This window comes from Eleutherodactylus coqui, chromosome 5 (genome assembly GCF_035609145.1).
Source record: "Eleutherodactylus coqui strain aEleCoq1 chromosome 5, aEleCoq1.hap1, whole genome shotgun sequence".
NCBI classification, from domain to species: domain Eukaryota; kingdom Metazoa; phylum Chordata; class Amphibia; order Anura; family Eleutherodactylidae; genus Eleutherodactylus; species Eleutherodactylus coqui.
The window spans coordinates 3,269,380-3,341,468 of NC_089841.1; the positions used below are offsets into that span (position 1 = coordinate 3,269,380).

General features: G+C 47.3%; 1 protein-coding gene across 2 annotated transcripts; it reads right to left on the reverse strand.

The window, feature by feature from the left end:
* Window positions 1–20,060: 20,060 nt before the first annotated feature.
* On the reverse strand, window positions 20,061–52,865 carry LOC136627263 (sphingomyelin phosphodiesterase 5-like). Of its 2 annotated transcripts, none has more exons than XM_066602215.1 (8): window positions 52,808–52,865; window positions 30,942–31,920; window positions 28,321–28,396; window positions 26,534–26,674; window positions 23,238–23,327; window positions 21,337–21,400; window positions 21,127–21,265; window positions 20,061–20,618 (listed from the first exon to the last, which is right to left on the reverse strand). In XM_066602215.1, the coding sequence occupies exons 2-8, from the start codon at window positions 31,887–31,889 to the stop codon at window positions 20,514–20,516; spliced, it is 1,563 nt and encodes a 520-aa protein (XP_066458312.1). In that variant the 5' UTR covers window positions 31,890–31,920; window positions 52,808–52,865; the 3' UTR covers window positions 20,061–20,513. The 2 variants fall into 2 exon arrangements, with proteins under 2 accessions (XP_066458312.1, XP_066458314.1); XM_066602217.1 differs by lacking the exon at window positions 20,061–20,618 and adding an exon at window positions 27,151–27,212 and having other exon boundaries at window positions 21,128–21,265.
* Between the last annotated feature and the right edge of the window lie 19,224 nt (window positions 52,866–72,089).

The window sequence follows — 72,089 nt, forward strand, 5'->3', positions numbered from 1 at the left end:
CCAGATCTCCAGATAAACAGTAAATGATAGCAACACAAAAGTCTCTGTTCAGGTTTAACCCTCCTCAGTCCGGAGGTGACGCAGGTAAATCCTCAGCTGAGGAAACCATACAAGTCTTTAGAGGTGCACAGACCTGTGGATGTCCAAAGCGCCACTGGTCCTTATGCCTTCTCTCTCTCAGGCTCTAGTCCAAGGGCAGGCGTATCCCCAGGGGTCCTGCTGGAAGCTTTGCAGCGCCTCGTCCACAGCGCCTCTTTGCTCTTACTGCAAGTCACAGAGTAACTCCAGCCTGTATCTCCCAGGCACACACACCTCCCTCTACCTTCCACCTGTCTCCTTAAATGGCATGCTGGACAGGTGGTAAGATCTGGCCTGGAGTGAAAGAGGACCGGACTACCTCACAGAGGCCAATAACCTCTGTGACACATACCTTCCACTCCAGACCATTCCTCTCACCCTGTTACATACCTCCCCCCTCTGCCCCAAGCCGTCCGGCTGGGCACCAACTGCAACTGCACAGTAAATCCTAGACAGGGCATCTGCATTGTCATGTAATTTTCCTGGCCTATGTTCCACCTCAAAGTCAAATTCTTGTAACATTAAGAACCACCTTGTCACCCTGGCATTATTCCCTTTATTTCTATACATCCACTTCAAGGGAGCATGGTCGGAGATCAGTTTAAACTTCTTTCCCAGGAGGTAGTACCTTAGGGAGTCTAATGCCCATTTTACCGCTAACCCTTCCTTCTCAACTATGGCGTAATTTTTTTCATGAGGGGACATCTTTCTGCTTAAGAACAGCACGGGATGCTCTCCTCCGTTAATCTCTTGGGACGATACAGCTCCTAGCCCTACTTCCGACGCGTCCGTCTGGACTATGAACTCTTTTGAAAAGTCTGCAGCTATCAATATGGGCTGTCGACACAACACACGTTTTAGCTATTCAAACGCATGTTCCGCTTCTGGTGTCCACTGCACCATTACCGACCTGTTCCCCTTGGTAAGCTGTGTCAGTGGGGCTGCAATCGTGGCAAAATTTGGGACGAAGCATCGGTAATAGCCCACTATACCTAAAAACGCCCCCACCTGTTTTTCTGGTTAGGGGTCGTGGCCAGTCCTGAATGGCTTCCACTTTATTAATACGGGGTTTAATTAGCCCCCTATCCACTATGTAGCCAAGGTATTTGACCTCTTCCATTCCCACTGCACATTTTTTTGGATTTATCGTGAACCCCACCCTCCTGAGGGAGTCTAATATTGCCTGAACCTTGCTGAGGTGGCTTTCCCAGTCCCGGCAAAATATTATGATGTCGTCTAAATACGCTGCTGCGTACTTCTTATGGGGAGCTAGGATTTTGTCCATCACCCTCTGGAATGTTGCGGGGGCTCCTTTTAGTCCAAAAGGCATGGTCACATACTGAAAACACCCTTCTGGGGTAAAAAAAAGCCATCTTTTCTTTTGCGTCGGCCGACAGGGGAATCTGCCAGTACCCTTTTGTGAGGTCTAGTATAGTCATATACCGGGCTGAGCCGAGTCTGCCAATCAGCTCGTCAACCCGGGGCATTGGGTACGCATCAGATTCGGAAACTTCATTAAGCTTCTGGTAATCATTGCAAAAGCGCCATTCCCCTGACGGATGGGGCTTGACCATCCACTTGTGGATTCCTGAATGACCCCTAGTTCAAGCATCCTTTTTACCTCCTGGGACACTACTTCCCTGCGGGCTTCAGGGATTCTATAGGGTTTTATATTGACCCTTACGTTACGGTCTGTCCGGATCTCATGTTCCAGGACCCTAGCGCGACCAGGTCGGTCGGTAAACAGATCCCTATTCCTCTGCAAAAATTCTTTGCTTTCTTGTCTCTGGGATTTCGACAGGGTTTCTGCTATAATCACGGCCTGGATATTACCCTCCAGCTCTGTGACCAAGCAGGGAGAACCCAGTGAAGCCCGCTCCTTCCAGGGTTTTAACAGATTTACATGGTAAATTTGGATGGGCTTTCTCCTACCTGGTTGGAGGACTTTATAATTGACCGTCCCTACTTTTTCCACCACCTCATATGGTCCCTGCCACTTGGCAAGAAACTTACTTTCTACGGTGGGGACTAGCACCAGCACCCGATCCCCTGGGTTAAACTGTCTGACTCTGGCTGACCGATTATAGACATAAGCCTGCCTTTCCTGCACTTGGAGGAGCTGTTCTTTTACTAATGGCATTATCTTGGCAAGTCTCTCCTGCATTTGGGCCACATGTTATGTGGGGTGGCTTCGCTCTCCCATATGTCTCTTTTGCTATGTCCAGTAATCCACGGGGTTGTCGTGCGTACAATAGCTCAAAAGGAGAGAACCCCGTGGAGGTCTGTGGTACCTCTCGGATGGAAAATAATAAAGTACGGAAGCAAACAGTCCCAATCCCGGCTATCCTTTTCTACCACCTTCTTTAGCATATTTTTTAACATTTTATTGAACCTTTTCACGAACCCATCTGTCTGGGGGTGCTAGACGGAGGTGCGCAATTGCTTAATCCGCAGCAACTTGCACAGTTCCCTCACCACCTTCAACATGAATGGGGTCCCCTGGTCTGTTAGGATCTCCTTGGGAAGCCCCACCCGAGTGAACATCTGGAACAATTCTTTACCGATACATTTAGAGGAAGTGTTCCTCAGAGGTATTGCATCTGGATACCTGGTGGCGTAGTCCACGATTACAAGGATATACTGGTGACCTCTGGCTCACTTCACCAGGGGTCCCACCAAATCCATAGCGATTCGCTCAAATGGTATTTCTATTATTGGTAATGGTACCAACGGGCTTCTAAAGTACGAGATAGGAGCAGATATCTGGCACTGAGGGCAGGATCTACAGAAATCCTCTATTTCTTTATGGCACCCCGGCCAGAAAAACCTCTTTAGAATGCGTTCCTGTGTTTTTTCTGTCCCTAAATGACCGCCCAGTATGTGAGTATGGGCTAGGTCAAGGACCGTACGCCTATATCCACCAGGTATCAGAAGTTGTTTTATCACTTCATTATTTACTTTCGTTACCCGATATAACAATTCATTAATCAATTCAAAATAAGGAAATCGCACCTCACCCCCTGCCTCTTGGGGTATACCATTAATCACAGAGATATGTTCTCGTGCATTCCTTAAAGTCAGATCATTAGGCTGTGCAGTCCCAAAATTATCCCTGTTCACCTCAAGGTCAGGTACCTGGGGTTCCGGAGTGGGTTCATCAGAATCAGTCAGTCCTGCAAAGGGAAATTCGTTATGCTGATGCTAAACCTCCCGTGGTGCTCGACGCGCCGGCTCCGCAAGGCCGCGGCACCTCCGCCCACAGTTCCCAAAACAACGGGAAGTCCCTCCCAATTATCAGTGGGTAGAGTAATTTGTTAACCACCCCCACCTGGTGTACATATGTTCCGCACACTGTGCCTATGGTCACCTGGGCAGCCCAGGTATTCTTTAGTGTCCCCGTGTATACAGACCACCCCCAATCTGCCCCGGGGGTCCAATCCCGTGGCGATGGCTGAGTCCAGCAATGAAATCATGCTCCCTGAGTCCAGCAAGGCCGACACTTCCCCACCATTCACTGTCACTTGACACATCTGTGGCTGGGTGTCTCTGCCCACCCCTGTAGCGCAGGTAGAATGTGCCAAAGAACAGTCCCGGCTATAGGAGCATTCCATGGGTTCAACCCGAGCTGGACAATGAGCAGCGATATGCCCTAGACGTTGGCACTCCCAGCATGTAACGGGGTTGACCGGGTTTCTTTGTACGGGCTCCAAACCCCTCTGGTTCCTTTGCTTCCTTTCTGAAATGGATTTGGCGCTTTCTCTCCGAGTGTCTGCAGGATGACCAGGAGGCCTCACAGCCGCCGCTGTCTCTTCCACTGCAACATACCGTTCGACCAAGCCCACCAGGTTGTCGATACTCTGGGGATTTCCCTGGGCCACCCATCGTTGGATAGGCATGGGCAGAGTCTGTATAAACCGGTCCATCACAACCTTCTCTACTATTTGTGTAGGCGAGGAGGTTTCCGGCTGTAGCCATTTTTGGGCTAGGTGCAAGAGATCAAACATTTGTGACCTGGAAGGTTTGTCTTGGCTATACTTCCAGTGATGGACTCACTGTGCCCGGACTGCCATGCTCACTCCCAGGCGGGCCAAAATCTCAGTTTTTAGCTTATTATATTCCCCGGCATCCTGTTGGGGCAAGTCATAATATGCCTTTTGCGGCTCCCCAGTGAGATATGGGGCTATAACTTCCGCCCATTGTTCTGGTGGCAGTTTTTCCCTCACTGCCACCCTTTCAAAGATGGCCAGGTAAGCTTCCACATCATCCTTCGGGGTCATTTTTTGTAACACCCCCTTACAGTTTTTAATATGTCCATGCTAGTGGGTGACTTCTCCTCTTTTCTTTTAGTCTCCATTAGCATCGCCATCTGACAAATCAGCAATTGATTTGTTTCTTGCTGCTGTGTGCTAGTTACTACTAGCTGTTTGATTAACTCCTCCATGGCTATGGCAACAGTTTGTTTTTTTCTCGGGGAGTCTACTACTGTCAGTGCCTTGAGCTGTTTTATTAACTCCTCCAGAGCTATGGAAACAGTTCGTTTTTTCCCTCGGGGAGTCTCCTAATGCCAGCGCATCCTCCACCACTTGTAGCGCAGCGGGGGTTAAAGAGCACTCCAAACCGCCACTTTTCGTTTCTTTTGGTTTATTTACACAGTCATTAACAGAAACATAAATAACTGGGTCTCCAGATAAATGGTAAATGATAGCAACACAAAAGTCTCTGTTCAGGTTTAACCCTCCTCAGTCCGGAGGTGACGCAGGTAAATCCTCAGCTGAGGAAACCATACAAGTCCTTAGAGGTGCACAGACCTGTGGATGTCCAGAGCGCCGCTGGTCCTTATGCCTTCACTCTCTCAGGCTCTAGTCCAAGGGCAGGCGTATCCCCAGGGGTCCTGCTGGAAGCTTTGCAGCGCCTCGTCCACAGCGCCTCTTTGCTCTTACTGCAAGTCACAGAGTAACTCCAGCCTGTATCTCCCAGGCACACACACCTCCCTCTACCTTCCACCTGTCTCTTTAAATGGCATGCTGGACAGGTGGTAAGATCTGGCCTGGAGTGAAAGAGGACCGGACTACCTCACAGAGGCTAATAACCTCTGTGACATACCTTCCACTCCAGACCATTCCTCTTACCCTGTTACACTATGTTTAGGATTTATGGTAAAATCAGATGTAGTTTTAGGTCAAATATGACCGGGAATAGGGAAAGCGCTGAAGGGTTCACAAACATTCAAGCACCATTGTATGCTGTATTCTGAAATCAACAGCGTTTCACAAAAAACACACTTAGAAGTTGGATTCAGCTCAGATGTTGGAGCTCTCAAGTCAAAGGGGTGGGGTGTGCCGGATCTCCCCGCCCAAATCATCAATACTGACAGCCCTCCCCCTCAATACTGACAGCCCTCCCTGTATATCTAAGCAGGGAGAGAAGTTGTCACTCTTGATGTTGGCCCGGCCAACTCCTTTTACTCAAGAGATCCAAGATGGGTGCAGAGTAGAGATGAGCGAACGTACTCGTTACGAGTACTTACGCACCCGAGTACCGCCATTTTCGAGTACTTCAGTACTCGCGCGCAAAGATTCGGGGGGGGGGCGGGGAGAGGCGTGGCGGTGCGGGGGGTAGCAGCGGGGAACAGGGGGGAGCCCTCTCTCTCTCCCTCTCGCCCCCCCCCCCCACTCCCCACTGCTACCCCCCGTGCCGCCACGGCGCCCCCGAATTTTTTCGCCCGAGTACGGAAGTACTCGGAATTCGCGGTATTCGGGCGAAAAAGGGGCGTGGCCGAGCACGTTCGCTCATCTCTAGTGCAGAGTCAAACATCTAAACAGGTTTCTTCTGAACCAAAGCAGCATTTGGAATAAAACCTACATGGGCCGAATGGGCATACCTGTTCCGGGATCATGCCGCCCGCGGTGCGGATACCATAACCTGGTGTCAGGGTCACTTGAAATGAGATTAGCTAGGCAGTAAGAAAAACAGCTTAAAAAAAGAAGACTGGGCCGCCTTCACATTTGTGCTGGAACCTCCGTTCAGAAGTACCATCGCAGATCCAACACAAAGTACCAGACGGCTGAGCAGAAACCAAATGGAGCCCATGATAGTCAACGGGGTTTGTTTGGTTCTGTCGTAAGATGGACCTGTTCGGCCAGTAGATTCCCCTTTCCTGCTTCCTGAATGGAGCAAGAAAATGGAATCCCCGCTGCAGATGAGAAAGCTGTTTTAGTTCTGGTTAGGCGCTATTCTTCATATTTGTGTGATGGGGCAGACCGGGCCGACTGGAAGGATTTTCCTTTTGTAGCGGTTATTTTTTGATGCTCCCGTTAGTTATTGTTTGCTCATGCAGAATTGTGACTGTTTTCTGTTGTGCCTTCATGCTTTTTACAATAAAAATAACTCCCAGATTCAAATATTGACGACGCCTCCTCAGGTCATCACTAACCAATCAGTGGGTGGCTGAATCTCAGGACCCTGCCAATCGGATGTTCGAAGTGACCACCGCCCTCAGCTGAGCGCTGCCACCTCTTCTCAAGCCAGCGTCATCACGTTCTTCTGTCATGTGACCTCAGCAGTCTCATTCAAGCAGATAAAACGCAGCTGCTAAATCAGTTGCTGCCGCATGGCGCTGTGCCTTGTCTGCAGGGTAGAAGCCAGAGTGCTCTCCTCAGCGCTGCAGCCTCTTCCTAGAGCTGGCTGGTAGGAGTCCCGAGCAGCAGACCCCACCGATCTGGTAATTACCAGGCTCGTAAGCCATCAGCATGACAGTCCTGGAAAACCCCCTGTGATATCTACTAAAACAAGCTGGAGTTCAGGAGGTGAGGGCCCCAGGCAGAGTGCGGGGCTGAAAATAAGGAACGCAAATTGGAAAATACATTTATTTTTGTTTTTTCTTTTATGATAAGACATTCTGAGCCAGGAACCAGTTACTGAAGTCGTAAGACTCAAACCATTCATTGCTCTCTGTCTGATGAAGGGGCCTCTGTGTGCCAAAACCTTGCTTTGACTAATAAAAGGGATCAGCTCTGTAATAAAGCCATGACCTCTGCAATACTTGTTTTATACAACTACATGTACAGAAGAATCAGAGTGGAAGCTCCCACGTCCGTTCGATGTGCAATGTTGGATCCTTAACTAGTGATCCTATTGATCACGGTGGGACTTGGCTGGTAATCTAGACTGATCTGGTCTGTTTGGTTTTCGTCCATCCAGCCAATCACCGTTCTATGAGTAAGAGTTGTCCTCGAGGATAAAGACAAGCGTTGCAGCGTGCCGGCCACATCTTGGAATCCATGTTCTGTCCCGGCAGATTCCTTTTTGCTGGCTGTTGGGAATCCCTCAGAAGTCTTGTCGCTGCTGAGGATCCTTGTGTCAGTTGTTAGAAATGCCTCAGAGATACCCTCTTTCTTGCATCATCCGCTGTAGTGCATATTCTGATTGGTTGTAAGAGAGGCTGTTCTCCTGGTCAACCAATCAGTAATCACATGATGCTACATAATCCGGCCCCACCCCACCTGGGGCGCTGGTCATTCAACTAAAGTCTGCTGTGTGCATGCATGCCTTCTTGTTGTGCATTCATGCAGTATAAATGTTGTCTTTCTGCTAGTCCATCGGAATCCCCTCCATCGGCAGGCATGCGGCTGCCTGAATCCTGTGACTGTCTATCTGCTTGGTGTCCTCTTGAACACCCCACCCCTCCCCCCATCCACATCGTTTTCAGACTTCAGGTTTATGTTCTGCTGGTTGCACCCGTCTGTTGGTGGGTGGATGCCCGAGCCTTGCCCCGTTTGTTTCCGTGCCTTCCGTCGGTAGGCGGACATCTGGGTTTTGTGTGTCTCCTGTTGCTCCAGTCCTGTTTATGTTTAGCATCTAGGGTCAGACTAGGTCCTTTATGTTCATGATGGGGGACCGTCTGTCAGAACCAGCGCCCTGCTTTCAGGTAGGTACCCCCCAAACCTTGTTTAGCTCCTGCACATCGGAGAAAAGACTCGTTAGTAGCACAGACACATTGTACCGAGCTGCACGCAATCGCTCATATCATCGTTTTGAGGAGTCCGCAGAGAGAAAACTCTTAGTTTTGTCGAAGTTGTTGATCCTGTTTGGTGTCACTCGTGCAGGACAGCGTGGCTCTACCGGGCACGGACGGGAAGCTACTTTATATACTACTAGCTTACCCGTCGCGCGTTGCTGCGAAGACAGACAGACATACATATATATATATATATATGTTTTTATATATCTAGATAACAACCAATCACAGCGCAGCTTTCATGTTACCTCAGCAGTATAATATGTAACAACCAATCACAGCGCAGCTTTCATGTTACCTCAGCAGTATTATAACAACCAATCACAGCACAGCTTTCATCTTACCTCAGTATAATATATAACAACCAATCACAGCACAGCTTTCATGTTACCTCTGCGGTATTATATATAGCAACCAATCACAGCGCAGCTTTCATGTTACCTCAGTATAATATATAACAACCAATCACAGCACAGCTTTCATGTTACCTCAGTATAATATATAACAACCAATCACAGCACAGCTTTCATGTTACCTCAGTACAATATATAACAACCAATCACAGCGCAGCTTTCATGTTACCTCAGCGGTATAATATATAACAACCAATCACAGCGCAGCTTTCATGTTACCTCAGCGGTATAATATATAACAACCAATCACAGCGCAGCTTTCATGTTACCTCAGTGGTATAATATATAACAACCAATCACAGCGCAGCTTTCATGTTACCTCAGTATAATATATAACAACCAATCACAGCGCAGCTTTCATGTTACCTCAGTGGTATAATATATAACACCCAATCACAGTGCAGCTTTCATGTTACCTCAGCAGTATAATATATAACAACCAATCACAGCGCAGCTTTCATGTTACCTCAGCGGTATAATATATAACAACCAATCACAGCGCAGCTTTCATGTTACCTCAGCAGTATAAAATATAACAACCAATCACAGCGCAGCTTTCATGTTACCTCAACAGTAAGAGAAATAGCAACCAATCACAGCGCAGCTTTCATGTTACCTCAGTATAATATATAACAACCAATCACAGCGCAGCTTTCATGTTACCTCAGTATAATATATAACAACCAATCACAGCGCAGCTTTCATGTTACCTCAGTATTATATATAACAACCAATCACAGCACAGCTTTCATGTTACCTCAGTATTATATATAACAACCAATCACAGCACAGCTTTCATGTTACCTCAGTATTATATATAACAACCAATCACAGCACAGCTTTCATGTTACCTCAGTATAATATATAACAACCAATCACAGCGCAGCTTTCATGTTACCTCAGTATAATATATAACAACCAATCACAGTGCAGCTTTCATGTTACCTCAGTATTATATATAACAACCAATCACACCACAGCTTTCATGTTACCTCAGTATAATATATAACAACCAATCACAGAGCAGCTTTCATGTTACCTCAGTATAATATATAACAACCAATCACAGTGCAGCTTTCATGTTACCTCAGTATAATATATAACAACCAATCACACCACAGCTTTCATGTTACCTCAGTATAATATATAACAACCAATCACACCACAGCTTTCATGTTACCTCTGTATAATATATAACAACCAATCACAGCACAGCTTTCATGTTACCTCAGCATTCTCAATATCCAGCAATTGTCCTGTGATACATTCGGCGGATGCATCATCTTGTAGTTGAACACGCCTCCCGTTGCTCGTAATGCCTTTTGCTTTTGTGCTTGAGATGGAAATGAAACGATCTTTGTCAGGGGGGCATAACTGTCGCAACGCTCGCACGTGCGCCATTTATCGTAGGATAGATGTACTATGCCAGTAATCTTCCCAGGAGTGTACTCAACAACTTCCCAAAGTTTCATGGCGATTGGATGAATGGTGTAGTAGCGCATAAAGGACAGACAGACAGACATTCATTTATATATATAGATGACATCAGGAAGTGAGAGAATTAGATTCCGTACGTAAAATTTGGACGCTAATTCTTTGGCGCTAGAATTGAATAATGGAGTTGGGACCCATTAAATTTTCCTATTTATGACATAATCAATGCCCGTTCCAAATTTCATGCTTCTACAATATCGGGAAGTGAGAGAATTAGTGGCAATGATGGAATCGAACAATCTACGGGGGGGGGGGGGGGGGGGGCGTAACTGACGACGCTCGCAAGCGCCATTTATCGTAGGATAGATGTACTATGCCTATAATCTTCCCAGGAGTGTACTCAACAACTTCCCAAAGTTTCATGGCGATCGCATGAATGGTGTAGTAGCGCATAAAGGACAAACAGACAGACAGACAGACAGACACGCAGACATACATTTAATTTTATATATATATAGACTGGCTTACCCGTCGCGTGTTGCTGCAAAGACAGGCAAGCAGGCAGAGATAGATAGATAGATAAACAACCAATCACAGCACAGCTTTCATGTTACCTCAGCAGTATAATATATAACAACCAATCACAGCGCAGCTTTCATGTTACCTCAGCGGTATAATATATAACAACCAATCACAGCACAGCTTTCATGTTACCTCAGTATAATATATAACAACCAATCACAGCGCAGCTTTCATGTTACCTCAGCGGTATAATATATAACAACCAATCACAGCACAGCTTTCATGTTACCTCAGCGGTATAATATATAACAACCAATCACAGCGCAGCTTTCATGTTACCTCAGCGGTATAATATATAACAACCAATCACAGCGCAGATTACATGTTGCCTCAGCAGTATATTATATAACAACCAATCACAGCACAGCTTTCATGTTACCTTAGCAGTATATTATATAACAACCAATCACAGCGCAGCTTTCATGTTACCTCAGTATAATATATAACAACCAATCACAGCACAGCTTTCATGTTACCTCAGTATAATATATAACAACCAATCACAGCGCAGCTTTCATGTTACCTCAGTATAATATATAACAACCAATCACAGCGCAGCTTTCATGTTACCTCAGTATAATATATAACAACCAATCACAGCGCAGCTTTCATGTTACCTCAGTATAATATATAACAACCAATCACAGCGCAGCTTTCATGTTACCTCAGCAGTATATTATATAACAACCAATCACAGCGCAGCTTTCATGTTACCTCAGTATAATATATAACAACCAATCACAGCGCAGCTTTCATGTTACCTCAGCAGTATATTATATAACAACCAATCACAGCGCAGCTTTCATGTTACCTCTGTATAATATATAACAACCAATCACAGCGCAGCTTTCATGTTACCTCAGTATAATATATAACAACCAATCACAGCGCAGCTTTCATGTTACCTCAGTATAATATATAACAACCAATCACAGCACAGCTTTCATGTTACCTCAGTATAATATATAACAACCAATCACAGCACAGCTTTCATGTTACCTCAGTATAATATATAACAACCAATCACAGCGCAGCTTTCATGTTACCTCAGCAGTATATTATATAACAACCAATCACAGCGCAGCTTTCATGTTACCTCAGTATATTATATAACAACCAATCACAGCACAGCTTTCATGTTACCTCAGTATAATATATAACAACCAATCACAGCGCAGCTTTCATGTTACCTCAGTGGTATAATATATAACAACCAATCACAGCGCAGCTTTCATGTTACCTCAGTGGTATAATATATAACAACCAATCACAGCGCAGCTTTCATGTTACCTCAGTATAATATATAACAACCAATCACAGCACAGCTTTCATTTTACCTCAGTATAATATATAACAACCAATCACAGCACAGCTTTCATGTTACCTCAGTATAATATATAACAACCAATCACAACGCAGCTTTCATGTTACCTCAGCGGTATAATATATAACAACCAATCAAAGCGCAGCTTTCATTTTACCTCAGTGGTATAATATATAACAACCAATCACAGCGCAGCTTTCATGTTACCTCAGCGGTATAATATATAACAACCAATCACAGCGCAGCTTTCATTTTACCTCAGCGGTATAATATATAACAACCAATCACAGCACAGCTTTCATGTTACCTCAGTATAATATATAACAACCAATCACAGCGCAGCTTTCATGTTACCTCAGTATAATATATAACAACCAATCACAGCACAGCTTTCATGTTACCTCAGCAGTATAATATATAACAACCAATCACAGTGCAGCTTTCATGTTACCTCAGTATAATATATAACAACCAATCACAGCACAGCTTTCATATTACCTCAGTATAATATATAACAACCAATCACAGCGCAGCTTTCATGTTACCTCAGTGGTATAATATATAACAACCAATCACAGTGCAGCTTTCATGTTACCTCAGTATAATATCTAACAACCAATCACAGCACAGCTTTCATGTTACCTCAGTATAATATATAACAACCAATCACAGCGCAGCTTTCATGTTACCTCAGTATAATATATAACAACCAATCACAGCGCAGCCTTCATGTTACCTCAGTATAATATATAACAACCAATCACAGCGCAGCTTTCATGTTACCTCAGCAGTATAATATATAACAACCAATCACAGCGCAGCTTTCATGTTACCACAGCAGTATAATATATAACAACCAATCACAGCACAGCTTTCATGTTACCTCAGCAGTATAATATATAACAACCAATCACAGGGCAGCTTTCATGTTACCTCAGTATAATATATAACAACCAATCACAGCGCAGCTTTCATGTTACCTCAGTATAATATATAACAACCAATCACAGCACAGCTTTCATTTTACCTCAGTATAATATATAACAACCAATCACAGCGCAGCTTTCATGTTACCTCAGTATAATATATAACAACCAATCACAGCGCAGCTTTCATGTTACGTCAGCAGTATAATATATAACAACCAATCACAGCACAGCTTTCATGTTACCTCAGTGGTATAATATATAACAACCAATCACAGCGCAGCCTTCATGTTACCTCAGTATAATATATAACAACCAATCACAGCGCAGCTTTCATGTTACCTCAGCAGTATAATATATAACAACCAATCACAGCGCAGCTTTTATTTTACCTCAGAAGTATAATATATAACAACCAATCACAGCGCAGCTTTCATGTTACCTCAGCAGTATAATATATAACAACCAATCACAGCGCAGCTTTCATGTTACCTCAGCAGTATAATATATAACAACCAATCACAGCGCAGCTTTCATGTTACCTCAGCAGTATAATATATAACAACCAATCACAGCGCAGCTTTTATTTTACCTCAGAAGTATAATATATAACAACCAATCACAGCACAGCTTTCATGTTACCTCAGTATAATATATAACAACCAATCACAGCGCAGCTTTCATGTTACCTCAGTATAATATATAACAACCAATCACAGCGCAGCTTTCATGTTACCTCAGTATAATATATAACAACCAATCACAGCACAGCTTTCATGTTACCTCAGTATAATATATAACAACCAATCACAGCGCAGCTTTCATGTTACCTCAGTATAATATATAACAACCAATCACAGCACAGCTTTCATATTACCTCAGTATAATATATAACAACCAATCACAGCGCAGCTTTCATGTTACCTCAGTGGTATAATATATAACAACCAATCACAGCGCAGCTTTCATTTTACCTCAGCGGTATAATATATAACAACCAATCACAGTGCAGCTTTCATGTTACCTCAGTATAATATCTAACAACCAATCACAGCACAGCTTTCATGTTACCTCAGTATAATATATAACAACCAATCACAGCGCAGCTTTCATGTTACCTCAGTATAATATATAACAACCAATCACAGCGCAGCCTTCATGTTACCTCAGTATAATATATAACAACCAATCACAGCGCAGCTTTCATGTTACCTCAGCAGTATAATATATAACAACCAATCACAGCGCAGCTTTCATGTTACCACAGCAGTATAATATATAACAACCAATCACAGCACAGCTTTCATGTTACCTCAGCAGTATAATATATAACAACCAATCACAGGGCAGCTTTCATGTTACCTCAGTATAATATATAACAACCAATCACAGCGCAGCTTTCATGTTACCTCAGTATAATATATAACAACCAATCACAGCACAGCTTTCATTTTACCTCAGTATAATATATAACAACCAATCACAGCGCAGCTTTCATGTTACCTCAGTATAATATATAACAACCAATCACAGCGCAGCTTTCATGTTACGTCAGCAGTATAATATATAACAACCAATCACAGCACAGCTTTCATGTTACCTCAGTGGTATAATATATAACAACCAATCACAGCGCAGCCTTCATGTTACCTCAGTATAATATATAACAACCAATCACAGCGCAGCTTTCATGTTACCTCAGCAGTATAATATATAACAACCAATCACAGCGCAGCTTTTATTTTACCTCAGAAGTATAATATATAACAACCAATCACAGCGCAGCTTTCATGTTACCTCAGCAGTATAATATATAACAACCAATCACAGCGCAGCTTTCATGTTACCTCAGCAGTATAATATATAACAACCAATCACAGCGCAGCTTTCATGTTACCTCAGCAGTATAATATATAACAACCAATCACAGCGCAGCTTTTATTTTACCTCAGAAGTATAATATATAACAACCAATCACAGCACAGCTTTCATGTTACCTCAGTATAATATATAACAACCAATCACAGCGCAGCTTTCATGTTACCTCAGTATAATATATAACAACCAATCACAGCGCAGCTTTCATGTTACCTCAGTATAATATATAACAACCAATCACAGCACAGCTTTCATGTTACCTCAGTATAATATATAACAACCAATCACAGCGCAGCTTTCATGTTACCTCAGTATAATATATAACAACCAAATCACAGCGCAGCTTTCATGTTACCTCAGTATAATATATAACAACCAATCACAGCGCAGCTTTCATGTTACCTCAGTATAATATATAACAACCAATCACAGCGCAGCTTTCATGTTACCTCAGTATAATATATAACAACCAATCACAGCGCAGCTTTCATGTTACCTCAGCATTCTCAATATCCAGCAATTGTCTTGTGATACGTTCGGCGGATGTATCATCTTGTAGTTGAACACGCCTCCCGCTGCTCATAATGCCTTTTGTTTTCGTGCTTGAGATGGAAATCAAACGATCTTTGTCTGGGGGGCATAACTGTCGGCGACGCTCGCACGCGCGGCACATATCGTAGGATAGATGTACTACGCCAGTAATCTGTACTCAACAACTTCCCAAAGTTTCATGGTGATCGGATGAACGGATGAATGGTGTGGTAATGCATAAAGGACAGACGGACGGACAGACATCTTTCTATATATAGATGACAGCGGCCCTTATGGATGATGAGCCATTCCCTGCTCTGAGGAGGAAGCAGCTCATTATCACAGAAGGGAGCGGCTCTGGTTCACACACCGCGCCCAGCTGGCACTGAGCCTGCACTCACTACATACTCCTCAGTAACTGCATAGTAGTGTGCAACGACAATCCAGCACCGATCTCAGAAAACTACCTGCTCAATGCCATAGAGGAGAATGGCACGGGCTCAGCACCCCACGGGAACCGCTTTCCTCCCACGATGCACACTACTGGCCAAAAGTTTTAGAACGTCTCAATCTTTCCAGTTTTTGATATTTAGAGTTTAATGTCTCAAATAGACTTGGAAATGAAGGAAGAGAACAAAAACAATATGAATAAAAATGGAGTAACTCCGTCCCCCCACATTACATCTAGATTTGTGACTCCGCCCAGTTGCCCCTCCAGCTGATAGTACGGCTTTACACCATCGAGGCAATCTTTCTACACCCGCATTCAGATGTTATTCAGAGATTTCCTCCCAGCATTGTTGTAGAAGTTCCCACAAATGTGCTGCACTTCTAGGTTGCTCTGCTTTCACCCTTCTGTCCAGTCCATCCCAAACAAGCTCTATGGGGGTTTACATCTGGAGACTCTGCCGGCCGTTCCATTCTTTGTAGGCTACCGGCTTCTTCTTGTCTTCTGACAGAATCGAGAAGTATGTGTTGGATGATTGCCTTGCTGTAATATGAACCCCTGACCAACTAGGCGCACACCAGAGGGTATTACATGTTCTATATCTGCTGTGGTAGCCCTTTTTGTCCAGTGTACCAGTCAGCTTGTGCAAGTTGCCAACTCTGAATCTAGCAAAAGAGCCCCAAACCATCACACCTCCTCCATGAATGACAGTTGGTGTCTCACACTCGGGAACCTTTCACCTACTCGACAGCGTACAAAATGATGCACCAAAGATGTCACATTCTGATTCCTCAGTCCATAAGACCTTCTTCCACCATTCAGGAGTCCACTGGAGGTGCTGCTCTGCCCAGTCTTTTCCTCTTTTGCAGTCTTGGCTGTGGCTTTCTTACGGATCCTCCACCCGTCAGACCTGCAGATAGAAGTCTTCTCTTCACCGCTAAAATGGGAACTTGTGTATTTTTGGCTGAATTAAGCTGTGCTGGAGGGTTTTGTGCTGTGAGGCGCCGATCACACAAACTGCTGAATCCCAAGCACTTGTCATGTGGTTCTGTAGTGGCCTTTGGTCGGCAGGCCTCTTCCTGTCAGTTTCCTCCAGTTTCTAAGTGCCTTTCGATGGTAGAGGAAGCTGTAGTGATGGCCACCTTGGCTTTCTGGGTAATTTCTCTGTAGGACTGACCGACATGCCTTAAGGCTATAGTTAACTGTCTGTCCTCTTGGGTTAATTGTCCTTTTCTTGCCACCTTGGGGTGTAATACAGTCTATTCCAACATGCATGTGTTGCAGCAGGAAGGGGTTCACATATGTCCCATTCTTCAGGCTTCCCTTGGACCAGACAGACAATGGAGGAATAAAAGTTATGATTGTTTTTAAAGCCGGAAGGAAAAAAAAAAACAAATACGAAAATTCAAGAAATTGCTGATCTTTAACAGGTGGATGGGGACAACCCCTTTAAGACTGAGATGAACGGTGTACCAGGGCATGGGAGGGAGGTCATGAGTGAATGTGCAAGCATGAGCTTAGCCAGATGACCGCGCATGCGGGGGCAGCAGTGGAGAGTCGTGCACGGGCAGCCACACGCCCCACGGCTGCTCCTGCAGTAGATCTTCTGGCGAGGGGCAGTTTGACTTCAAAGACAACATTCTATAGTAAATCTCATGTGAGACCCTTCGAGTCTGAGAGGTCAAGGACTGAATCCACGGAGGAAGGCTATAGAGACTCAGGCCGCAGAGAAGTCACATGGACCGTCCATCCATTTGGAGAAGCTGTAAAGTGAGATGCCAAGCAGTGGGAGGATGGGAGCAGTAGTGAGGATTACAGGGGTATACAGCCATCCTCACAAATACCCCCAAGTAACAGACAGCGCAAGCATTAACATGCAGACGTAGCCACAGAACCTGGTTGTCACTGAGCTCCAATAGGGAGGTTCACACCAGCCGCCCCGCCGAGCCCCTGCAGCTAGGATCATGTTGCTCACAAGTACTTCGGTCACTGCGCAATCACAGGGCTCCACCGGTAACTGTACTTCTCACCAAGAGGAACACAATCAGGTTCACACACAGCAGGAGATGGGAGTCCGGCATCCACTAACATCTATCCACCACTTACTTTAAAGAAATACAGGGCGCTTCGTGGAGCACGAAGAATTGTGTAAAACTGCGTGTGACACGGTCTATCCACAGCCCAAAATCCCAAAAATGGGCCAGTGTGCAAAATGTAAATAAAGGATGTAATGCTGTATAGATCTCATCTCACTGTATTATATCCCCGTAGAACATATCAGGCGGCGCTGCAATAATAACAGGCATGATTCTGTAATGTAAATCACTACATGGGCTCAGAAATACAGAGGAAAAGGGTCCAGGGTGAACCAACCGCCTGCAGTCCAGACCTTCCACCATATACTACATCCATCACAACAGCATGGTTTCACAGGAGAAGAGTCCGGGGGGAGCTGGCCGCCTGCAGTCCGGACCTTCCACCACATACTGCATCCATCACAACAGCATGGCTTCACAGGAGAAGAGTCCGGGGTGAACCGGCCGCCTGCAGTCCAGACCTTCCACCATATACTACATCCATCACAACAGCTTCACAGCAGAGGAGTCCAGGGTGAACCGGCCGCCTGCAGTCCAGACCTTCCACTATATACTACATCCATCACAACAGCATGGTTTCACAGGAGAAGAGTCCGGGGGGAGCTGGCCGCCTGCAGTCCGGACCTTCCACCACATACTGCATCCATCACAACAGCATGGCTTCACAGGAGAAGAGTCCGGGGGGAGCCGGCCGCCTGCAGTCCGGACCTTCCACCATATACTACATCCATCACAACAGCTTCACAGGAGTAGAGTCTAGGGTGAACCGGCCACCTGCAGTCCAGACCTTCCCACATACATCTATCACAACAGCATGGCTTCACAGGAGAAGAGTCCGAGGTGAACCGGTCGCCTGCAGTCCAGACCTTCCCCCATATACTACATCCATCACAACAGCTTCACAGGAGAAGAGTCTAGGGTGAACCGGCCGCCTGCAGTCCAGACCTTCCCACATACATCTATCACAACAGCATGGCTTCACAGGAGAAGAGTCCGAGGTGAACCGGTCGCCTGCAGTCCAGACCTTCCACCATATACTACATCCATCACAACAGCTTCACAGGAGAAGAGTCTAGGGTGAACCGGCCACCTGCAGTCCAGACCTTCCCACATACATCTATCACAACAGCATGGCTTCACAGGAGAAGAGTCCAAGGTGAACCGGTCGCCTGCAGTCCAGACCTTCCCCCATATACTACATCCATCACAACAGCTTCACAGGAGAAGAGTCTAGGGTGAACCGGCCGCCTGCAGTCCAGACCTTCCCACATACATCTATCACAACAGCATGGCTTCACAGGAGAAGAGTCCGAGGTGAACCGGTCGCCTGCAGTCCAGACCTTCCACCATATACTACAGACATCACAACAGCTTCACAGGAGAAGAGTCCAGGGTGAACAGACCGACTGCAGTCCAGACCTTTAGCATAGTATAAACTAAAATTCCGGGAGACGACGACCAGGACTGTGGAGCAACTAGAATCCTCCATCAGACAAGAGTCGAACAATCCTTTCCCAAAACTTCAGTGTTTGGTTTCCTCACAACAACTGCTACACAACGGTAGACGCGGCCCGCCACAACTCTTGTGAGATGCGTTGCTGCCATGAATTTCTAAATGGGTTACACTTTTTGAATGAAATGGATTACTGCCTCCCCCCCCCCCCCCCCCCCCTCTGCTATGTTCTAAGGCAGATACAATACGGCTAGGGGGAGATCTACAGATCATTGCATTCTTGTTTTATTTACATAGCGACTTTTTTGGAATTGGAGTTGCTTTTAAATTCTGTAAAATTTTCTAAAATCAAATCTGGTTAAAACCGTGACAATAAGCGGGTGAGGCGACGAGCGGTGGAGGACCCCTGCGGCCCCCGTTCTCATATCACCCACAGATCTCTTCATGTAACTGAGAATCCAACAAATGTGTTTGAGTAGAGAGGCGACCGGAGCCGCGGGGTGAGCAGGTGCCCAGAGCTGGAGAAACATCGTAAGGGTGTTGGGTCCAGCAGCTCTGGAGTACTTAATGCAGCTCTTCCTGTAGAGTGGAGGTTGTATGCACTTGGGGGCGCTCTAGCTCCACCTCCAGGCTGCAATGTCTTGCTTGCTGCCAGAAATATCTCAGCACGGTATCTGATACACAAGTTGCCAACGCAGGGCTCTGGGGGGTTAAGGCCAAAGTCTGAACGTTCACCTCCAAGAAGTACACTGAAAAAACATCGAAGAATTAGGAGATGTGGGGAATTTAGCCAAAGTAAACCATGAAGGTCCCTACTGACCAACAGCAAGCAGAGATCTTAAAAATTGAGAGGGATTGTGACAAATGGTAGGACGGGTCATTAAACAAAAAACAAGATTTATTTGCCAAAACCAAATCTTCCCTTCAGGACCAGATGGCTTGTGGATCTCATGAACAGAATGCTAGTACAGTGAATACTGACACACAGAGGATAGCATGGATGCTGATTAGATACAGGTGTACAGGAGTTCAGTAACATCGCCCCATCCCTCGTCAGCGTAATGTTGGCTCTAGTTTGGCAGCTAGAAAGGAACTGGAAAGAGCCTAACGGGAGACGCAGCAGGCTGGAGTTGGAGCAGGCGCCTCCAGGGGTCTCCAGTTACTGGCCATGTGGTCCCCATCTCTTTGCTCCTTGATCTGGATGAAGATCGATGCTCCTCGTAACAGATACATTGTTATGGACGACGTCCGAGTTACACGGGTCATGTGACACACGGCGCAGTCACAGACTAGCAGCGAGGTATCCGAGTCCAGAGATCCCCAGCTTGGCCAATCACAGGGCAGTGATCTCCGGGAGCGAGGACGACAGGCGTAGGGACACGGGGATATGATCCGAGAGGCCGGCCAGCCGTGTGATGAACTGGAAGCTGTCAACAACCTGCGAGCAAGAACAGAATCAGAACCACCAGGGGAGGCGGCTTAAAGGGGAACTCCATTTATAGCAGCAGCAGTGGGCGGGACCATGAGAGCTACTGTTTATATTATATGGCGACAGCCATGTAATATCAACAAAACTCAGCCCACTGTCGCCCCGCAGTACTGGTGACTGATGAGGGGGTCCCAGCTTAGCTGAGGTTCTATAGAAGTGGAGAATCCCATGGAGTAGCAGATGCAACCAGCAGGAGTCCTAGGACACGTCTGCGGATAGGAGACACCCCCCGACATACGGTGGTCCTCCCCTACGCCTATGCACAACTGGAAGCAGCTATCCCTAAAGGGAGCGGTCACTGGCTACTGTGTTCTGCATGGAGACTTGGGCGAGTAGTCCTGGTGGGTTTGGGGTCAAGAGCCAATAACTCCACAGACCAGCTGCCCGCTGGGACTACACTGCTGCTCTCCACTGATGGGGTAACTGCAGGATGGGCAGCCGCTGGCCGGATACTCACCACTGGTAGCAGAGTGTCCACCTCCCTGTACAGAATATAATCGATTCGTCGTCCTGTCCAGCGTCCGCCACTCCCGCCGTCATCCTGAGGCAATGGTGAAGCCACGTAGAGCCGGCGCTCACCGTCCGACTGGAGGGTGCTGCAACGAGACAATCAGGAGGTGGGGATGGCGGTAGTGAGGAAGCAACGCTCTCCGGTAGGACCACTCACCTCTTCAGCCTGGATGGAGTGTTCACAGCTTCATGGTACAGCAGCTCTTGTCTGAGGAGGGTCCCTGAGGAGGCAGAACCGTGGTCAGCAGAGGGCACTATGGAAGGAGTCTACAGAAGCAGTGACGTCATGAGTCCAGCTGAGAATTACATCATAAACGTGACTGGCGGCCCTTGAGGGCAGATACCATCGTCCCGGGATAGGAGGTGGGACATTAGGCTCCAGGGACCTCCCCTACCAACTGTGAGGGGCTGTGACTCCCACCGCTGTGCCCCCATACCCCTCAGCAGCACGGGCCCCATCATCTCAGGGCTCCTGAGATGTCAGTAAGCCAAGGCCAAGCTGCTTCATCCCAGGAGCAGCACTAAGTTATAATGAAGGGCTGCAGCGGGCTGAGTGTCTACGGCCTTTACCGGCGTCAGTGCGACCGAGGATTCTCCTGTGGGGGGGAGCAAAACACAGCCCCGATCTAAAAATGGTGTCCGCTGCGTGGACATGAAGGATGTAATGATATGCAGATCTCCTCTTACCGTATGTTCCCTGCAGAACACATCAGGGGGCGGGGCTTGTCCCATTTTATCTAACGGGAACACAAAGGGGGCGGGGCTTGTCCCATTTTATCTAACGGGACCACAAAGGGGGCGGGGCTTGTCCCATCTCATGCCAAAAAGTAAGAATAAGCCCCGCCCCTGATACTTGTCCTCGTTAGATGAGACGGAACACGCCCCGCCCCTCTGATACTTGTCCTCGTTAGAGGAGACGGAACACGCCCCGCCCCTCTGATACTTGTCCTCGTTAGAGGAGACGGAACACGCCCCGCCCCTCTGATACTTGTCCTCGTTAGAGGAGACGGAACACGCCCCGCCCCTCTGATACTTGTCCTCGTTAGAGGAGACGGAACAAGCCCCGCCCCTCTGATACTTGTCCTCGTTAGAGGAGACGGAACAAGCCCCGCCCCTCTGATACTTGTCCTCGTTAGAGGAGACGGAACAAGCCCCGCCCCTCTGATACTTGTCCTCGTTAGAGGAGACGGAACAAGCCCCGCCCCTCTGATACTTGTCCTCGTTAGAGGAGACGGAACAAGCCCCGCCCCTCTGATACTTGTCCTCGTTAGAGGAGACGGAACAAGCCCCGCCCCTCTGATACTTGTCCTCGTTAGAGGAGACGGAACAAGCCCCGCCCCTCTGATACTTGTCCTCGTTAGAGGAGAGGGAACAAGCCCCGCCCCTCTGATACTTGTCCTCGTTAGATGAGACGGAACAAGCCCCGCCCCTCTGATACTTGTCCTCGTTAGATGAGATGGAACAAGCCCCGCCCCTCTGATACTTGTCCTCGTTAGATGAGACGGAACAAGCCCCGCCCCTCTGATACTTGTCCTCGTTAGATGAGACGGAACAAGCCCCGCCCCTCTGATACCTGTCCTCGTTAGATGATGGAGTAGGCCCCACCCCTCTGATACAGGTCCTCAGATGAGATGGAACAAGCCCCGCCCCTCTGATACCTGTCCTCGTTAGATGATGGAGTAGGCCCCACCCCTCTGATACAGGTCCTCAGATGAGATGGAACAAGGCCCGCCCCTCTGATACTTGTCGTCGTTAGAGGAGATCTACATATCGTTACATTCTACATAGTGGACACATTTTTGGGATGGGGGTTGTAGAAGGGTACGGCTCTGTACTAGCGGCCGTAAGCCGAACGTCCTACAAGTATATAGCATAAATATCGGAGCGTCCCCGCTACACAGGAGAACACGCAGCTTTCACAGAGCTCTGATGTAAACCTCCAGTGCCCGTCCCCTCTCCTAGTCTCCCCCGCCGGCTCCTCCTCTCTGCCCTGAGGTGTAGCAGAGGGACACATGGGGGTAATCTATATCAGGGGGCTGAGAGGTGGGGAGTCCTCACCCATGGTTCCGGGGCGGTCTCGTCCGGCGCAGTCTCTGCAGGGGTCTCTATAGATGGAGAACAGCTTGTGCTTCTGCTCCAGGCAGTCGTCTGCAAGAGGGAAGACAAAGCACTGAGACACAAAAACCAAAGGTGTTCAACAAACTCCGAGATACAGGGGGTACGGCGGGCGTGTTGGGCACACGGGTACGGCGTGTTCGTCCTCCTGGATGAGATGGAGATCCGGACTTTGGGCCAATCATTCTGCAGACGTTTTGCCCCCGGGTGATGGCGGCCATACACTGGGCACCGCCGTCCCTGGGCGACGGCCGACGACGGTCAAAAAAAATCTGTAGCCGACTGAGAGAAACCTGTGGCATCTCCGCTAAGTGTGAGCGAACCCCGATTAGTGCAGAAGAGGAGACATATTATCCATGACCGGGCCGCGGAAATCAGGCCGGCCAGGCGAGAAAGTTATCACGCAATTGTGACCGAACGGTGAGCGCCGCAAAAACATCACCCAAAAACAATGGTGGCATGTATGGGGAAGGGGGCGAAGTCAACCTCCAACCAAAAAAGGTCATAAAAAGTTCTCCAACACATTATATGTCCCCCAGAGTACGGCCAATAACTTCTACTACACATTATATGTCCCCCAGAATACAGCCAATAACATCTCCAACACATTATATGTCCCCCAGAGTGCGGCCAGTAACATCTCCAACACATTATATGTCCCCCAGAGTGCGGCCAGTAACATCTACTACACATTATATGTCCCCCAGAGTGCAGCCAATAACATCTCCAACACATTATATGTCTCCCAGAGTGCAGCCAATAACTTCTACTACACATTATATGTCCCCCAGAGTGCGGCCAGTAACATCTCCAACACATTATATGTCCCCCAGAGTGCAGCCAGCAACATCTCCAACACATTATATGTCCCCCAGAGTGCAGCCAGTAACATCTACAACACATTATATGTCCCCCAGAGTACGGAAAATAACTTCTACTACACATTATATGTCCCCCAGAGTGCAGCCAGTAACATTTATAACACATTATATGTCCCCCAGAGTGCAGCCAGTAACATTTATAACACATTATATGTCCTCCAGAGTGCAGCCAGTAACATTTCCAACACATTATATGTCCCCCAGAGTGCAGCCAGTAACATCTCCAACACATTATATGTCCCCCAGAGTGCAGCCAGTAACATCTCCAACACATTATATGTCCCCCAGAGTGCGGCCAGTAACATCTACAACACATTATATGTCCCCCAGAGTGCAGCCAGTAACATCTACAACACATTATATGTCCCCCAGAGTACGGACAATAACTTCTACTACACATTATATGTCCCCCAGAGTGCAGCCAGTAACATTTATAACACATATGTCCCCCAGAGTGCGGCCAGTAACCTCTCCAACACATTATATGTCCTCCAGAGTGCAGCCAGTAACATCTCCAACACTGTGTATGTCCCCCAGAGTGCGGCCAGTAACATCTACAACACATTATATGTCCCCCAGAGTGCAGCCAGTAACATATCCAACACATTATATGTCCCGCAGAGTGTAGCCAGTAATATATACAACACATTATATGTCCCCCAGAGTGCGGCCAGTAACATCTCCAACACATTATATGTCCCCCAGAGTGCGGCCACTAACATCTCCAACACATTATATGTCCCCCAGAGTGCGGCCAGTAACATCTCCAACACATTATATGTCCCCCAGAGTGCAGCCAGTAACATCTCCAACACATTATATGTCCCCCAGAGTGCAGCCAGTAACATCTCCAACACATTATATGTCCCCCAGAGTGCGGCCAGTAACATCAACACATTATATGTCCCCCAGAGTGCGGCCAGTAACATCAACACATTATATGTCCCCCAGAGTGCGGCCAGTAACATCAACACATTATATGTCCCCCAGAGTGCAGCCAGTAACATCTCCAACACATTATATGTCCCCCAGAGTGCAGCCAGTAACATCTCTAACACATTATAATGTCCCCGTGTAGGGCGCACCAGCCGCACATTATAATGTCCCCCATGTAGGACGTAGAATAGTTGTACTATGCCAGGAGTGTACTCAACAACTTCCCAAAGTTTCATGGCGATCGGATGAATGGTGTAGTAATGCATAAAAGGACAGACAGAAAGACATTTTTATATATATAGATGACATCAGGAAGTGAGAGAATTAGATTCCGTACGTAAAATTTGGACGCTAATTCTTTTGCGCTATAATTAATCGAGTTGGGACTTCTTTACTTTTCCTATTTTGGACATAATCTATGCTTGTGCCACATTTCATGTTTCTACGACATCGGGAAGTTGGCGATTTAGTGGCGAGTCGGTCGGTCGCATATTCAGCCTTAATCAGTGTGCTGGTTTTTGACATATATGTTCCTCCATTAAGAGTCCTGTTGAATAAATAAGGAACCTCATACATTCCTGCAGGCGTAAATCCCAACAGATGGCTCACACCCTTCCTGAGGAGCACCGATTCCTGCAGGCGTAAAACCCAACAGATGGCTCACACCCTTCCTGAGGAGCACCGATTCCTGCAGGCGTAAAACCCAACAGATGGCTCACACCCTTCTTGAGGAGCACCAGTTCCTGCAGGTGTAGAGCCCAAGAGATGGCTCACACTCTTCCTGAAGAGCAACAGTTCTTGAAGGTGTAGAGCCCCACAGATGGCTCACACCCTTCCTGAAGAGCACTAGTTCTTGAAAGTGTAGAGCCCCAAAGATGGCTCACACCCTTCCTGAAGAGCACCACAGATGGCTCACACCCTTCCTGAAGAGCAGCAGTTCTTGAAGGTGTAGAGCCCCACAGATGGCTCACACCCTTCCTGAAGAACACCAGTTCTTGAAGGTGTAGAGCCCCACAGATGGCTCACACCCTTCCTGAAGAGCACCAGTTCTTGAAAGTGTAGAGCCCCAAAGATGGCTCACACCCTTCCTGAAGAGCACCAGTTCCTGCAGGTGTAGAGCCCCACAGATGGCTCACACCCTTCCTCAAGAGCACCAGTTCCTGCAGGTGTAGAGCCCCGCAGATGGCTCACACCCTTCCTGAAGAGCACCAGTTCCTGCAGGTGTAGAGCTCAACGGTTGGCTTACACCCTTCCTGAGGAGCACGAGTTTCTGCTGGTCAATAGAAGCTAAAGGTTAGTTGTTGGATTCCTCTTCCTTTAGTACATATTACTTATGACCTGAACTAGATATACAATGATCTAGTACGTGTAGTACAACATTATACACCGTGACATGACGGTCATCTAGAGGACACATCCTACCTGAGGAGCAGTTGTCAAAGTTGAGATCTCCGCAGAGAACATCGAAGGCAACGAGCTCCCCATCTTGAGTGTTCTCAGCCTGGAAGTCAGATATCCACTGGAGGAGGAGAGACATCTGGTCACAGCGTATGGCAGCATCACCTGGACAGACGGGGACAGATGCACCAGGTCAGAGCACGGCCATCACTATGGAGCTACATATATGACTTCCTGTCCTGTCACAGGAGGACAAGGGTCATCTAAAGCAAGGGGTAGCCGTGAACGGTCAGACACAAACTGCAAGCCTCATGCCCCACTCAACCCCATTATGATACCTCCCATGGAGGCCACCAGTCATACCGTAAGCATGGCATTACACTGTATCCATCGCACACCATACCCGACTTCCACCCCTCACATCCATCAACCCCCATATCCAACTGGCAATCCTATCGGCCACACACCATATCTGACCATTATTCCTCATATCAACCATACACAAATCATCGCTTCTCATCCGTAACCCCCATATTATATAACAGCCCTTCCCGTGGATACAGCGAGTCTGTCCTCATGCTGGGATGTAGCGGCAGCTCATTACTTATTCTATAGGACAAAGTTAGTTTTGGTGATATTACCCAGACAGAAAGAAAGATGTGATCACAGGTGGATATCTCATCACAGTGCGCGGGGGCATCACCTAAACACACAGAGATAGAGATACCTGATCACAACAGTCCGTACAGCAGCCGGAGCCGGAGAGGGCCCGGCAAGGGGGACGAGACGACAGCAGCCGGAGAGGGCCCGGCAAGGGGGAGGAGACGACAGCAGCCGGAGAGGGCCCGGCAAGGGGGAGGAGACGACAGCAGCCGGAGAGGGCCCGGCAAGGGGGAGGAGACGACAGCAGCCGGAGAGGGCCCGGCAAGGGGGAGGAGACGACAGCAGCCGGAGAGGGCCCGGCAAGGGGGAGGAGACGACAGCAGCCGGAGAGGGCCCGGCAAGGGGGAGGAGACGACAGCAGCCGGAGAGGGCCCGGCAAGGGGGAGGAGACGACAGCAGCCGGAGAGGGCCCGGCAAGGGGGAGGAGACGACAGCAGCCGGAGAGGGCCCGGCAAGGGGGAGGAGACGACAGCAGCCGGAGAGGGCCCGGCAAGGGGGAGGAGACGACAGCAGCCGGAGAGGGCCCGGCAAGGGGGACGAGACGACAGCAGCCGGACCGATAGAGGATTCAGGCAGGAGGGGGGGGGGGGGAGGGGTGGGGAGGAGGAGACGACAGCAGGCGGAGAGGGCCCGGCAAGGGGGAGGAGACGACAGCAGGCGGAGAGGGCCCGGCAAGGGGGAGGAGACGACAGCAGGCGGAGAGGGCCCGGCAAGGGGGAGGAGACGACAGCAGGCGGAGAGGGCCCGGCAAGGGGGAGGAGACGACAGCAGCCGGAGAGGGCCCGGCAAGGGGGAGGAGACGACAGCAGCCGGAGAGGGCCCGGCAAGGGGGAGGAGACGACAGCAGCCGGACCCGTAGAGGATCCAGCAAGGGGGAGGAGACGACGGCAGCCGGACCACCCGGAGAGGATCCAGGAAGGGGGAGGAGACGACAGCAGCCGGACCACCCGGAGAGGATCCAGGAAGGGGGAGGAGACGACAGCAGCCGGACCACCCGGAGAGGATCCAGGAAGGGGGGGGGGGGGGGCATTAAGAAAGGAGCAAGTATAGCCGAGACCCTACAACATCATCACCCTGCAGATATATAGAACTCCCACATATACATGCTAGCTATGTGTTGCCCCCTGTGGGTGTCTCCCAGTACTTACACTCAGGTGCGTGAAGGTGGGTGCAATTCATAAACCCCACGATGCTTTGCTTCTCTTGTGTGGTTCCCAAATACACCTGCTGGCACAAATCACAGGCTGAGAAAACCAGGGAAGCATGGCATGTGGTGCCACCGCCGCCGCCCTGAGGGAGACCCTGTGTGGGGCGCTACATCCTCTGGTATACAAGTGCCGCCGCCATCCTGGGGGAGACCCTGTGAGGGGCGCTACATCCTCTGGTATACAAGTGCCGCCGCCATCCTAGGGGAGACCGTGTGGGGCGCTACACCCTCCGGTATACAAGTGCCGCCGCCGCCCTGAGGGAGACCCTGTGTGGGGCGCTACATCCTCCGGTATACAAGTGCCGCCGCCCTGAGGGAGACCCTGTGAGGGGCGCTATATCCTCCGGTATACAAGTGCCGCCGCCGCCCTGAGGGAGATCCTGTAAGGGGCGCTACATCCTGCGGTATACAAGTAGTGCCACCGCCGCCCTGAGGGAGACCCTGTGTGGGGCGCTACCTACTCCGGTATACAAGTGCCGCCGCCCTGAGGGAGACCCTGTGAGGGGCGCTACATCCCCCCGTATACAAGTGCCGCCACCGCCCTGAGGGAGACCCTGTGTGGGGCGCTACATCCTCTGGTATACAAGTGCCGCCGCCCTGAGGGAGATCCTGTAAGGGGCGCTACATCCCCCCGTATACAAGTGCCGCCACCGCCCTGAGGGAGACCCTGTGAGGGGCGCTACATCCCCCCGTATACAAGTGCCGCCACCGCCCTGAGGGAGACCCTGTGTGGGGCGCTACATCCTCTGGTATACAAGTGCCGCCGCCCTGAGGGAGACCCTGTAAGGGGCGCTATACATTAAGTGCCGCCACTCACTCCGCTTCCTGACCGCTATCCTGGCACACAAGTTAAGGACGAGCCGAGAATAAAGAAGCAAAGCCAGCTGTGTTTTTGGAAAAGACCATTAACCCGTGAGATACCGGAGGGCGCCTTTACTTACACGCCATCAGTCTGGTAAGCAGCCCGGCCCGCCTGACAATAATATCACTTTTCTGGATTCTTGGTTTTCATCACTTTCTTTATTTGCTAAACAAACGTCGGGGAAAAACCTGTCTGTTACATAAAGAGCCTGCGGGAGCCGCGAGTCCGTGCCAGACCGCCATCACCACAACCGCAGTGTTAAAGAGCCTGCGGGAGCCGAGAGTCCGTGCCAGACCGCCATCACCACAACCGCAGTGTTAAAGAGCCTGCGGGAGCCGCGAGTCCGTGCCAGACCGCCATCACCACAACCGCAGTGTTAAAGAGCCTGCGGGAGCCGCGAGTCCGTGCCAGACCGCCATCACCACAACCGCCGCAGCACTGCTAATCTGCATACATTAAAGAGACCCTCCCATCCTGGATAAACAAAGATGGCGGCTCCTTCTCTGCTGCACGCTGTAGTCTAGGACCCCCGTGCTGCTGACCGACCAATCACAGCAGGCGCAGGGTCTTATATGAATACACGTGCAGCTATCAGCCGCGCCGCCATCTGCGTCTCCCCTTAAAGGAAACCCGAGACCAACAACATTGTGAGGCAGAACTCTTTCCCTCACAGCTGTTGGTATAAGCATGCCCAGCTCGCTGCCCGGTTGTCACCAAACCCGCCCCCCTCGCCACCGCTGATGTCATCAACGCCCTTTGCAAAGTCTGGCGGAAGACTCTGCAGCAGTGTTTGGTTAAAGCATCATCGCCATCAGAGGCGGCGAGAGGGACGGCCGCTGGTGAAACCGGGCAGCTAGCAGCCCACCGCGCCGCCCCAGCAGCCCACCGCGCCGCCCCAGCAGCCCACCGCAGCCCCACTGCGCCGCCCCAGCAGCCCTACCGCAGCCCCACCGCGCCGCCCCAGCAACCCCACCGCGCCGCCCCAGCAGCCCCAGCAACCCCACCGCGCCGCCCCAGCAGCCCTACCGCCCCAGCAGCCCCACCGCGCCGCCCCAGTAGCCCTACCGCCCCAGCAGCCCCACCGCGCCGCCCCAGCAGCCCCACCGCAGCGCCACAGCAGCCCCACCGCGCCGCCCACCGCAGCCCCACCGCGCCGCCCCAGCAGCCCCACCGCGCCGCTCCAGCAGCCCTCCCGCACCGCTCGTTTCACGTACAGCGTGGGACAGCTGCAATTATTCAGCTCCGCTTTTACCAACAGCAGCAGCAGCAGCACAAGAAACGTCCCAATGGCGGCGGCGGCGCTTGTTTACACCAGATACTGGCGAGGGGTTCCCTTTACGTAGCAGGTAACAGCCGGCTAGCACAGTGGAAGGGGGTCCGGAGCGATGTGGATATGCCGCCCCGGTGTCTATGTGGGGAGCCCGCTGAGCCCACCATTCCACACATACCGTACAGCAGCTTCTCGGCACGGCGCCCACTGCCGTATACTTTAGTCCCGCCCACAGGGGGCAGGGCTATCAGACTTAACGATTCTTGCCAAAGCTGGAATTGTGCGGCTTTGAAATGGCAAGTCAATCAAATTAATGTGAAGGTTACCAAAATTGTGTGAAACATGCCAGAAACATGTAACAGGGGGTATACGGCGTGCCATCCGCACACGGCATGTGATATACAGGCAGGCTCCATACTGACCGCTTTACCTTAACGCACAGGAGGCCTTTGGACGCCAGCGCATCCTCGCCGCGGGCATTTGGGTAGATGTAGTACTTGGCGTTGACTAGCGGGTGCCGGCTGGCCAGGAATAAGCCACTGTTGAAGAACTTGAAGCCACAGCCGTGAGGTCCGGAGGGGCCGACGTCATACAAGATATAGGGGAAGGAGGAGCTAAGGCAGCGGCGCAGTTTCCGAGACGCCCGTCCATCGAACACCTCCTGTAGACATAGAAAGTCAGGACTCTGCGGGAAAACCAGAGAAACCTCAAACGGGCCGTCCCGCCCCTGCAGGGGCCCGGTGCAAGGCGCTGTGAGCAGGACATCCTCAGGGCCACAGGCCGAGCCGCCATCCGGGCCGCAGGCCGAGCCGCCATCCGGGCCGCAGGCCGAGCCGCCATCCGGGCCGCAGGCCGAGCCGCCATCCGGGCCGCAGGCAGAGCCGCCATCCGGGCCGCAGGCAGAGCCGTTCTCCGTCCCCCGCTCTGGAGGGTCACATAGCAGCCTGGAGATGGTGGTGGCCCGGCGCTGCGTGTGGCTCAGGTTACTGAAGCGGGCCAAGCCGTCGGGCAGGAAGCAGAGGTTAGCGCTGACGAAGGTGAAGGAGCAGCCACCAGCGACGGTCCTCTCTGGAGCGTCCCGGGGGTCCACAGACCGCTGGTAACTGAATGGGCGGCGGATCTGGTGCAGCGGAGCCCATAGCAGGAGGCCGAAGACACACAGGGGTAGGGAGAGCACAAAGAGAAGCGCGAACAGCAGCGCCCCGAAGACCAGGAGGAGGATCCGCAAGGCAGGGCCCTGGGAGCGCTCAACGCTGGTGGAGACCACGCAGGACAGCAGCCGATCGATGAACCAGTACGATGGAAAGACTAGGACGCAACTCAGGAGGAAGAGATCATCAAGGAGGCGGCAGCTGAAGGGCGACTCGGCGAGAGGCATGGAGGTCTCCGCGCACGGCTCCACTCATAGGCTGAAAGACAAGAAGACAGGGAAACCATCAGCAGGAAGGCAACCGTGTCCCACCACTCATAGGACATGGAGGAGAGTGCAGCACTGCCTGATGAGGTCACATTGATGACATCACATGTCTGCTCACACTAGGAGGGGAGGTGTCCTTACATCACCAGACCACAGGTGACCACTGCAGGGTCACATGACTACTGTTCGTGCCCTGAAGGACTGTGGGCAGAGCGGATGAGATGGGCTTCCACCCGCAGTCCCCTACAGGTCGTGGCTTCAGGACTGCGAGGTGGTTGTGGCCATAAGAGAGGAGGCGACCAGGGAGCGTCCATGTACATCCCATTGTACGTCCCATTGTATGTCTCATCGTATGTCCCATTGTATGTCCCATTGTACGTCCCATTGTACGTCCTCGTTACACCTTAAGAGCGGTGAACATACGTGACACATTGTAGCTGTAGCCCATCAGCGCTCTAATAACCGTCTGACAGTGCGATAAGATGTTATATCATGAGGGACCGTAATCTGATATGAAGAAAGAACTGGATAATGAATCAAGGACTCTCCTGGGGGCGGAGCTAACGCTGGATACAATCGCTGGAATGACTATATGTATCAATATATGAAATAATTATGTACTTAGTCTGAACCCGGACCCCAGGTAATAAAGCTTGGGCCTGAGGATGCCGGGGTCTGTGGTAGAGCTGCCATATATATGTATCAGTTAGTTCTGCTATTAGTAGACTAGGGAGCTATAGCATGCTGCTAGTATAAGGAGTGAAGGGGTTAAACGAAACCATTACTATATACCAGTGAATGGGACGGATAAAGGCCGGCTGCGGACGGCCGGGTCGGATCCCCCTGCGAGAATCCTGAGCCCCTGCCGGGACCCGCCCAGCGCTCACCTCGCCCCTGCCGGGACCCGCCCAGCGCTCACCTCGCCCCTGCCGGGACCCGCCCAGCGCTCACCTCGCCCCTGCCGGGACCCGCCCAGCGCTCACCTCGCCCCTGCCGGGACCCGCCCAGCGCTCACCTCGCCCCTGCCGGGACCCGCCCAGCGCTCACCTCGCCCCTGCCGGGACCCGCCCAGCGCTCACCTCGCCCCTGCCGGGACCCGCCCAGCGCTCACCTCGCCCCTGCCGGGACCAGCCCCTCCCGCGGCTCCAGCACATGCAACTTTGAATACATTAGAAATCACTTGATAGCACAACAAGGCTGGTGTGATTTGTATTTCTCCTGGGCTCAGACTTCTAGACGAGATCTGGGACTGTCTTCTGCTTGATAAACACATAAAGACACCTTACATCTATCCCCCCCGGGTACTCCGACACACATCCCATATATAGCAGTCTATCCCCCCAGTACTCCGGCACACATCCCATATACAGCAGTCTATCCCCCCGGTACTCCGGCACACATCCCATATACAGCAGTCTATCCCCCCGGTACTCCGGCACACACCCCATATATAGCAGTCTATCCCCCCAGTACTCCGGCACACATCCCATATATAGCAGTCTATCCCTCCAGTACTCCGGCACACATCCCATATATAGCAGTCTATCCCTCCAGTACTCCGGCACACATCCCATATATAGCAGTCTATCCCCCCTGTACTCCGGCATACATCCCATATATAGCAGTCTATCCCCCCTGTACTCCGGCACACATCCCATATATAGCAGTCTATCCCCCCCAGTACTCCAGCACACATCCCATATATAGCAGTCTATCCCCCCCCTGCACTCTGACACACATCCCATATATAGCAGTCTATCCCCCCAGTACTCCGGCACACATCCCATATACAGCAGTCTATCCCCCCAGTACTCCGGCACACATCCCATATACAGCAGTCTATCCCCCCGGTACTCCGGCACACACCCCATATATAGCAGTCTATCCCCCCTGTACTCCGGCACATCCCATATATAGCAGTCTATCCCTCCAGTACTCCGGCACACATCCCATATATAGCAGTCTATCCACCCCAGTACTCCAGCACACATCCCATATATAGCAGTCTATCCCTCCGGTACTCCGGCACACATCCCATATATAGCAGTCTATCCCCCCTGTACTCCGGCACACATCCCATATATAGCAGTCTATCCCCCCTGTACTCCGGCACACATCCCATATATAGCAGTCTATCCCCCCCAGTACTCCAGCACACATCCCATATATAGCAGTCTATCCCCCCCCTGCACTCTGACACACATCCCATATATAGCAGTCTATCCCCCCAGTACTCCGGCACACATCCCATATATAGCAGTCTATCCCCCTGATACTCCGGCACACACCCCATATATAGCAGTCTATCCCCCCAGTACTCCGGCACACATCCCATATACAGCAGTCTATCCCCCCAGTACTCCGGCACACATCCCATATACAGCAGTCTATCCCCCCGGTACTCCGGCACACACCCCATATATAGCAGTCTATCCCCCCTGTACTCCGGCACATCCCATATATAGCAGTCTATCCCTCCAGTACTCCGGCACACATCCCATATATAGCAGTCTATCCACCCCAGGACTCCGGCACACATCCCATATATAGCAGTCTATCCACCCCAGTACTCCGGCACACATCCCATATATAGCAGTCTATCCCCCCCAGTACTCCGGCACACATCCCATATATAGCAGTCTATCCCCCCAGTACTCCGGCACACATACCATACGTAGCAGTCTATCCCCCCCGGGTACTCCGGCACACATCCCATATATAGCAGTCTATCCCCCCCAGGTACTCCGGCACACATCCCATATATAGCAGTCTATCCCCCCGGTACTCCGGCACACACCCCATATATAGCAGTCTATCCCCCCTGTACTCCGGCACACATCCCATATATAGCAGTCTATCCACACCCCCCCCCCCCCCGATACTCCAGCACACATCCCATACATAGCAGTCTATCCCCCCAGTACTCCGGCACACATCCCAAATATAGCAGTCTAGCCCCCCGGTACACCGGCACACAACCCATATATAGCAGTCTATCCCCCCGGTACTCCGGCACACACCCCATATATAGCAGTCTATCCCCCCGGTACTCCGGCACACACCCCATATATAGCAGTCTATCCCCCCGGTACTCCGGCACACATCCCACATATAGCAGTCTATCCCCCCCAGTACTCCGGCACACACCCCATATATAGCAGTCTATCCCCCCCGGTACTCCGGCACACATCCCATATATAGCAGCCTATCCCCCCCCCCCCCCGTACTCCGGCACACATCCCATATATAGCAGCCTATCCCCCCCCCCCCCCCCGTACTCCGGCACACATCCCATATATAGCAGCCTATCCCCCCCCCCCCCCCGTACTCCGGCACACATCCCATATATAGCAGTCTATCCCCCCGGTACTCCGGCACACATCCCATATATAGCAGTCTATCCCCCCCCCAGTACTCCGGCACACATCCCATATATAGCAGTCTATCCCCCCCCAGTACTCCGGCACACATCCCATATATAGCAGTCTATCCCCCCGGTACTCCGGCACACATCCCATATATAGAAGTCTATCCCCCCGGTACTCCAGCACACATCCCATATATAGCAGTCTATCCCCCCCAGTACTCCAGCACACAACCCATATAAAGCAGTCTATCCCCCCCAGTACTCCGGCACACATCCCATATATAGCAGTCTATCCACCCCAGTACTCCGGCACACATCCCATATATAGCAGTCTATCCCCCCCGATACTCCGGCACACACCCCATATATAGCAGTCTATCCCCCCTGTACTCCGGCACACATCCCATATATAGCAGTCTATCCACGCCCCCCCCCCCCCCCCGATACTCCAGCACACATCCCATATATAGCAGTCTATCCCCCCCCAGTACTCCGGCACACATCCCATATATAGCAGTCTATCCCCCCGGGTACTCCGGCACACATCCCATATATAGCAGTCTATCCCCCCGGTACTCCGGCACACATCCCATATATAGAAGTCTATCCCCCCGGTACTCCGGCACACATCCCATATATAGCAGTCTATCCCCCCCAGTACTCCGACACACAACCCATATAAAGCAGTCTATCCCCCCCAGTACTCCGGCACACATCCCATATATAGCAGTCTATCCACCCCAGTACTCCGGCACACATCCCATATATAGCAGTCTATCCACCCCAGTACTCCGGCACACATCCCAAATATAGCAGTCTATCCCCCCGATACTCCGGCACACATCCCATATATAGCAGTCTATCCCCACGATACTCCGGCACACATCCCATATATAGCAGTCTATCCCCCCCGATACTCCGGCACACATCCCATATATAGCAGTGTATCCCCCCCGGTACTCCGGCACACACCCCATCTATAGCAGCCTATCCCCCCCCCCCCCGTACTCCGGCACACACCCCATATATAGCAGTCTATCCCCCCGATACTCCGGCACACATCCCATATATAGCAGTCTATCCCCCCCGATACTCCGGCACACATCCCATATATAGCAGTGTATCCCCCCGGTACTCCGGCACACACCCCATCTATAGCAGCCTATCCCCCCCCCCCCCCGTACTCCGGCACACACCCCATATATAGCAGCCTATCCCCCCCCCCCCCGTACTCCGGCACACATCCCATATATAGCAGTCTATCCCCCCCCGATACTCCAGCACACATCCCATATATAGCAGTCTATCCCCCCGATACTCCGGCACACATCCCATATATAGCAGTCTATCCCCCCGATACTCCGGCACACATCCCATATATAGCAGTCTATCCCCCTGGTACTCCGGCACACATCCCATATATAGCAGTCTATCCCCCCCAGTACTCCGGCACACATCCCATATATAGCAGTCTAGCCCCCCGGGTACTCCCCCGGCACACAACCCATATACAGCAGTCTATCCCCCCGGCACACATCCCATATATAGCAGTCTATCCCCCCGATACTCCGGCACACATCCCATATATAGCAGTCTATCCCCCTGTACTCCGGCACACATCCCAAATATAGCAGTCTATCCCCCCCAGTACTCCGGCACATCCCATATATAGCAGTCTATCCCCCCAGTACTCCGGCACACATCCCATATATAGCAGTCTATCCCCCCGGTACTCCGGCACACATCCCATATATAGCAGTCTATCCCCCAGTACTCCGGCACACATCCCATATATAGCAGTCTATCCCCCAGTACTCCGGCACACATCCATATATAGCAGTCTATCCCCCCTGCACTCCGGCACACACCCCATATATAGCAGTCTATCCCCCCCAGTACTCCGGCACACATCCCATATATAGCAGTCTATCCCCCCTGCACTCCGGCACACACCCCATATATAGCAGTCTATCCCCCAGGTACTCCGGCACACATCCCATATATAGCAGTCTATCCCCCAGGTACTCCGGCACACATCCCATATATAGCAGTCTATCCCCCCCCCTGTACTCCGGCACACACCCCATATATAGCAGTCTATCCCCCCCGGTACTCCGGCACACATCCCATATATAGCAGTCTATCCCCCCCAGTACTCCGGCACACATCCCATATATAGCAGTCTATCCCCCCCAGTACTCCGGCACACATCCCATATATAGCAGTCTATCCCCCCAGTACTCCGGCACACATCCCATATATAGCAGTCTATCCCCCTGGTACTCCGGCACACACCCCATATATAGCAGTCTATCCCCCCAGTACTCCGGCACACATCCCATATATAGCAGTCTATCCCCCTGGTACTCCGGCACACACCCCATATATAGCAGTCTATCCCCCCGGTACTCCGGCACACATCCCATATATAGCAGTCTATCCCCCCCTGTACTCCGGCACACACCCCATATATAGCAGTCTATCCCCCCCTGTACTCCGGCACACATCCCATATATAGCAGTCTATCCCCCCCCCAGTACTCCGGCACACACCCATATATAGCAGTCTATCCCCCCCAGTACTCCGGCACACATCCCATATATAGCAGTCTATCCCCCCCTGTACTCCGGCACACATCCCATATATAGCAGTCTATCCCCCCCCCCCCCCAGTACTCCGGCACACACCCATATATAGCAGTCTATCCCCCCCAGTACTCCGGCACACATCCATATATAGCAGTCTATCCCCCCCAGTACTCCGGCACACATCCATATATAGCAGTCTATCCCCCCAGTACTCCGGCACACATTCCATATATAGCAGTCTATCCCCCCAGTACTCCGGCACACATTCCATATATAGCAGTCTATCCCCCCCAGTACTCCGGCACACACCCCATATATAGCAGTCTATCCACCCTGTACTCCGGCACACATCCCATATATAGCAGTCTATCCACGCCCCGCCCCCCCCCCCCGATACTCCAGCACACATCCCATATATAGCAGTCTATCCCCCCGGGTACTCCGGCACACATCCCATATATAGCAGTCTATCCCCCCCCAGTACTCCGGCACACATCCCATATATAGCAGTCTATCCCCCCGGTACTCCGGCACACATCCCATATATAGAAGTCTATCCCCCCGGTACTCCGGCACACATCCCATATATAGCAGTCTATCCCCCCCAGTACTCCGACACACAACCCATATAAAGCAGTCTATCCCCCCCAGTACTCCGGCACACATCCCATATATAGCAGTCTATCCCCCCTGTACTCCAGCACACATCCCATATATAGCAGTCTATCCACCCCAGTACTCCGGCACACATCCCATATATAGCAGTCTATCCACCCCAGTACTCCGGCACACATCCCATATATAGCAGTCTATCCCCCCGATACTCCGGCACACATCCCATATATAGCAGTCTATCCCCCCTGTACTCCAGCACACATCCCATATATAGCAGTCTATCCCCCCGGTACTCCGGCACACATCCCAAATATAGCAGTCTATCCCCCCGATACTCCGGCACACATCCCATATATAGCAGTCTATCCCCACGATACTCCGGCACACATCCCATATATAGCAGTCTATCCCCCCCGATACTCCGGCACACATCCCATATATAGCAGTGTATCCCCCCCGGTACTCCGGCACACACCCCATCTATAGCAGCCTATCCCCCCCCCCCCGTACTCCGGCACACACCCCATATATAGCAGTCTATCCCCCCGATACTCCGGCACACATCCCATATATAGCAGTCTATCCCCCCCGATACTCCGGCACACATCCCATATATAGCAGTGTATCCCCCCGGTACTCCGGCACACACCCCATCTATAGCAGCCTATCCCCCCCCCCCCCCCGTACTCCGGCACACACCCCATATATAGCAGCCTATCCCCCCCCCCCCCCGTACTCCGGCACACATCCCATATATAGCAGTCTATCCCCCCCCCGATACTCCAGCATACATCCCATATATAGCAGTCTATCCCCCCGATACTCCGGCACACATCCCATATATAGCAGTCTATCCCCCCGATACTCCGGCACACATCCCATATATAGCAGTCTATCCCCCTGGTACTCCGGCACACATCACATATATAGCAGTCTATCCCCCCAGTACTCCGGCACACATCCCATATATAGCAGTCTAGCCCCCCGGGTACTCCCCCGGCACACAACCCATATACAGCAGTCTATCCCCCCGGCACACATCCCATATATAGCAGTCTATCCCCCCGATACTCCGGCACACATCCCATATATAGCAGTCTATCCCCCTGTACTCCGGCACACATCCCAAATATAGCAGTCTATCCCCCCCAGTACTCCGGCACATCCCATATATAGCAGTCTATCCCCCCAGTACTCCGGCACACATCCCATATATAGCAGTCTATCCCCCCGGTACTCCGGCACACATCCCATATATAGCAGTCTATCCCCCAGTACTCCGGCACACATCCCATATATAGCAGTCTATCCCCCAGTACTCCGGCACACATCCATATATAGCAGTCTATCCCCCCTGCACTCCGGCACACACCCCATATATAGCAGTCTATCCCCCCCAGTACTCCGGCACACATCGCATATATAGCAGTCTATCCCCCAGGTACTCCGGCACACATCCCATATATAGCAGTCTATCCCCCAGGTACTCCGGCACACATCCCATATATAGCAGTCTATCCCCCCCCCTGTACTCCAGCACACACCCCATATATAGCAGTCTATCCCCCCCGGTACTCCGGCACACATCCCATATATAGCAGTCTATCCCCCCCAGTACTCCGGCACACATCCCATATATAGCAGTCTATCCCCCCCAGTACTCCGGCACACATCCCATATATAGCAGTCTATCCCCCCAGTACTCCGGCACACATCCCATATATAGCAGTCTATCCCCCCGGTACTCCGGCACACACCCCATATATAGCAGTCTATCCCCCCCTGTACTCCGGCACACACCCCATATATAGCAGTCTATCCCCCCCTGTACTCCGGCACACACCCCATATATAGCAGTCTATCCCCCCCTGTACTCCGGCACACATCCCATATATAGCAGTCTATCCCCCCCCCCAGTACTCCGGCACACACCCATATATAGCAGTCTATCCCCCCAGTACTCCGGCACACATCCCATATATAGCAGTCTATCCCCCCCTGTACTCCGGCACACATCCCATATATAGCAGTCTATCCCCCCCCCCCCCAGTACTCCGGCACACACCCATATATAGCAGTCTATCCCCCCCAGTACTCCGGCACACATCCATATATAGCAGTCTATCCCCCCCAGTACTCCGGCACACATCCATATATAGCAGTCTATCCCCCCAGTACTCCGGCACACATTCCATATATAGCAGTCTATCCCCCCAGTACTCCGGCACACATTCCATATATAGCAGTCTATCCCCCCCAGTACTCCGGCACACACCCCATATATAGCAGTCTATCCACCCTGTACTCCAGCACACACCCCATATATAGCAGTCTATCCACCCTGTACTCCGGCACACATCCCATATATAGCAGTCTATCCCCCCTGTACTCCGGCACACATCCCATATACAGCAGTCTATCCACCCTGTACTCCGGCACACACCCCATATATAGCAGTCTATCCCCCCGGTACTCCGGCACACATCCCATATACAGCAGTCTATCCCCCCGGTACTCCGGCACACACCCCATATATAGCAGTCTATCCCCCCCAGTACTCCGGCACACACCCCATATATAGCAGTCTATCCCCCCTGTACTCCGGCACACATCCCATATATAGCAGTCTATCCCCCCCCCCCCCCCCAATACTCCGGCACACACCCATATATAGCAGTCTATCCTCCCCGTACTCCGGAACACATCCCATATATAGCAGTCTATCCCCCCCCTGTACTCCGGCACACATCCCATATATAGCAGTCTATCCCCCCCGGTACTCCGGCACACCCATATATAGCAGTCTATCCCCCAGTACTCCGGCACACACCCCATATATAGCAGTCTATCCCCACCTGTACTCCGGCACACATCCCATATATAGCAGTCTATCCCCTCGGTACTCCGGCACACACCCCATATATAGCAGTCTATCCCCCCCTGTACTCCGGCACACATCCCATATATAGCAGTCTATCCCCCCCAGTACTCCAGCACACATCCCATATATAGCAGTCTATCCCCCCTGTACTCCGGCACACATCCCATATATAGCAGTCTATCCCCCCCAGTACTCCGGCACACATCCCATATATAGCAGTCTATCCCCCCCTGTACTCCGGCACACATCCCATATATAGCAGTCTATCCCCCCCTGTACTCCGGCACACATCCCATATATAGCAGTCTATCCCCCCCTGTACTCCAGCACACATCCCATATATAGCAGTCTATCCCCCCCTGTACTCCAGCACACATCCCATATACAGCAGTCTATCCCCTCGGTACTCCGGCACACATCCCATATACAGCAGTCTATCCCCCCGGTACTCCGGCACACATCCCATATACAGCAGTCTATCCCCCCGGTACTCCGGCACACACCCCATATATAGCAGTCTATCCCCCCTGCACTCCGGCACACATCCCATATATAGCAGTCTATCCCCCCAGTACTCCGGCACACATCCCATATACAGCAGTCTATCCCCCCGGTACTCCGGCACACACCCCATATATAGCAGTCTATCCCCCCTGCACTCCGGCACACATCCCATATATAGCAGTCTATCCCCCCCAGTACTCTGGCACACATCCCATATATAGCAGTCTATCCCCCCCGGTACTCTGGCACACATCCCATATATAGCAGTCTATCCCCCCCTGTACTCCGGCACACATCCCATATATAGCAGTCTATCCCCCCAGTACTCCAGCACACATCCCATATATAGCAGTCTATCCCCCCCTGTACTCCGGCACACATCCCATATATAGCAGTCTATCCCCTCCTGTACTCCGGCACACATCCCATATATAGCAGTCTATCCCACCCTGTACTCCGGCACACATCCCATATATAGCAGTCTATCCCCCCCTGTACTCCGGCACACATCCCATATATAGCAGTCTATCCCCCCCAGTACTCCGGCACACATCCCATATATAGCAGTCTATCCCCCCCTGCACTCCGGCACACACCCCATATATAGCAGTCTATCCCCCAAAACTCCGGCACACATCCCAAATATAGCAGTCTATCCCCCCCAGTACTCCGGCACACATCCCATATATAGCAGTCTATCCCCCCCAGTACTCCGGCACACATCCCATATATAGCAGTCTATCCCACCCTGTACTCCGGCACACATCCCATATATAGCAGTCTATCCCCCCGGTACTCCAGCACACATCCCATATATAGCAGTCTATCCCCCCCGGTACTCCGGCACACATCCCATATATAGCAGTCTATCCCCCCCTGTACTCCGGCACACATCCCGTATATAGCAGTCTATCCCCCCCCCCTGTACTCCGCCACACACCCCATATATAGCAGTCTATCCCCCCCCCGGTACTCCGACACACACCCCATATATAGCAGTCTATCCCCCCCGGTACTCCGGCACACACCCCATATATAGCAGTCTATCCCCCCCGGTACTCCGGCACACACCCCATATATAGCAGTCTATCCCCCCCGGTACTCCGGCACACACCCCATATATAGCAGTCTATCCCCCCCGGTACTCCGGCACACACCCCATATATAGCAGTCTATCCCCCCCGGTACTCCGGCACACACCCCATATATAGCAGTCTATCCCCCCCGGTACTCCGGCACACACCCCATATATAGCAGTCTATCCCCCCCGGTACTCCGGCACACACCCCATATATAGCAGTCTATCCCCCCGGTACTCTGGCACACATCCCATATATAGCAGTCTATCCCCCCCGGTACTCCGGCACGCACCCCATATATAGCAGTCTATCCCCCCCTGTACTCCAGCACACATCCCATATATAGCAGTCTATCCCCCCCGGTACTCCGGCACACATCCCATATATAGCAGTCTATCCCCCCGGTACTCCGGCACACATCCCATATATAGCAGTCTATCCCCCCCGGTACTCCGGCACACATCCCATATATAGCAGTCTATCCCCCCGGTACTCCGGCACACATCCCATATATAGCAGTCTATCCCCCCGGTACTCCGGCACACATCCCATATATAGCAGTCTATCCCCCCCGTACTCCAGCACACATCCCATATATAGCAGTCTATCCCCCCTGTACTCCGGCACACATCCCATATATAGCAGTCTATCCCCCCTGTACTCCAGCACACATCCCATATATAGCAGTCTATCCCCCCGGTACTCCGACACACATCCCATATATAGCAGTCTATTCCCCCTGTACTCCGGCACACATCCATATATAGCAGTCTATCCCCCCCAGTACTCCAGCACACATCCCATATACAGCAGTCTATCCCCCCTGCACTCCGGCACACATCCCATATATAGCAGTCTATCCCCCCGGTACTCCAGCACACATCCCATATATAGCAGTCTATCCCCCCTGTACTCCAGCACACATCCCATATATAGCAGTCTATCCCCCCCGGTACTCCAGCACACATCCCATATATAGCAGTCTATCCCCCCTGTACTCCGGCACACATCCCATATATAGCAGTCTATCCCCCCCGGCACACACCCATATATAGCAGTCTATCCCCCCCGACACACACCCATATATAGCAGTCTATCCCCCCCTGTACTCCGGCACACATCCCATATATAGCAGTCTATCCCCCAGTACTCCGGCACACATCCCATATATAGCAGTCTATCCCCCAGTACTCCGGCACACATCCCATATATAGCAGTCTATCCCCCAGTACTCCGGCACACATCCCATATATAGCAGTCTATCCCCCCTGTACTCCGGCACACATCCCATATATAGCAGTCTATCCCCCCTGTACTCCGGCACACATCCCATATATAGCAGTCTATCCCCCCTGTACTCCGGCACACATCCCATATATAGCAGTCTATCCCCCCTGTACTCCGGCACACATCCCATATATAGCAGTCTATCCCCCCGGTACTCCGGCACACATCCCATATATAGCAGTCTATCCCCCCGATACTCCGGCACACACCCCATATATAGCAGTCTATCCCCCCCAGTACTCCGGCACACACCCCATATATAGCAGTCTATCCCCCAAAACTCCGGCACACATCCCAAATATAGCAGTCTATCCCCCCCAGTACTCCGGCACACATCCCATATATAGCAGTCTATCCCCCCGGTACTCCAGCACACATCCCATATATAGCAGTCTATCCCCCCCGGTACTCCGGCACACATCCCATATATAGCAGTCTATCCCCCCCTGTACTCCGGCACACATCCCGTATATAGCAGTCTATCCCCCCCCCTGTACTCCGCCACACACCCCATATATAGCAGTCTATCCCCCCCCCGGTACTCCGACACACACCCCATATATAGCAGTCTATCCCCCCCGGTACTCCGGCACACACCCCATATATAGCAGTCTATCCCCCCCGGTACTCCGGCACACACCCCATATATAGCAGTCTATCCCCCCCGGTACTCCGGCACACACCCCATATATAGCAGTCTATCCCCCCCGGTACTCCGGCACACACCCCATATATAGCAGTCTATCCCCCCCGGTACTCCGGCACACACCCCATATATAGCAGTCTATCCCCCCCGGTACTCCGGCACACACCCCATATATAGCAGTCTATCCCCCCCGGTACTCCGGCACACACCCCATATATAGCAGTCTATCCCCCCGGTACTCTGGCACACATCCCATATATAGCAGTCTATCCCCCCCGGTACTCCGGCACGCACCCCATATATAGCAGTCTATCCCCCCCTGTACTCCAGCACACATCCCATATATAGCAGTCTATCCCCCCCGGTACTCCGGCACACATCCCATATATAGCAGTCTATCCCCCCGGTACTCCGGCACACATCCCATATATAGCAGTCTATCCCCCCCGGTACACATCCCATATATAGCAGTCTATCCCCCCGGTACTCCGGCACACATCCCATATATAGCAGTCTATCCCCCCGGTACTCCGGCACACATCCCATATATAGCAGTCTATCCCCCCCGTACTCCAGCACACATCCCATATATAGCAGTCTATCCCCCCTGTACTCCGGCACACATCCCATATATAGCAGTCTATCCCCCCTGTACTCCAGCACACATCCCATATATAGCAGTCTATCCCCCCGGTACTCCGACACACATCCCATATATAGCAGTCTATTCCCCCTGTACTCCGGCACACATCCATATATAGCAGTCTATCCCCCCCAGTACTCCAGCACACATCCCATATACAGCAGTCTATCCCCCCTGCACTCCGGCACACATCCCATATATAGCAGTCTATCCCCCCTGTACTCCGGCACACATCCCATATATAGCAGTCTATCCCCCCCTGTACTCCGGCACACATCCCATATATAGCAGTCTATCCCCCCGGTACTCCAGCACACATCCCATATATAGCAGTCTATCCCCCCTGTACTCCAGCACACATCCCATATATAGCAGTCTATCCCCCCGGTACTCCAGCACACATCCCATATATAGCAGTCTATCCCCCCTGTACTCCGGCACACATCCCATATATAGCAGTCTATCCCCCCCGGCACACACCCATATATAGCAGTCTATCCCCCCCGACACACACCCATATATAGCAGTCTATCCCCCCCTGTACTCCGGCACACATCCCATATATAGCAGTCTATCCCCCAGTACTCCGGCACACATCCCATATATAGCAGTCTATCCCCCAGTACTCCGGCACACATCCCATATATAGCAGTCTATCCCCCAGTACTCCGGCACACATCCCATATATAGCAGTCTATCCCCCCTGTACTCCGGCACACATCCCATATATAGCAGTCTATCCCCCCTGTACTCCGGCACACATCCCATATATAGCAGTCTATCCCCCCTGTACTCCAGCACACATCCCATATATAGCAGTCTATCCCCCCGGTACTCCGACACACATCCCATATATAGCAGTCTATTCCCCCTGTACTCCGGCACACATCCATATATAGCAGTCTATCCCCCCCAGTACTCCGACACACATCCCATATATAGCAGTCTATTCCCCCTGTACTCCGGCACACATCCATATATAGCAGTCTATCCCCCCCAGTACTCCAGCACACATCCCATATACAGCAGTCTATCCCCCCTGCACTCCGGCACACATCCCATATATAGCAGTCTATCCCCCCGGTACTCCAGCACACATCCCATATATAGCAGTCTATCCCCCCTGTACTCCAGCACACATCCCATATATAGCAGTCTATCCCCCCGGTACTCCAGCACACATCCCATATATAGCAGTCTATCCCCCCTGTACTCCGGCACACATCCCATATATAGCAGTCTATCCCCCCCGGCACACACCCATATATAGCAGTCTATCCCCCCCGACACACACCCATATATAGCAGTCTATCCCCCCCTGTACTCCGGCACACATCCCATATATAGCAGTCTATCCCCCAGTACTCCGGCACACATCCCATATATAGCAGTCTATCCCCCAGTACTCCGGCACACATCCCATATATAGCAGTCTATCCCCCAGTACTCCGGCACACATCCCATATATAGCAGTCTATCCCCCCTGTACTCCGGCACACATCCCATATATAGCAGTCTATCCCCCCTGTACTCCGGCACACATCCCATATATAGCAGTCTATCCCCCCTGTACTCCGGCACACATCCCATATATAGCAGTCTATCCCCCCGGTACTCCGGCACACATCCCATATATAGCAGTCTATCCCCCCGATACTCCGGCACACACCCCATATATAGCAGTCTATCCCCCCCAGTACTCCGGCACACACCCCATATATAGCAGTCTATCCCCCAAAACTCCGGCACACATCCCAAATATAGCAGTCTATCCCCCCCAGTACTCCGGCACACATCCCATATATAGCAGTCTATCCCCCCGGTACTCCAGCACACATCCCATATATAGCAGTCTATCCCCCCCGGTACTCCGGCACACATCCCATATATAGCAGTCTATCCCCCCCTGTACTCCGGCACACATCCCGTATATAGCAGTCTATCCCCCCCCCCTGTACTCCGCCACACACCCCATATATAGCAGTCTATCCCCCCCCCGGTACTCCGACACACACCCCATATATAGCAGTCTATCCCCCCCGGTACTCCGGCACACACCCCATATATAGCAGTCTATCCCCCCCGGTACTCCGGCACACACCCCATATATAGCAGTCTATCCCCCCCGGTACTCCGGCACACACCCCATATATAGCAGTCTATCCCCCCCGGTACTCCGGCACACACCCCATATATAGCAGTCTATCCCCCCCGGTACTCCGGCACACACCCCATATATAGCAGTCTATCCCCCCCGGTACTCCGGCACACACCCCATATATAGCAGTCTATCCCCCCCGGTACTCCGGCACACACCCCATATATAGCAGTCTATCCCCCCGGTACTCTGGCACACATCCCATATATAGCAGTCTATCCCCCCCGGTACTCCGGCACGCACCCCATATATAGCAGTCTATCCCCCCCTGTACTCCAGCACACATCCCATATATAGCAGTCTATCCCCCCCGGTACTCCGGCACACATCCCATATATAGCAGTCTATCCCCCCGGTACTCCGGCACACATCCCATATATAGCAGTCTATCCCCCCCGGTACTCCGGCACACATCCCATATATAGCAGTCTATCCCCCCGGTACTCCGGCACACATCCCATATATAGCAGTCTATCCCCCCGGTACTTCGGCACACATCCCATATATAGCAGTCTATCCCCCCCGTACTCCAGCACACATCCCATATATAGCAGTCTATCCCCCCTGTACTCCGGCACACATCCCATATATAGCAGTCTATCCCCCCTGTACTCCAGCACACATCCCATATATAGCAGTCTATCCCCCCGGTACTCCGACACACATCCCATATATAGCAGTCTATTCCCCCTGTACTCCGGCACACATCCATATATAGCAGTCTATCCCCCCCAGTACTCCAGCACACATCCCATATACAGCAGTCTATCCCCCCTGCACTCCGGCACACATCCCATATATAGCAGTCTATCCCCCCTGTACTCCGGCACACATCCCATATATAGCAGTCTATCCCCCCCTGTACTCCGGCACACATCCCATATATAGCAGTCTATCCCCCCGGTACTCCAGCACACATCCCATATATAGCAGTCTATCCCCCCTGTACTCCAGCACACATCCCATATATAGCAGTCTATCCCCCCGGTACTCCAGCACACATCCCATATATAGCAGTCTATCCCCCCTGTACTCCGGCACACATCCCATATATAGCAGTCTATCCCCCCCGGCACACACCCATATATAGCAGTCTATCCCCCCCGACACACACCCATATATAGCAGTCTATCCCCCCCTGTACTCCGGCACACATCCCATATATAGCAGTCTATCCCCCAGTACTCCGGCACACATCCCATATATAGCAGTCTATCCCCCAGTACTCCGGCACACATCCCATATATAGCAGTCTATCCCCCAGTACTCCGGCACACATCCCATATATAGCAGTCTATCCCCCCTGTACTCCGGCACACACCCATATATAGCAGTCTATCCCCCAGTACTCCGGCACACATCCCATATATAGCAGTCTATCCCCCCTGTACTCCGGCACACATCCCATATATAGCAGTCTATCCCCCCGGTACTCCGGCACACATCCCATATATAGCAGTCTATCCCCCCGATACTCCGGCACACACCCCATATATAGCAGTCTATCCCCCCCAGTACTCCGGCACACACCCCATATATAGCAGTCTATCCCCCCCAGTACTCCGGCACACACCCCATATATAGCAGTCTATCCCCTCCTGTACTCCGGCACACATCCCATATATAGCAGTCTATCCCCCCGGTACTCCGGCACACATTCCATATATAGCAGTCTATCCACCCCAGTACTCCGGCACACACCCCATATATAGCAGTCTATCCCCCCCAGTACTCCGGCACACACCCCATATATAGCAGTCTATCCCCCCCAGTACTCCGGCACACACCCCATATATAGCAGTCTATCCCCCCCTGTACTCCGGCACACATCCCATATATAGCAGTCTATCCCCCCTGTACTCCGGCACACACCCCATATATAGCAGTCTATCCCCCCGGTACTCCGGCACACACCCCATATATAGCAGTCTATCCCCCCCAGTACTCCGGCACACACCCCATATATAGCAGTCTATCCCCCCCAGTACTCCGGCACACACCCCACATATAGCAGTCTATCCCCCCTGTACTCCGGCACACACCCCATATATAGCAGTCTATCCCCCCTGTACTCCGGCACACATCCCATATATAGCAGTCTATCCCCCCCTGTACTCCGGCACACATCCCATATATAGCAGCCTATCCCCCCCCCCCCCCGGACTCCGGCACACACCCCATATATAGCAGTCTATCCCCCCCAGTACTCCGGCACACACCCCATATATAGCAGTCTATCCCCCCTGTACTCCGGCACACACCCCATATATAGCAGTCTATCCCCTCCTGTACTCCGGCACACATCCCATATATAGCAGTCTATCCCCCCGGTACTCCGGCACACATTCCATATATAGCAGTCTATCCACCCCAGTACTCCGGCACACACCCCATATATAGCAGTCTATCCCCCCCAGTACTCCGGCACACACCCCATATATAGCAGTCTATCCCCCCCAGTACTCCGGCACACACCCCATATATAGCAGTCTATCCCCCCCTGTACTCCGGCACACATCCCATATATAGCAGTCTATCCCCCCTGTACTCCGGCACACATCCCATATATAGCAGTCTATCCCCCCTGTACTCCGGCACACACCCCATATATAGCAGTCTATCCCCCCGGTACTCCGGCACACACCCCATATATAGCAGTCTATCCCCCCCAGTACTCCGGCACACACCCCATATATAGCAGTCTATCCCCCCCAGTACTCCGGCACACACCCCACATATAGCAGTCTATCCCCCCTGTACTCCGGCACACACCCATATATAGCAGTCTATCCCCCCCTGTACTCCGGCACACATCCCATATATAGCAGTCTATCCCCCAGTACTCCGGCACACATCCCATATATAGCAGTCTATCCCCCCTGTACTCCGGCACACATCCCATATATAGCAGTCTATCCCCCCCCCTGTACTCCAGCACACATCCCATATATAGCAGTCTATCCCCCCGGTACTCCGGCACACATCCCATATATAGCAGTCTATCCCCCCTGTACTCCGGCACACATCCCATATATAGCAGTCTATCCCCCCGGTACTCCGGCACACATCCCATATATAGCAGTCTATCCCCCCCCCCCCCAGTACTCCGGCACACATCCCATATATAGCAGTCTATCCCCCCCTGTACTCCAGCACACATCACATATATAGCAGTCTATCCCCCCCAGTACTCCGGCACACATCCCATATATAGCAGTCTATCCCCCCGGTACTCCGGCACACATCCCATATATAGCAGTCTATCCCCCCTGTACTCCGGCACACATCCCATATATAGCAGTCTATCCCCCCCGGTACTCCGGCACACATCCCATATATAGCAGTCTATCCCCCCCGGTACTCCGGCACACACCCCATATATAGCAGTCTATCCCCCCCAGTACTCCGGCACACATCCCATATATAGCAGTCTATCCCCCCCCCTGTACTCCGGCACACACCCCATATATAGCAGTCTATCCCCCCCCGGTACTCCGGCACACATCCCATATATAGCAGTCTATCCCCCCCGGTACTCCGGCACACACCCCATATATAGCAGTCTATCCCCCCCTGTACTGCAGCACACACCCCATATATAGCAGTCTATCCCCCCCCCAGTACTCCGGCACACATCCCATATATAGCAGTCTATCCCCCCGGTACTCCGGCACACATCCCATATATAGCAGTCTATCCCCCCCTGTACTCCGGCACACATCCCATATATAGCAGTCTATCCCCCAGTACTCCGGCACACATCCCATATATAGCAGTCTATCCCCCCTGTACTCCGGCACACATCCCATATATAGCAGTCTATCCCCCCCCCTGTACTCCAGCACACATCCCATATATAGCAGTCTATCCCCCCGGTACTCCGGCACACATCCCATATATAGCAGTCTATCCCCCCTGTACTCCGGCACACATCCCATATATAGCAGTCTATCCCCCCGGTACTCCGGCACACATCCCATATATAGCAGTCTATCCCCCCCCCCCCCCAGTACTCCGGCACACATCCCATATATAGCAGTCTATCCCCCCCTGTACTCCAGCACACATCACATATATAGCAGTCTATCCCCCCCAGTACTCCGGCACACATCCCATATATAGCAGTCTATCCCCCCGGTACTCCGGCACACATCCCATATATAGCAGTCTATCCCCCCTGTACTCCGGCACACATCCCATATATAGCAGTCTATCCCCCCCGGTACTCCGGCACACATCCCATATATAGCAGTCTATCCCCCCCGGTACTCCGGCACACACCCCATATATAGCAGTCTATCCCCCCCAGTACTCCGGCACACATCCCATATATAGCAGTCTATCCCCCCCCCTGTACTCCGGCACACACCCCATATATAGTAGTCTATCCCCCCCCGGTACTCCGGCACACATCCCATATATAGCAGTCTATCCCCCCCGGTACTCCGGCACACACCCCATATATAGCAGTCTATCCCCCCCTGTACTGCAGCACACACCCCATATATAGCAGTCTATCCCCCCCCCAGTACTCCGGCCCACATCCCATATATAGCAGTCTATCCCCCCCTGTACTCCAGCACACATCCCATATATAGCAGTCTATCCCCCCCTGTACAACGGCACACATCCCATATACAGCAGTCTATCCCCCCGGTACTCCGACACACATCCCATATATAGCAGTCTATCCCCCCCAGTACTCCGGCACACACCCCATATATAGCAGTCTATCCCCCCTGTACTCCGGCACACATCCCATATATAGCAGTCTATCCCCCCCCCGATACTCCGGCACACATCCCATATATAGCAGTCTATCCCCCCCGGTACTCCGGCACACATCCCATATATAGCAGTCTATCCCCCCCAGTACTCCGGCACACACCCCATATATAGCAGTCTATCCCCCCCAGTACTCCGGCACACACCCCATATATAGCAGTCTATCCCCCCGGTACTCCGGCACACATCCCATATATAGCAGTCTATCCCCCCCCTGCACTCTGACACACATCCCATATATAGCAGTCTATCCCCCCCCCCCCGGTACTCCGGCACACATCACATATATAGCAGTCTATCCCCCCCAGTACTCCGGCACACATTACCTTCTCTGCCTTCCCTCCTCACCACGGCATGTAAGTGGGCGTATCCCGGAAGTGTTACCACAGAGGTCATGTGACCGGCTCAGCCTATCCACTCCTTCACATGGATGAGTCTGTGTATATAGAGCCCTGTGTATACATTATATACAGTCCTGTGTATATAGAGCCCTGTGTATACATTATATACAGTCCTGTGTATATAGAGCCGTGTGTATACATTATATACAGTCCTGTGTATATAGAGCCCTGTGTATACATTATATACAGCCCTGTGTATATAGAGCTGTGTATACATTATATACAGTCCTGTGTATATAGAGCCCTGTGTATACATTATATACAGTCCTGTGTATATAGAGCCGTGTGTATACATTATATACAGTCCTGTGTATATAGAGCCGTGTGTATACATTATATACAGCCCTGTGTATATAGAGCCGTGTGTATACATTATAAACAGTCCTGTGTATATAGAGCCCTGTGTATACATTATATACAGTCCTGTGTATATAGAGCCCTGTGTATACATTATATACAGCCCTGTGTATATAGAGCCGTGTGTATACATTATATACAGCCCTGTGTATATAGAGCCGTGTGTATACATTATATACAGTCCTGTGTATATAGAGCCGTGTGTATACATTATATACAGTCCTGTGTATATAGAGCCGTGTGTATACATTATATACAGTCCTGTGTATATAGAGCTGTGTATACATTATATACAGTCCTGTGTATATAGAGCCGTGTGTATACATTATATACAGCCCTGTGTATATAGAGCCGTGTGTATACATTATATACAGTCCTGTGTATATAGAGCCGTGTGTATACATTATATACAGCCCTGTGTATATAGAGCCGTGTGTATACATTATATACAGTCCTGTGTATATAGAGCCGTGTGTATACATTATATACAGCCCTGTGTATATAGAGCTGTGTATACATTATATACAGTCCTGTGTATATAGAGCCGTGTGTATACATTATATACAGTCCTGTGTATATAGAGCCGTGTGTATACATTATATACAGTCCTGTGTATACATTATATACAGCCCTGTGTATATAGAGCCGTGTGTATACATTATATACAGTCCTGTGTATATAGAGCCGTGTGTATACATTATATACAGTCCTGTGTATATAGAGCCGTGTGTATACATTATATACAGCCCTGTGTATATAGAGCTGTGTGTATACACTATATACAGTCCTGTGTATATAGAGCCCTGTGTATACATTATATACAGCCCTGTGTATATAGAGCCGTGTGTATACATTATATACAGCCCTGTGTATATAGAGCCGTGTGTATACATTATATACAGTCCTGTGTATATAGAGCCGTGAGTATACATTATATACAGTCCTGTGTATATAGAGCTGTGTATACATTATATACAGTCCTGTGTATATAGAGCCGTGTGTATACATTATATACAGTCCTGTGTATATAGAGCCGTGTGTATACATTATATACAGTCCTGTGTATATAGAGCCGTGTGTATACATTATATACGGTCCTGTGTATATAGAGCCGTGTGTATACATTATATACAGTCCTGTGTATATAGAGCCGTGTGTATACATTATATACGGTCCTGTGTATATAGAGCCGTGTGTATACATTATATACGGTCCTTTGTATAGAGCCGTGTGTATACATTATATACGGTCCTGTGTATATAGAGCCCTGTGTATACATTATATACAGTCCTGTGTATATAGAGCCGTGTGTATACATTATATACAGTCCTGTGTATATAGAGCCGTGTGTATACATTATATACAGTCCTGTGTATATAGAGCCGTGTGTATACATTATATACAGTCCTGTGTTTATAGAGCCCTGTGTATACATTATATACAGTCCTGTGTATATAGAGCCCTGTGTATACATTATATACAGTCCTGTGTATATAGAGCCGTGTGTATACATTATATACAGTCCTGTGTGTATACATTATATACAGTCCTGTGTATATAGAGCCCTGTGTATACATTATATACAGTCCTGTGTATATAGAGCCGTGTGTATACATTATATACAGTCCTGTGTATATAGAGCCGTGTGTATACATTATATACAGTCCTGTGTATATAGAGCCGTGTGTATACATTATATACAGTCCTGTGTATATAGAGCCGTGTGTATACATTATATACAGCCCTGTGTATATAGAGCCGTGTGTATACATTATATACAGTCCTGTGTATATAGAGCTGTGTGTATACATTATATACAGTCCTGTGTATATAGAGCCGTGTGTATACATTATATACAGTCCTGTGTATATAGAGCTGTGTGTATACATTATATACAGTCCTGTGTATATAGAGCCGTGTGTATACATTATATACAGCCCTGTGTATATAGAGCAGTGTGTATACATTATATACAGTCCTGTGTATATAGAGCCGTGTGTATACATTATATACAGTCCTGTGTATATAGAGCCGTGTGTATACATTATATACAGCCCTGTGTATATAGAGCCGTGTGTATACATTATATACAGTCCTGTGTATATAGAGCCGTGTATACATTATATACAGTCCTGTGTATATAGAGCCCTGTGTATACATTATATACAGTCCTGTGTATATAGAGCCCTGTGTATACATTATGTACAGTCCTGTGTATATAGAGCCCTGTGTATACATTATATACAGTCCTGTGTATATAGAGCCGTGTGTATACATTATATACAGTCCTGTGTATATAGAGCCGTGTGTATACATTATATACAGCCCTGTGTATATAGAGCCGTGTGTATACATTATATACAGCCCTGTGTATATAGAGCTGTGTGTATACATTATATACAGTCCTGTGTATATAGAGCCGTGTGTATACATTATATACAGTCCTGTGTATATAGAGCCGTGTGTATACATTATATACAGTCCTGTGTATATAGAGCCGTGTGTATACATTATATACAGTCCTGTGTATATAGAGCCGTGTGTATACATTATATACAGCCCTGTGTATATAGAGCCGTGTGTATACATTATATACAGTCCTGTGTATACATTATATACAGTCCTGTGTATATAGAGCTGTGTGTATACATTATATACAGCCCTGTGTATATAGAGCCGTGTGTATACATTATATACAGCCCTGTGTATATAGAGCCGTGTGTATACATTATATACAGTCCTGTGTTTATAGAGCCGTGTGTATACATTATATACAGTCCTGTGTATATAGAGCCCTGTGTATACACTATATACAGTCCTGTGTATATAGAGCCCTGTGTATACATTATATACAGTCCTGTGTATATAGAGCCATGTGTATACATTATATACAGTCCTGTGTATATAGAGCCGTGTGCATACATTATATACAGCCCTGTGTATATAGAGCCGTGTGTATACATTATATACAGCCCTGTGTATATAGAGCCGTGTGTATACATTATATACAGTCCTGTGTATATAGAGCCGTGTGTATACATTATATACAGCCCTGTGTATATAGAGCCGTGTGTATACATTATATACAGCCCTGTGTATATAGAGCCGTGAGTATACATTATATACAGCCCTGTGTATATAGAGCTGTGTATACATTATATACGGTCCTGTGTATATAGAGCCGTGTGTATACATTATATACAGTCCTGTGTATACATTATATACAGCCCTGTGTATATAGAGCCGTGTGTATACATTATATACAGTCCTGTGTATATAGAGCCGTGTGTATACATTATATACAGTCCTGTGTATACATTATATACAGCCCTGTGTATATAGAGCCGTGTGTATACATTATATACAGTCCTGTGTATATAGAGCCGTGTGTATACATTATATACAGTCCTGTGTATATAGAGCCGTGTGTATACATTATATACAGTCCTGTGTATATAGAGCTGTGTGTATACATTATATACAGACCTGTGTATATAGAGCCGTGTGTATACATTTTATACAGCCCTGTGTATATAGAGCAGTGTGTATACATTATATACAGTCCTGTGTATATAGAGCCGTGTGTATACATTATATACAGTCCTGTGTATATAGAGCCGTGTGTATACATTATATACAGTCCTGTGTATATAGAGCCGTGTGTATACATTATATACAGCCCTGTGTATATAGAGCCGTGTGTATACATTATATACAGTCCTGTGTATATAGAGCCGTGTGTATACATTATATACAGTCCTGTGTATATAGAGCCGTGTGTATACATTATATACGGTCCTGTGTATATAGAGCCGTGTGTATACATTATATACAGTCCTTTGTATAGAGCCGTGTGTATACATTATATACAGTCCTGTGTATATAGAGCCCTGTGTATACATTATATACAGTCCTGTGTATATAGAGCCGTGTGTATACATTATATACAGTCCTGTGTATATAGAGCCGTGTGTATACATTATATACAGTCCTGTGTATATAGAGCCGTGTGTATACATTATATACAGTCCTGTGTATATAGAGCCCTGTGTATACATTATATACAGTCCTGTGTATATAGAGCCGTGTGTACACATTATATACAGTCCTGTGTATATAGAGCCGTGTGTATACATTATATACAGTCCTGTGTGTATACATTATATACAGTCCTGTGTATATAGAGCCCTGTGTATACATTATATACAGTCCTGTGTATATAGAGCCCTGTGTATACATTATATACAGTCCTGTGTATATAGAGCCCTGTGTATACATTATATACAGTCCTGTGTATATAGAGCCCTGTGTATACATTATATACAGTCCTGTGTATATAGAGCCCTGTGTATACATTATATACAGTCCTGTGTATATAGAGCCGTGTGTATACATTATATACAGTCCTGTGTATATAGAGCCGTGTGTATACATTATATACAGTCCTGTGTATATAGAGCCGTGTGTATACATTATATACAGTCCTGTGTATATAGAGCCGTGTGTATACATTATATACAGTCCTGTGTATATAGAGCCGTGTGTATACATTATATACAGTCCTGTGTATATAGAGCCGTGTGTATACATTATATACAGTCCTGTGTATATAGAGCCGTGTGTATACATTATATACAGTCCTGTGTATATAGAGCCGTGTGTATACATTATATACAGTCCTGTGTATATAGAGCCCTGTGTATACATTATATACAGTCCTGTGTATATAGAGCCCTGTGTATACATTATATACAGTCCTTTGTATAGAGCCGTGTGTATACATTATATACAGTCCTGTGTATATAGAGCCGTGTGTATACATTATATACAGTCCTGTGTATATAGAGCCGTGTGTATACATTATATACAGTCCTGTGTATATAGAGCCGTGTGTATACATTATATACAGTCCTGTGTATATAGAGCCCTGTGTATACATTATATACAGCCCTGTGTATATAGAGCCCTGTGTATACATTATATACAGTCCTGTGTATATAGAGCCGTGTGTATACATTATATACAGTCCTGTGTATATAGAGCCGTGTGTATACATTATATACAGTCCTGTGTATATAGAGCTGTGTGTATACACTATATACAGTCCTGTGTATATAGAGCCGTGTGTATACATTATGTACAGTCCTGTGTATATAGAGCCGTGTGTATACATTATATACAGCCCTGTGTATATAGAGCCGTGTGTATACATTATATACAGCCCTGTGTATATAGAGCTGTGTATACATTATATACAGTCCGGTGTATATAGAGCTGTGTATACATTATATACAGTCCTGTGTATATAGAGCCGTGTGTATACATTATATACAGCCCTGTGTATATAGAGCCGTGTGTATACATTATATACAGTCCTGTGTATATAGAGCTGTGTATACATTATATACAGTCCTGTGTATATAGAGCCGTGTGTATACATTATATACAGTCCTGTGTATATAGAGCCGTGTGTATACATTATATACAGCCCTGTGTATATAGAGCCGTGTGTATACATTATATACAGTCCTGTGTATATAGAGCCGTGTGTATACATTATATACAGCCCTGTGTATATAGACCCCTGTGTATACATTATATACAGTCCTGTGTATATAGAGCTGTGTATACATTATATACAGCCCTGTGTATATAGAGCCCGGTGTATACATTATATACAGCCCTGTGTATATAGAGCCGTGTGTATACATTATATACAGCCCTGTGTATATAGAGCCGTGTGTATACATTATATACAGTCCTGTGTATATAGAGCCGTGTGTATACATTATATACAGCCCTGTGTATATAGAGCCGTGTGTATACATTATATACAGCCCTGTGTATATAGAGCCGTGTGTATACATTATATACAGTCCTGTGTATATAGAGCCCTGTGTATACATTATATACAGTCCTGTGTATATAGAGCCCTGTGTATACATTATATACAGTCCTGTGTATATAGAGCCCTGTGTATACATTATATACAGTCCTGTGTATATAGAGCCCTGTGTATACATTATGTACAGTCCTGTGTATATAGAGCCCTGTGTATACATTATATACAGTCCTGTGTATATAGAGCCGTGTGTATACATTATATACAGTCCTGTGTATATAGAGCCGTGTGTATACATTATATACAGCCCTGTGTATATAGAGCCGTGTGTATACATTATATACAGCCCTGTGTATATAGAGCCGTGTGTATACATTATATACAGTCCTGTGTATATAGAGCCGTGTGTATACATTATATACAGTCCTGTGTATATAGAGCCGTGTGTATACATTATATACAGTCCTGTGTATATAGAGCCGTGTGTATACATTATATACAGTCCTGTGTATATAGAGCCGTGTGTATACATTATATACAGCCCTGTGTATATAGAGCCGTGTGTATACATTATATACAGCCCTGTGTATATAGAGCCGTGTGTATACATTATATACAGCCCTGTGTATATAGAGCCGTGTGTATACATTATATACAGCCCTGTGTATATAGAGCCGTGTGTATACATTATATACAGTCCTGTGTATATAGAGCTGTGTATACATTATATACAGTCCTGTGTATATAGAGCCGTGTGTATACATTATATACAGTCCTGTGTATATAGAGCCGTGTGTATACATTATATACAGCCCTGTGTATATAGACCCCTGTGTATACATTATATACAGTCCTGTGTATATAGAGCTGTGTATACATTATATACAGCCCTGTGTATATAGAGCCCGGTGTATACATTATATACAGCCCTGTGTATATAGAGCCGTGTGTATACATTATATACAGCCCTGTGTATATAGAGCCGTGTGTATACATTATATACAGTCCTGTGTATATAGAGCCGTGTGTATACATTATATACAGTCCTGTGTATATAGAGCCGTGTGTATACATTATATACAGCCCTGTGTATATAGAGCCGTGTGTATACATTATATACAGTCCTGTGTATATAGAGCCCTGTGTATACATTATATACAGTCCTGTGTATATAGAGCCGTGTGTATACATTATATACAGTCCTGTGTATATAGAGCCCTGTGTACACATTATATACAGTCCTGTGTATATAGAGCCCTGTGTATACATTATGTACAGTCCTGTGTATATAGAGCCCTGTGTATACATTATATACAGTCCTGTGTATATAGAGCCGTGTGTATACATTATATACAGTCCTGTGTATATAGAGCCGTGTGTATACATTATATACAGCCCTGTGTATATAGAGCCGTGTGTATACATTATATACAGCCCTGTGTATATAGAGCCGTGTGTATACATTATATACAGTCCTGTGTATATAGAGCCGTGTGTATACATTATATACAGTCCTGTGTATATAGAGCCGTGTGTATACATTATATACAGTCCTGTGTATATAGAGCCGTGTGTATACATTATATACAGTCCTGTGTATATAGAGCCGTGTGTATACATTATATACAGCCCTGTGTATATAGAGCCGTGTGTATACATTATATACAGCCCTGTGTATATAGAGCCGTGTGTATACATTATATACAGCCCTGTGTATATAGAGCCGTGTGTATACATTATATACAGTCCTGTGTATATAGAGCCCTGTGTATACATTATATACAGTCCTGTGTATATAGAGCCGTGTGTATACATTATACACAGTCCTGTGTATATAGAGCCGTGTGTATACATTATATACAGTCCTGTGTATACATTATATACAGTCCTGTGTATATAGAGCTGTGTGTATACATTATATACAGCCCTGTGTATATAGAGCCGTGTGTATACATTATATACAGCCCTGTGTATATAGAGCCGTGTGTATACATTATATACAGTCCTGTGTATATAGAGCCCTGTGTATACACTATATACAGTCCTGTGTATATAGAGCCCTGTGTATACATTATATACAGTCCTGTGTATATAGAGCCATGTGTATACATTATATACAGTCCTGTGTATATAGAGCCGTGTGCATACATTATATACAGCCCTGTGTATATAGAGCCGTGTGCATACATTATATACAGTCCTGTGTATATAGAGCCCTGTGTATACATTATATACAGTCCTGTGTATATAGAGCCGTGTGTATACATTATATACAGTCCTGTGTATATAGAGACCTGTGTATACACTATATACAGCCCTGTGTATATAGAGACCTGAGTATACATTATATACAGCCCTGTGTATATAGAGACCTGTGTATACATTATATACAGCCCTGTGTATATAGAGCTGTGTATACATTATATACAGCCCTGTGTATATAGAGCCGTGTGTATACACTATATACAGTCCTGTGTATATAGAGCCGTGTGTATACATTATATACAGCCCTGTGTATATAGAGCCGTGTGTATACATTATATACAGCCCTGTGTATATAGAGCCGTGTGTATACATTATATACAGCCCTGTGTATATAGAGACCTGTGTATACATTATATACAGTCCTGTGTATATAGAGCCGTGTGTATACATTATATACAGTCCTGTGTATATAGAGCCGTGTGTATACATTATATACAGTCCTGTATATATAGAGCCGTGTATACATTATATACAGTCCTGTATATATAGAGCTGTGTATACATTATATACAGTCCTGTGTATATAGAGCTCTGTATACATTATATACAGTCCTGTGTATATAGAGCTCTGTATACATTATATACAGTCCTGTGTATATAGAGCTCTGTATACATTATATACAGCCCTGTGTATATAGAGCCGTGTGTATACATTATATACAGTCCTGTGTATATAGAGCCCTGTGTGTATACATTATATACAGTCCTGTGTATATAGAGCCCTGTGTGTATACATTATATACAGCCCTGTGTATATAGAGCCGTGTGTATACATTATATACAGTCCTGTGTATATAGAGCCGTGTGTATACATTATATACAGTCCTGTGTATATAGAGCCGTGTGTATACATTATATACAGTCCTGTGTTTATAGAGCTGTGTGTATACATTATATACGGTCCTGTGTATATAGAGCCGTGTGTATACATTATATACAGTCCTGTGTGTATACATTATATACAGTCCTGTGTATATAGAGCCCTGTGTATACATTATATACAGTCCTGTGTATATAGAGCCGTGTGTATACATTATATACAGTCCTGTGTATATAGAGCCGTGTGTATACATTATATACAGTCCTGTGTATATAGAGCCGTGTGTATACATTATATACAGTCCTGTGTATATAGAGCCGTGTGTATACATTATATACAGTCCTGTGTATATAGAGCCGTGTGTATACATTATATACAGTCCTGTGTATATAGAGCCGTGTATACATTATATACAGTCCTGTGTATATAGAGCCCTGTGTATACATTATATACAGTCCTGTGTATATAGAGCTCTGTATACATTATATACAGTCCTGTGTATATAGAGCTCTGTATACATTATATACAGTCCTGTGTATATAGAGCCGTGTGTATACATTATATACAGTCCTGTGTATATAGAGCCGTGTGTATACATTATATACAGTCCTGTGTATATAGAGCTGTGTGTATACATTATATACAGTCCTGTGTATATAGAGCCCTGTGTATACATTATATACAGTCCTGTGTATATAGAGCCCTGTGTATACATTATATACAGTCCTGTGTATATAGAGCCCTGTGTATACATTATATACAGTCCTGTGTATATAGAGCCGTGTGTATACATTATATACAGTCCTGTGTATATAGAGCCGTGTGTATACATTATATACGGTCCTGTGTATATAGAGCCGTGTGTATACATTATATACAGTCCTGTGTATATAGAGCCGTGTGTATACATTATATACAATCCTGTGTATATAGAGCCGTGTGTATACATTATATACAGTCCTGTGTTTATAGAGCCGTGTGTATACATTATATACAGTCCTGTGTATATAGAGCCGTGTGTATACATTATATACAGTCCTGTGTGTATAGAGCCATGTGTATACATTATATACAGTCCTGTGTATACATTATATACAGCCCTGTGTATATAGAGCTGTGTATACATTATATACAGTCCTGTGTATATAGAGCCGTGTGTATACATTATATGCAGTCCTGTGTTTATAGAGCCGTGTGTATACATTATATGCAGTCCTGTGTATATAGAGCCGTGTGTATACATTATATACAGTCCTGTGTATATAGAGCCGTGTGTATACATTATATACAGTCCTGTGTATAAAGAGCTGTGTATACATTATATACAGTCCTGTGTATATAGAGCTGTGTATATACATTATATACAGTCCTGTGTATATAGAGCAGTGTGTATACATTATATACAGTCCTGTGTATATAGAGCCATGTGTATACATTATATACAGTCCTGTGTATATAGAGCCGTGTGTATACATTATATACAGTCCTGTGTATATAGAGCCGTGTGAATACATTATATACAGTCCTGTGTATATAGAGCCGTGTGTATACATTATATACAGTCCTGTGTATATAGAGCCGTGTGTATACATTATATACAGTCCTGTGTATATAGAGCCGTGTGTATACATTATATACAGTCCTGTGTATATAGAGCCGTGTGTATACATTATATACAGTCCTGTGTATATAGAGCCGTGTGTATACATTATATACAGTCCTGTGTATATAGAGCCGTGTGTATACATTATATACAGTCCTGTGTATATAGAGCCGTGTGTATACATTATATACAGCCCTGTGTATATAGAGCTGTGTATACATTATATACAGTCCTGTGTGTATACATTATATACAGCCCTGTGTATATAGAGCCGTGTGTATACATTATATACAGCCCTGTGTATATAGAGCTATGTATACTTTATATACAGTCCTGTGTGTATACATTATATACAGTCCTGTGTATATACAGCCGTGTGTATACATTATATACAGTCCTGTGTATATAGAGCCTTGTGTATACATTATATACAGTCCTGTGTATATAGAGCTGTGTATACATTATATACAGTCCTGTGTATATAGAGCCGTGTGTATACATTATATACAGTCCTGTGTATATAGAGCTGTGTATACATTATATACAGTCCTGTGTATATAGAGCTGTGTGTATACATTATATACAGCCGTGTGTATACATTATATACAGTCCTGTGTATATAGAGCCGTGTGTATACATTATATACAGTCCTGTGTATATAGAGCTGTGTATACATTATATACAGTCCTGTGTATATAGAGCTGTGTATACATTATATACAGTCCTGTGTATATAGAGCCGTGTGTATACATTATATACAGTCCTGTGTATATAGAGCCGTGTGTATACATTATATACAGTCCTGTGTATATAGAGCTATGTATACATTATATACAGTCCTGTGTATATAGAGCTCTGTATACATTATATACTGCCCTGTGTATATAGAGCCGTGTGTATACATTATATACAGTCCTGTGTATATAGAGCCGTGTGTATACATTATATACAGCCCTGTGTATATAGAGCCCTGTGTATACATTATATACAGCCCTGTGTATATAGAGCCCTGTGTATACATTATATACAGTCCTGTGTATATAGAGCCGTGTGTATACATTATATACAGTCCTGTGTATATAGAGCCGTGTGTATACATTATATACAGTCCTGTGTATATAGAGCCGTGTGTATACATTATATACAGTCCTGTGTATATAGAGCCGTGTGTATACATTATATACAGCCCTGTGTATATAGAGCCGTGTGTATACATTATATACAGCCCTGTGTATATAGAGCCGTGTGTATACATTATATACAGCCCTGTGTATATAGAGCCGTGTGTATACATTATATACAGCCCTGTGTATATAGAGCCCTGTGTATACATTATATACAGTCCTGTGTATATAGAGCCCTGTGTATACATTATATACAGTCCTGTGTATATAGAGCCGTGTGTATACATTATATACAGTCCTGTGTGTATACATTATATACAGTCCTGTGTGTATAGAGCCGTGTGTATACATTATATACAGTCCTGTGTTTATAGAGCTGTGTGTATACATTATATACAGTCCTGTGTATATAGAGCCGTGTGTATACATTATATACAGTCCTGTGTATATAGAGCCCTGTGTATACATTATATACAGTCCTGTGTATATAGAGCCGTGTGTATACATTATATACAGTCCTGTGTATATAGAGCAGTGTGTATACATTATATACAGTCCTGTGTATATAGAGCCGTGTGTATACGTTATATACAGTCCTGTGTATATAGAGCCGTGTGTATACGTTATATACAGCCCTGTGTATATAGAGCCCTGTGTATACATTATATACAGTCCTGTGTATATAGAGCCCTGTGTATACATTATATACAGTCCTGTGTATATAGAGCCGTGTGTATACATTATATACAGTCCTGTGTATATAGAGCCGTGTGTATACATTATATACAGTCCTGTGTATATAGAGCCGTGTGTATACATTATATACAGTCCTGTGTATATAGAGCCGTGTGTATACATTATATACAGTCCTGTGTATATAGAGCCGTGTGTATACATTATATACAGTCCTGTGTATACATTATATACAGTCCTGTGTATATAGAGCCGTGTGTATACATTATATACAGTCCTGTGTATATAGAGCTGTGTGTATACATTATATACAGTCCTGTGTATATAGAGCTGTGTATACATGATATACAGCCCTGTGTATATAGAGCCCTGTGTATACATTATATACAGCCCTGTGTATATAGAGCCGTGTGTATACATTATATACAGTCCTGTGTGTATAGAGCCCTGTGTATACATTATATACAGTCCTGTGTATATAGAGCCGTGTGTATACATTATATACAGCCCTGTGTATATAGAGCTGTGTATACATTATGTACAGTCCTGTGTATATAGAGCCGTGTGTATACATTATATACAGTCCTGTGTATATAGAGCCATGTGTATACATTATATACAGTCCTGTGTATATAGAGCCATGTGTATACATTATATACAGCCCTGTGTATATAGAGCCGTGTGTATACATTATATACAGCCCTGTGTGTATACATTATATACAGTCCTGTGTGTATACATTATATACAGTCCTGTGTATATAGAGCCGTGTGTATACATTATATACAGTCCTGTGTATATAGAGCTGTGTGTATACATTATATACAGTCCTGTGTATATAGAGCCCAGTGTATACATTATATACAGTCATGTGTATATAGAGCCGTGTGTATACATTATATACAGTCATGTGTATATAGAGCCGTGTGTATACATTATATACAGCCCTGTGTATATAGAGCTGTGTGTATACATTATATACAGTCCTGTGTGTATACATTATATACAGTCCTGTGTATATAGAGCCGTGTGTATACATTATATACAGTCCTGTGTATATAGAGCCCTGTGTATACATTATATACAGTCCTGTGTATATAGAGCTGTGTGTATACATTATATACAGTCCTGTGTATATAGAGCCCTGTGTATACATTATATACAGCCCTGTGTATATAGAGCCCTGTGTATACATTATATACAGTCCTGTGTATATAGAGCCCTGTGTATACATTATATACAGTCCTGTGTATATAGAGCCGTGTGTATACATTATATACAGCCCTGTGTATATAGAGCTGTGTATACATTATGTACAGTCCTGTGTATATAGAGCCGTGTGTATACATTATATACAGTCCTGTGTATATAGAGCCATGTGTATACATTATATACAGTCCTGTGTATATAGAGCCATGTGTATACATTATATACAGCCCTGTGTATATAGAGCCGTGTGTATACATTATATACAGCCCTGTGTGTATACATTATATACAGTCCTGTGTGTATACATTATATACAGTCCTGTGTATATAGAGCCGTGTGTATACATTATATACAGCCCTGTGTATATAGAGCTGTGTGTATACATTATATACAGTCCTGTGTGTATACATTATATACAGTCCTGTGTATATAGAGCCGTGTGTATACATTATATACAGTCCTGTGTATATAGAGCCCTGTGTATACATTATATACAGTCCTGTGTATATAGAGCCGTGTGTATACATTATATACAGTCCTGTGTATATAGAGCTGTGTGTATACATTATATACAGTCCTGTGTATATAGAGCCGTGTGTATACATTATATACAGCCCTGTGTGTATACATTATATACAGTCCTGTGTGTATACATTATATACAGTCCTGTGTATATAGAGCCGTGTGTATACATTATATACAGTCCTGTGTATATAGAGCCCTGTGTATACATTATATACAGTCCTGTGTATATAGAGCCGTGTGTATACATTATATACAGTCCTGTGTATATAGAGCTGTGTGTATACATTATATACAGTCCTGTGTATATAGAGCCGTGTATACATTATATACAGCCCTGTGTATATAGAGCCGTGTGTATACATTATATACAGCCCTGTGTATATAGAGCCGTGTGTATACATTATATACAGCCCTGTGTATATAGAGCCGTGTGTATACATTATATACAGTCCTGTGTATATAGAGCCGTGTGTATACATTATATACAGCCCTGTGTATATAGAGCCGTGTGTATACATTATATACAGCCCTGTGTATATAGAGCCGTGTGTATACATTATATACAGCCCTGTGTATATAGAGCCGTGTGTATACATTATATACAGCCCTGTGTATATAGAGCCGTGTGTATACATTATATACAGCCCTGTGTATATAGAGCCGTGTGTATACATTATATACAGTCCTGTGTATATAGAGCCGTGTGTATACATTATATACAGTCCTGTGTATATAGAGCCATGTGTATACATTATATACAGTCCTGTGTATATAGAGCCATGTGTATACATTATATACAGCCCTGTGTATATAGAGCCGTGTGTATACATTATATACAGTCCTGTGTGTATACATTATATACAGTCCTGTGTGTATAGAGCTGTGTATACATTATATACAGCCCTGTGTATATAGAGCCGTGTGTATACATTATATACAGCCCTGTGTATATAGAGCCGTGTGTATACATTATATACAGCCCTGTGTATATAGAGCCCTGTGTATACATTATATACAGCCCTGTGTATATAGAGCCGTGTGTATACATTATATACAGTCCTGTGTATATAGAGCCGTGTGTATACATTATATACAGTCCTGTGTTTATAGAGCTGTGTGTATACATTATATACGGTCCTGTGTATATAGAGCCGTGTGTATACATTATATACAGTCCTGTGTGTATACATTATATACAGTCCTGTGTATATAGAGCCGTGTGTATACATTATATACAGTCCTGTGTATATAGAGCCGTGTGTATACATTATATACAGTCCTGTGTATATAGAGCCGTGTGTATACATTATATACAGTCCTGTGTATATAGAGCCGTGTGTATACATTATATACAGTCCTGTGTATATAGAGCCGTGTATATATTATATACAGTCCTGTGTATATAGAGCCCTGTGTATACATTATATACAGTCCTGTGTATATAGAGCTCTGTATACATTATATACAGTCCTGTGTATATAGAGCTCTGTATACATTATATACAGTCCTGTGTATATAGAGCTCTGTATACATTATATACAGTCCTGTGTATATAGAGCCGTGTGTATACATTATATACAGCCCTGTGTATATAGAGCCGTGTGTATACATTATATACAGTCCTGTGTGTATAGAGCCATGTGTATACATTATATACAGTCCTGTGTATATAGAGCCGTGTGTATACATTATATACAGCCCTGTGTATATAGAGCTGTGTATACATTATATACAGTCCTGTGTATATAGAGCCGTGTGTATACATTATATGCAGTCCTGTGTTTATAGAGCCGTGTGTATACATTATATGCAGTCCTGTGTATATAGAGCCGTGTGTATACATTATATACAGTCCTGTGTATATAGAGCCGTGTGTATACATTATATACAGTCCTGTGTATAAAGAGCTGTGTATACATTATATACAGTCCTGTGTATATAGAGCTGTGTATATACATTATATACAGTCCTGTGTATATAGAGCAGTGTGTATACATTATATACAGTGCTGTGTATATAGAGCCATGTGTATACATTATATACAGTCCTGTGTATATAGAGCCGTGTGTATACATTATATACAGTCCTGTGTATATAGAGCCGTGTGTATACATTATATACAGTCCTGTGTATATAGAGCCGTGTGTATACATTATATACAGTCCTGTGTATATAGAGCCCTGTGTATACATTATATACAGTCCTGTGTATATAGAGCCCTGTGTATACATTATATACAGTCCTGTGTATATAGAGCCGTGTGTATACATTATATACAGTCCTGTGTATATAGAGCCGTGTGTATACATTATATACAGTCCTGTGTATATAGAGCCGTGTGTATACATTATATACGGTCCTGTGTATATAGAGCCGTGTGTATACATTATATACAGCCCTGTGTGTATACATTATATACAGTCCTGTGTGTATACATTATATACAGTCCTGTGTATATAGAGCCGTGTGTATACATTATATACAGTCCTGTGTTTATAGAGCCGTGTGTATACATTATATACAGTCCTGTGTATATAGAGCCGTGTGTATACATTATATACAGTCCTGTGTATATAGAGCCCTGTGTATACATTATATACAGCCCTGTGTATATAGAGCCGTGTGTATACATTATATACAGTCCTGTGTGTATAGAGCCATGTGTATACATTATATACAGTCCTGTGTATATAGAGCCGTGTGTATACATTATATACAGCCCTGTGTATATAGAGCTGTGTATACATTATATACAGTCCTGTGTATATAGAGCCGTGTGTATACATTATATGCAGTCCTGTGTTTATAGAGCCGTGTGTATACATTATATGCAGTCCTGTGTATATAGAGCCGTGTGTATACATTATATACAGTCCTGTGTATATAGAGCCGTGTGTATACATTATATACAGTCCTGTGTATAAAGAGCTGTGTATACATTATATACAGTCCTGTGTATATAGAGCTGTGTATATACATTATATACAGTCCTGTGTATATAGAGCAGTGTGTATACATTATATACAGTCCTGTGTATATAGAGCCATGTGTATACATTATATACAGTCCTGTGTATATAGAGCCGTGTGTATACATTATATACAGTCCTGTGTATATAGAGCCCTGTGTATACATTATATACAGTCCTGTGTATAGAGAGCCGTGTGTATACATTATATACAGTCCTGTGTATATAGAGCTGTGTATACATTATATACAGTCCTGTGTGTATACATTATATACAGCCCTGTGTATATAGAGCCGTGTGTATACATTATATACAGCCCTGTGTATATAGAGCTATGTATACTTTATATACAGTCCTGTGTGTATACATTATATACAGTCCTGTGTATATACAGCCGTGTGTATACATTATATACAGTCCTGTGTATATAGAGCCTTGTGTATACATTATATACAGTCCTGTGTATATAGAGCCGTGTGTATACATTATATACAGTCCTGTGTATATAGAGCCCTGTGTATACATTATATACAGTCCTGTGTATATAGAGCTTTGTATACATTATATACAGTCATGTGTATATAGAGCCGTGTGTATACATTATATACAGTCCTGTGTATATAGAGCCGTGTGTATACATTATATACGGTCCTGTGTATATAGAGCCGTGTGTATACATTATATACAGCCCTGTGTATATAGAGCCGTGTGTATACATTATATACGGTCCTGTGTATATAGAGCCGTGTGTATACATTATATACAGCCCTGTGTGTATACATTATATACAGTCCTGTGTGTATACATTATATACAGTCCTGTGTATATAGAGCCGTGTGTATACATTATATACAGTCCTGTGTTTATAGAGCCGTGTGTATACATTATATACAGTCCTGTGTATATAGAGCCGTGTGTATACATTATATACAGTCCTGTGTATATAGAGCCCTGTGTATACATTATATACAGCCCTGTGTATATAGAGCCGTGTGTATACATTATATACAGTCCTGTGTGTATAGAGCCATGTGTATACATTATATACAGTCCTGTGTATATAGAGCCGTGTGTATACATTATATACAGCCCTGTGTATATAGAGCTGTGTATACATTATATACAGTCCTGTGTATATAGAGCTGTGTGTATACATTATATGCAGTCCTGTGTTTATAGAGCCGTGTGTATACATTATATGCAGTCCTGTGTATATAGAGCCGTGTGTATACATTATATACAGTCCTGTGTATATAGAGCCGTGTGTATACATTATATACAGTCCTGTGTATAAAGAGCTGTGTATACATTATATACAGTCCTGTGTATATAGAGCTGTGTATATACATTATATACAGTCCTGTGTATATAGAGCAGTGTGTATACATTATATACAGTCCTGTGTATATAGAGCCATGTGTATACATTATATACAGTCCTGTGTATATAGAGCCGTGTGTATACATTATATACAGTCCTGTGTATATAGAGCCGTGTGTATACATTATATACAGTCCTGTGTATATAGAGCCCTGTGTATACATTATATACAGTCCTGTGTATAGAGAGCCGTGTGTATACATTATATACAGTCCTGTGTATATAGAGCTGTGTATACATTATATACAGTCCTGTGTGTATACATTATATACAGCCCTGTGTATATAGAGCCGTGTGTATACATTATATACAGCCCTGTGTATATAGAGCTATGTATACTTTATATACAGTCCTGTGTGTATACATTATATACAGTCCTGTGTATATACAGCCGTGTGTATACATTATATACAGTCCTGTGT

Excerpts from the sequence above, each read along its gene's own strand:
- LOC136627263 (XM_066602215.1), bottom strand. The coding sequence starts at position 31,889 with ATGCCTCTCGCCGAGTCGCCCTTCAGCTGCCGCCTCCTTGATGATCTC. Across the intron at positions 23,328-26,533 it reads CTTTGACAACTGCTCCTCAG|ACGACTGCCTGGAGCAGAAG; the intron begins GTAGGATGTGTC and ends TCCCTCTTGCAG. Across the intron at positions 21,266-21,336 it reads ACTCCATCCAGGCTGAAGAG|CACCCTCCAGTCGGACGGTG; the intron begins GTGAGTGGTCCT and ends GTCTCGTTGCAG.